The sequence below is a fragment of the Thamnophis sirtalis genome, unplaced genomic scaffold (assembly GCF_051295495.1).
Source record: "Thamnophis sirtalis isolate CommonGarterSnake01/CBP01778 unplaced genomic scaffold, rThaSir2_p1.2 scaffold_12, whole genome shotgun sequence".
Lineage (NCBI taxonomy): Eukaryota > Metazoa > Chordata > Lepidosauria > Squamata > Natricidae > Thamnophis > Thamnophis sirtalis.
In genome coordinates, this window is record NW_028261392.1 from 38,577,504 (window position 1) to 38,649,592 (window position 72,089).

General features: G+C 42.3%; 1 protein-coding gene across 2 annotated transcripts; it reads left to right on the plus strand.

Moving 5' to 3' along the window:
* The first annotated feature begins 18,333 nt into the window (after positions 1 to 18,333).
* SHOX (SHOX homeobox) lies at positions 18,334 to 40,823 on the plus strand. 2 transcript variants are annotated; one of them, XM_087726366.1, is made up of 6 exons: positions 18,334 to 18,394; positions 18,452 to 18,673; positions 22,794 to 23,002; positions 31,520 to 31,577; positions 31,652 to 31,740; positions 39,799 to 40,823. In XM_087726366.1, exons 1-6 carry the CDS (start codon positions 18,334 to 18,336, stop codon positions 40,042 to 40,044), a joined length of 885 nt encoding a protein of 294 aa, XP_087582492.1. In that variant the 3' UTR covers positions 40,045 to 40,823. The 2 variants fall into 2 exon arrangements, with proteins under 2 accessions (XP_087582492.1, XP_087582491.1); XM_087726365.1 differs by having other exon boundaries at positions 18,334 to 18,673; positions 31,652 to 31,743.
* The last annotated feature ends 31,266 nt before the right edge of the window (positions 40,824 to 72,089 follow it).

The window sequence follows — 72,089 nt, forward strand, 5'->3', positions numbered from 1 at the left end:
CAGGGCCTTTGGAAAAGGCGAGGAGGTGAAGTTTCCACCAGAAAGGGAGGCATTTCGGGGAGGTTGTGTTTGAAATGAGCAAGGCCTCAAGAGAAAGTTTGGTCGAGGCAACTTCTCCATGACTGCCCTCCAACTGTATCAAAAAGCCTGCTTTCGTGAAGGTTCGATTGCTTTGGAAGAGCCGCTTTCTCCGTTCATTCGCTGGCAAAGGAATTCAGAGGGAAAACTCGCCCTGTTTTTTCCCCCCAGGAGAGTCTCGCGGCAGCGGAGGATTGACCACATTGGTCTCCACGAACACCGAGCGGCGGCTTGGAGTGCCGCGCGTGGAACTCGCTAGGCGGAGAGCGACAAAGCTGCACATTAGAATCGGGGCCGAAGCCTCAACATTACGGCGTCCTTGCTGTCGTAGAGGTGATGAAACAAGGACTTGGAGACGGAAGATACTCCAGGCAGAGCTGAATATTGTACCAACAACTCTGCAGGCTTCATTGCAGTTACCTCACCAGCCCCCCCCCCCCGCCCCCAATTGCGATTCTTAACTCGGGAATACATTTTCAACGAAGAGTAAGATCTATATTCTATATGGATATAAAATAGACGAGTAAGCATCTTTTTTCCTACAATGCTTTCAAAGGTGTTTCAGAATTGTTTTTCTGGCATTGCAGGTCTAACCTTAGAAGCCAAGTCGACTCGGAAACAATTACTTGTTCAAGATCACAATTCCTATTAGTCGCCCGTATTTTTCTATGAGATATAGCAGCCTAGTATAAGCACCCTTGGTCAACATAACCAGTTTCTAAAACTAATAAGTGTTTAAAAAATGTCTAAAGACAGATTGCATGAAAAAAAACCTGCAGGTTATTTCTATCTACAAGAATATAATACCGAGCAATGTTCCTTATTTATTGACATGGAAGGGATATTTAATTTATTCAATGGGGTGCAATAGGGCGCACATCCACTGGAATCAACAGGGCGAAGTTGGTGATGTAACTAAGAGGTCCGTTGCTTTTAAAGAGACTTGAAATTGATCTGGATGATTGTCCCCATGTGTTTGAGGCTAAAAAGAACAGGGACCAGTTTACAATTTTGTAGATTTTGAACCTAGAATTCTGTTTCTTTTCTGAAAGAGAAAAAGGAAATTAAGTTTAAATTTAAATTTAAGAAATTTAAACACAGTGGCATGATTTCTTCAAATGTGCTGACCCATTTACCCAGTCCAAATGGAATTCTGATTTAATGAGAAGAAATTCAATTTTATTTCAGTGCAGTATCAGAAAATATCAGAAAATAATCAGAGGGATGATTACAATTATATTCTCTCTTTCAGAGACTAGACATTTTATAACTAGTACTAAAGCTCAATGCTCAATTTTTAATAGTGATATGATTAGGATTATAAAGTAATAAAAGCTATCATCCTAACAACACAATAGATGAGGAAAACCAGGGTCCTTGAATTTCCTCTTACTTCTGAGTAACTAAGTAGAGGATTATACTGCAAGAACCTGTTCTCATTCAGTTCACTGGGGTTTTTGAATAGAGGTGGATAGGACTGTGCTGTGCTTGTATAGGATCGGATTGGTAAACTAATCCAACCACAGCCAGCACCGGTTTCTTATATAGGTTGACTGCATTTAATTTGCAAACTCTTCCTAGTCAACACTCCCAAGCAATCGACAAAGCAGAAGCTTAACAGAATATGCTAAAATGTCCTATTTGACTTTTGGCATTAAGAAGTCCCTTGGAAATATTTTTGTCCTATAGTGATGGATATACAATTTCATTGTATTTATTTTGTACAATGACAATAAAGACTATACTATCTTCTTTTCTGAACGCCAAGATCAGCTGACTTCAGATGGTAGAAGGTTTGGTCAAAAGAGAGGAATCCACTTCGCTTATTTCCAATCTCTTTATTGTAGTATTTTTTTTAGACAAACAGTAGATAGAGAACTCCGGAGTATACTGGCTAAAAATCAAAGTAGCAGCTGGCTGACAGCTGCATTGTCCCATGAACTAATGTTCCAGGGCAATGAGACTTGGAACTACTCGGTACATGAAAAGGGTCCCTATGCCTCACTTTACAAACATGGAATGCTGCTTGCTGCTTCTCTTATTTCCTTCACCACCACACAAAAGAGCTCCAATAGAGTGACCAAGTTTCATGACTCACATTATGCGGGTTCACCAAGAAGCAACTTTCAGTAAAGCTTACAGTACTCCCACAATCTTTTGCAGTTTGATTTTGAAAGGAAGCCTCACTATATGCTCAGCGGAATCTATGCCTACCCAGATCAGAACTAATTTCTTTAAATCTTCTCCGGACCCAAAGTGAAGGAGAAAGATCCCATTCTCTACTGTACTTAGAGGTCTTCAAACTTGGCAACTTTAAGACTTAAAGTTTGGGGACCTCTGTACTTAGTGATCCTCTCCTCTGAATTGATGCTGTAACCTAACTGGGAAACTGGTTGACCTGTCTCCTTGGTTCTAAAAATACAGTTGCAAGGGAAGTCAGGATGCCCCAAATGAACGGGACTCCTTGCTTCCAATAAAATAAAGTTAGGATCAGTATTCGAAGAGATCGCCTGAACTTCCTTTTCACGGTTGAGTTTTATAATTTCTTTATTTTTCTGTCAGCCAGAAAACTCTTCGGGTTCTCATCCGCTTGCCTTAATTTCAACTCTGAAAAGCCTCGCTCTGTGCTCTTTAAGAGCAAGAGAAATCCTAGGGTTATAAGGGCAGAAAAAACATACAAAAAACCGAATGGAATTCTGAACACCAATCCCGATTCTAAAAAGGCCCAGACTGTCCCGCTGACTTCCTCATCCCTCTCCCCAAATGAAAAGAGCTGTTGTCTCCTGGTTGAACCCAGTTCCGAGGCTGATTCGAACTATTGTCTAATTTCAAGACAGCTTGCTTTAAGCACACCCACCCACACAAGCTAACAAGATTATTCAGTGCTCACTCCTCGTTTGGTGATGTTGATTGATGGATGGTTATTTCTTCTGTGAAATACAGCTATTTGGGAGGGGGGAGATCAAATCTGCCAGGCAGCAAATTGTCTACTGCCTAGGTATGTGTGTAGGGGGTGGGGGTGGGTGGGGACTCAATGAGTTTCTCGAGAGGAAGAGCCGTAAAGTTTAAGGTACAATTAAGTTTCTTTAAAAATCGAAGTCGCCCCCGGAGTAAATTTCTTCTTGTTTCTGGTGGGTGCTGCGCTGGAAAGAACAGAAATGTGGCATCCTTCGACGTGGAACTCATCTGAAAGAAGAAGAAAAAGGTGTGAAGGGATTTAACAAAAACGAATCCGGATTGGACGCCTTTACTTAGCAATCTATTTCGGTCATGGTTTTTAACTTTATCCAGAAAAGCAGGAAAGGAAAGGAAAATATGCACCTTTCCTCTTTTCTCCAGCACTCCTAGAAAAGTGAAGCGATTGTGCATGAAGGTATCTGTCTGTGTAGGAAGTTATTGATTGATAAATTATGTCCTATTTTTACAAGACAGTTCAAGATATTTATTTTTGCAGAGGTCTGTTCAGAGGCTGCTGGAGTTCTGAAAAATCTCACCCAGTTCCCTATTTGGAAAGTCCTTCTCTTCCGATGTCTCAGGGTTAAGCACCACCTCCAGGTATCCAAAGAGAGGTCTGAGAATGTCCTGGAGGTGAAAGCATTTGTTTTGGCTGAGGCCATCCCACATTCACATGTAATCAGATGAATAGAGCCCCATTAGGAGGTGCTTAGATGGACTTCTACGTAGTCAACCAACCTATTTAAACCCACTTTCTTAAACTAGCTAAATGGTTAAATTGCTTATCGGTTTGACTTCAATACACCGTAGAAGGAACCCAAGAGTTGTGATTAGTACACCATGATTTGTAGGCTGGGGGGGGGGTGTTAAGTCAATTAAGGTTTTATTAACAAATCTTAATGAGCAAACTATAGAGGCTGTGTGAAGCAGGTTCCTCGTTATCATCCAGAAAGAGATAGAAAAGAGTTTGGTGTCATTTTGAAGTTTAATTAAGAAGTATTGTTAACAAATCCTTAATGGCAACAAATAGTGAAGAATGGTATGGTAATCACCAAACTGGTTTACTTAAATTTGAATTGACTGTTGACCAAAACCATTACTTTCCAAGCCTACCTATCATACCATGGTTAACTAAAATTAGCAGTATTACATACCACAAAGTCTTGCCTAAGCCAATCAAAGTTTCTGGGAAGAGCAACCACAAGTCCAGCTGCTTCTAGAATAAGGAAGTAATCCGCAGGACTGGACCTGAAAACCTGGCCATCTGGTTCATGGGGAAGGGAACTGAGTTGGTGCTGGACAGGAACATGGATTGTCCTTTCCCTTCAGATAATTAAAACTTTCTATTCCAATTATTTCTGTACGTGTGATTATTGACCTCTGCCCAGTCTCCAAATGTATTTCCTGGAAGAATTGAATGAAGGAAGGAAGGAAAGGAAGGGAAGGAAGAGGAAGGAAGGAAGGAAGGAAGGAAGGAAGGAAGGAAGGAAGGAAGGAAGGAAGGTGATGTGAGTGATGATAAACTATGTGTCATGCTCATTGTGGTGGCTTTTCAAAAAGGAATGTGGTGCATGAGGCCATATTGCTGCCCTTCAGGTACAGATAGCAATCAGTTTCTAGCAGGTTGCCCCCCCCCACACTTAACTATTCACCCATCAAATTGTGTTGAGGAACATAGAGAAACCTGTTGCCCCAATATTAAAATTCCAAAGCTTTGGTCAAGGAGTGACTGTAACGGTAAATGGGGCATTCAAGCTCAGAAGGACAGTTGGACAGAGGAGCCGTTGCTTTCCTTTCCAACCACTTTTGGAAACGGATTGACTGTCACTGAGTATGACAGATCTTTCTAATGCAGAAATCAATGAATATTCCCACCATCTCTCCACTATTAAGAGCAATAATACATCCTGTCTTCATTTTTGTTCTTTGAGGTTAGGCTCAATCAAGAAAAGGCTGCCTTTCAAACCTTGTCAGTTAATCTGCTCTTCCTACCATTGGAAGGCGAATAGGGAAACTCTTAACGAGGATTCATCAGTAGGAAACTGGCTGGAATGCAATGACTGTGTGTAATCAGAACTTTAAAGCACCTTAAAGACTTTAATATTGCCATTTATGTGAATTGAAAGTCTGCCTTTAGGATAAACTCCACTCTTACGTTTCAGAACTAGCCACTCTGGTCATCATGGCTAATAGCAACAGCACTCTTAGACTTATATGCAGCTTCACAGTGCTTTACAGCCCACTGTAAGTGGTTTACAGAGTCAGCATATTGCCCCCAACAATCTGGGTCCTCATTTTACCCACCTCGGAAGGATGGAATGCTGAGTCAACCTGCAATCTTCTGTACTTATGAAGGGTATAGGGGGACCTACAGGTTTGCCACATAAATGTTTGTCATGGCAGTGTGATAAAGCAAGTGACTGACAAATGAGCATTCTTCAGAATTTGGGGACTATAATCTTTATCTGCCCCAATTAACCAGAGCAATGGAAAGGGACTAAGAGAGTTATAGCCAAAACATCTGCAAGGCAAGAGGTCACCCACCTGCAGTTAGACTGTTATATGCTATGGCATTAGAACTGGGCGATAAGGATCAGAATCCCTTCTCAGCCAGGGAAACTATTGGCCGATTTGGGACCAATTATTTCTCACTAAGTCTTTTCCTTATGTTGCTGTGAGGGTTGAATTAAAAACAACAACAACAGGAAACCCCTCTGTGGTGTCTTAAAATCTTGTGGGGGGGGGAGAGAGCAGAACATAAGTGAAATTAATTGATTATGAAGTGGCTCTAGACAATCGCTGCCTTGGATACCTTAGGGCTTAGCCATAGTTAAATGAAAAATGGTTTGCTTCATCAACTTTCCTGATTAGCACACGCTAGGCTAAAGCGCTGGTGGTTGGTGGTTTACTGGCCGAAGGAAACCCAACTCCTGGCCATCCCACTTGACTGGCTAACTACAGAAACATTGTCAGAGGAAGGCGGCGGAGAACGTGCAATCTCTTTGGCTCTTTGGAAGAAAGGTGCAAAGTGGAAGTAATAATCATGGCTCTAAATTCTAAAGCTAATAATGCTGGTGTGTCGATTGGCCTGTGGCAGAAGGCTAACATCTCCGCCTAGCGCTCTTCTTAAGCGCTAAATAATTAAGAGAGCTCATTTAAGGCTTTAAAGGTTAGCTGTCTCTTACTTTGGTTTCCCAGACACCTGGAAAGCCAGGTCTGAATAGTCTTGGCAAAATCCCTGACTTAGTCCCTTGTATTAAATTCCAATGGGCGCTGTTTTCTAATCCAAGGAGACGGCGATGGCCAGAGCGATTCATCCCCAAGTGCTCAGAGGGTGACGTCGGAATCTGGGGCCGAGCGCAACGCGAGAGCCTTTAGGCCGGACCTGCATCCCTCCTCCGCTCAATCGCAGAAAGGGGCTGGATAACCCGCGAGCCACGCCAGCGCCTCGGCCGGCCCCCTCGCTTCAGCAAACCCAGGCGAGCCTCCCCGCTAGAAGAGCTTCGTCCTCGGCCAGGCCAAGGAGGCTGCAGGGACCGGCCGAGGCGAGCGCCGAGCCAAGCGGCCGAGCTGCTTCTTTTCGCCCGGAGCTTCGCCTGAAGCCAAAAGCGCCCCGAAGAGTGGGAGGAAAGGAGCTGCGCCCGAGCTCCGGCCCGGCCGGTGGCTGCAGCTGGATCCCGGCTTCTCAATTAGATCGGCCGGAGGCCAGCCGAGTTCTCCCGCGGCCCCCCGGCATTGTCTGCGCCAGCCGAGGGAGATCGGAAGCAGATGGGCCGAGCCGGCTGCCTCCTCACCCGGCCCCGCCTCCTTCCCTTCCCGGCCGCGGCCGGTCCTCCAGGGGGCCGAGAGAGACCCGCCGCGCCAGCCGCCTGACTTCTTCCCGCTCAGCCCCTGCTCCTCTAAGCGAAGGGGCCAGGCCAGGGGCTGGCGCTCAAGGGCTCCTTCCCGAAGGCTTGGCGGATGCGCACCCGGCCTATTGCGGCTGGGTCGCCGCCGCTGCCGCCGCATAGCCTTTCCGCACACCGCGTTAAGTTGGAGCAGACTCAAAAGGAAACTCCGGGAGAAGCAGGTGATGCCGGCGGGCCGCGGGCCTTCCCAGCAGGGAAGGATACCGAGCGCGTCGACTGGCGGCGGGTGGGAGATCAGCGCTTAGCGGCGATCCCAAACACCTCGATCAAATCCAAAGCGTCAATTTATACAGGGCGTCTTTGAGTTCAGCCTTTGGCTAAATTCTATACCGGCGGACACGCTTAAAACCTAAAGGCTGACTGCAGAAGAGCTGGGCTCCTTGCGCAGGGATTTTTGCGCAGTTTTCTTGGCAATAGCAACGGAGCGGTTTTCCCTCCAGTTCTTTCAGGAAATTTGGGGGAGCTATCAGATCAGGGGTAAATTCAGCAGTTCTGGAGAACCGGCAAATGCCACCTCTGGCTGGCCTCAGAGTGGGGTGGAAATGGAGATTTTGCAATATCTTTCCCCAGGAGTTGGGAGGAAATGGGGATTTTGCAGTATCCTTCCCCTGCCACACTCACCAAGCCGCGCCCACCAAGCCACGCCCACAGTAGTAAAAAATTGAATTTCACCACGTATCCGATTATACCACAGTCTGGGGTTTCCTAATGGTCTCCCATCCAAGGATCAACTAGGTCTATACCTGCTTAGTTTCTAAGTCTAAACTTGGTCCAGCAGGACTTTCTCCTTGCAAGATTGATATACTTGCCTGAGAGTAACCCCTACCAAATTGTGTAAAACTTTCCGAGAGGGCCCTTCTAAGTCCATAGCCACGATTTTTGGGTCCACATCTATCCATTCAACATAGGTGTGACTTGTTTGAGTTTTGGGGTTTTTGATCGGAGACTCATACTGCTATTGACTAAACCCTACATAATTCGTATAAAAATGGCATGGATTGTGGTTTGTTTAAACCATCTTAGTCCAATGTGTGAAGTAAGCTGTAGCTTTGCCTTTGACATTCTGGTTCACTGATTGAGGTGTGTCTGAATGGGTAAACTGAGATCAGGGTAGAGCCAGGAGATCCAAAGATACTAAAATCTCCACCTCTTTTACTAAAGTGAGGAATGTAAAGATTTTTCTACCATCATTGCCTTCCACCATGTAATGATTTCAGTCATGTAACGTAGCAGTGATGTCAATGGCCCTACAAACAAGTTGCAGTTGGTTACTTATCGGTTCTTATCCTTCCCAGCTGCATTGGCCCAATGAGAAAAGTCGGTGAGCAAGAAGCAAAAGGAAGTTATTCTCTGGTAACGCTGATGGCTTCTTCAGAAACAGTTCAGATTAGCACCTTCTCTTCCCAGTTGCAGTGACATAATCTGGCCATCCTTTCTGAAAAACGAATAATGTGTGTTTGTGTATAAAGTGGTATAAAGAACAAACATGCAGCAACTTTTATAACATCAATTCTACAGCCATGAAGGAGAGAGTGAGGTGGCTGTCGTTTTTATGGAACCAGATATAACAAAGAGTTTGGTTTCAAATGTAAGTGCATGTGAGGGCATGCAAAATGAAATAAATAAAGGAGAGTGATTATCAAATGGTGTGCAATCCCAGAGAGATTTCCAGTGTGCAATATTTCTAGGAATTCCCTTTATAATTCCATAAATAGTGGGGAAACACCAGTTACATCTAACTGTTCAGTGGTGAATCTTCAGTGATGAAATTCTTGGGGGGGAGGGAGAAGGTTGGTTATAAGACCTTTCTTTCTTGTTCCATCATTCCTCTCCCTACAGAAAATTCCTCTAAACATCGGGAAATTATAGGAAGACAATGTGTTTTTTTCCCCCTTCTCGCATTATTGAATTTTCCTTTTCCTTTCTGCCATTCACACATATAGAAAATGACACCAGGCAGTGCAGGTTTCCCCCCACTCCCTGGCCCGGGGCAGATTTCTACTTTAGTGGGGATGGCAAAGGTCACACAAATGTGACTTAAATATCTGGAAAAGAGAACCCACTTCCCCAAATCTGCTTAGAGGTCAGATCTTGGGACAAAAAAATGACTATCCTGCCAAGAGGAGTTGTCTTTCTCCTTGAGCAATATAGGTAACTCTGACCAACCAAATTGTCAAGATCAGCTGGGATATCTGGTTTCAGCTTTTTGGCATCAACAACCCTAAAATTTTCAGTCCAGTGGAAAATGTCTTGGTCTGATGATGACAGGCATAATGTAGCCTTTCAGGTTTGCTACATGTTCTAAACTGAGAGATGGGTATGGATTACACTTGCAAGAATGTCTACATACTTTCTGCACAGGAAATATCTCTCTCTCTCTCTCTCTCTCTCTCTCTCTCTCTCTCTCTCTCTCTCTCTCTCTCTCTCTGTGTGTGTGTGTGTGTGTGTGTCTCCTCACAAATCTATGTGAAGAGGTAATTTTGTGGCCAACGAAAGGCTACTGCACTTGCTTTGAAGAATCTTCTTGGTTGCTTCGAGGTTCTCAGGGCTGGACCCCAGTCCATGCTATGGAACTGAGCAAAGAGTGGTTCTACTCATAAGAAAGCAAAGCAATAAAAATAATCTACTTTGTGGGTGTATTGTCATATAATTACAAAATGGATGTGTGGCTCCTCACAAATTGATAGAAGTCACTATCAAGATTTTAAATTGTCTGCCTTTGAACTTAAATTAGATTTTCACAAAATTAAAATGAGGTGCCATTGAAAACGAAGGGAGGTTCCATACCAGGCTCCTCAAATAACCAGCTATATTAACTACCATCTTAAACAAATTGTGGCCAGGGAATAACATCCTGCAAACACTGTGGGTTCTACTTGGGGTCCCTCAGCTTCCACCTTGTGATCTTCAACTCTTAGCTGCATCTTTTCTACAGCAGAATATTCCCCCCCCCCCCAGTCTAGCAGCCATACCAAACTGATCAACACACAGCTAAATCATATTATGTGCATCATATTGGGCACAATAAGGTCTGTCCCCACTTTCTAGTTACCAATTTTGAGCCATATTCCTTCACCATGTCTACAAAGGGAAAATGCTTTACTGTGAGAGTATAAGAAAATAATCAGGAACATTCACCCGCCTATCAATGCAGATATCACTAATGCTATGAACAACAGGCTTCACTCCAGGCATCCACCTATTAAGACAGACAGACAGAATCTCACTCCTCAATAAGATTAGGACTCGACATGGCAGGTGCACTAATTCATCAATGGCGAAAGCTCTGCTCTTTGGAATGCTGCAATGGTGCTTCCAAAGCAGACCCTCTGGGCCAAGGAAAGCCTGGCTTTTATATGCAACTCCATCATGAATTGACTATATGAATAGTCTACCTTTGAATTTGTAAATAAATAAGTTTCATATTTTATCTTTGACATACCTTTGTGATATGTTTTAAACATTTTTTTGCTATATGCTAAATAAATAAACTACCTTGGAAAAATACATGAATAGATAGTTTATGATGCCAGCCAAAATTAACTTTGAGGGTCCTAATTGAAGTGATTCCCGACCCGGACTCCTACATTTTCCTGGAAGGAAAGTGTAGAATTTCAGAGGCAGACCCAAAGATACTTCAAAATAAATCCAAACCATTCATTTTGCTTGGATCGCACCCTGTAGTCTAATATTTGCCAGCAGGACATGTTGCACTCAGGTCCGTATGACCCTCGAAGCTTCTGGACAAGTCCTTCTCGTGTACTAAGGTTCTCCCTAAAAAAAGAAAAGAAAAAAGAAAAAGAAACCCCTGGCTAGTGGTCACCCCAAGTCGCAGTAGATCTCTCACAAGGACCTCAGCTACGTGGAGATATCCGGTTATCTCCTAAAATAAATAAGATAAGGGGAGAAAAGGAGAAAGCGAAGGAGGAGGAGGAGGAGCAGGAGGAGGAGGAACCACAAGTCAACCAGAATCAACTGTGATTCCGAGGAGAAAATAATGCGCGAGGGCAAATTCGCTCCCTTTCAAGTCTTTGGAGACTGAGCTCCAGGCTCCACAGCCACACAAACGCCTCCGTTCGCCTTGGAGCGTGGATTTCTCCCTACTGCATTTCCCTCCTGTGGCGACCACCCGACGGTGCCCAGAGAAATGATTTCATTTGGGTTGTGGGGAGATTGAGGGGAGAGGAACCACAGGAGGAGGAAGAGAACATTCCCCTCGCTGAAATCGCACCTTTTTATTACATTGTATGGATGGGCAACAACGTGGCCGGGGTGGATCAATCCAATCCATTCATAATCAGGATTGAGGACACCTATTTGAATTAAAATCTATTAACTCCTCCACGAGAGACGTGGTCCGGGCCCAAATCAATAAAACGCACAAAAGAGTCTAGCTTTCTGTATGTGTTTTTTAAAATCTTCCCTCGTATGAAATGTGCTAAGAAAAAAAATCCCTTGATCGATTCGATCCTTATAAATATTTAACCTGCCTAGAAGAAGGAAAAAAGAAGAAGGGGGTGGGGGAGACATAGGAACGAGAACTTAGCGGAGAAAACGGAAGGCTATCGTAATTAACACGGCCGCCGTTCAGATTATAAAACAAATGGTCCCTGGACTAATGCGTTGTGGAAATGAATGGGGGTGGGTGAGACTGGAGAGGGGAAACAGGCTTGGGGAGACCTGAAGGTGATTTTTTGAGAAAGCCCAAGGCCCGGATGTGTGTTAGTGTGTAAGCCAAAAAGGGTCAGACAGGATCCACAGTGGGCCGAAAAAGCCATTCTGAGAAAGCGAGAGGGGCTCAATGCTGAATTCCCCAGCCAAGCGACCGAAGTCTCGGGCAGAAGGGAGAAAGGGCGCCTCTCAGCGCTCCAGCCACTCACCCATCCACCAGCTTCCCTGCATTAGTCCCGCGATTGGGCCGGGGCAGAATTGGTCTATGCGTCCGGTCCGGACCTTGAGCGGCAATTCTTTCGGAAGTCTAAGCAAGGCGAACCGGGCAGCGCCTAGGAAAGAGTTTGGAAAGCTAGTGGAAGTGCGGGAAATAGCAGCGCCCTTTGGGAAACATTTCCAGGCAAATCCCCCAGAGTTCCCTGGGGGGCGGGGGTCTGTCCATTGGGACGGGTGATGCACACACCAGTTCCCGCGATCAGAGAAAAGATGGCTAGTTCATTTGCTCATCCTTCCCCTGCGTCTCCGAAACTGTAGAGCTTCTTTGCTCGGTAAAGACTCAGGGAGGCCGAGGGGAGGATTGAACCGGTTTTTTTTAAGGAGAACAGCTCCCAGGGGAAACGAGATTTTAGCCTGGCAGGTGCTGACACACAACCACCACACACCATTCCTGCCCTAGAGGCCTATCGGTCCCCCTCCCCTAAAGGTTCCCCTCCCATATATGTGCTAGCCGTTCCGACTGTAGGAGGCGGTCCTCAGTTTCAAAGACGAAGAGCCAGCGCTGTCCAAAGACGTCTCCCTGGTCATGTGGTCGGCATGACTAAACGCCGAAGGTGCACTGAACGCTGTTACCTTCCCACCAAAGGTGGCCCCTATTTTTCTACTTGCATTTTTATATGCTTTCGAACTGCTAGGTTGGCAGAAGCTGGGACAAGTAACTAAGCCATCGCTTCCCGTCCCCCTTCCGTAGCCACTGCCAAATTTCTGATCCGGCTAAGGACTGGAGACCTTTTTGGAGGCGGGCTGGTGGTGGATCCAAAAGCCAGCTCCGAAATAGGCCAGAGGTCCGAGATACCAAGCCAAGGTCAAGTCCTTCCTCACCAGAGAAACCCCACAAAGGAAGATGTTGCCATCTAGGGGCAGAGAAGCCACCAGGAAAGCAGGGCAGCTGCAGGAAGGGGAAACTTCTGGGCAGTCGGCCTATTGAGGGCCCCATATTCCTTCACAAAGCATCAGGGATTCGTTAAAATAGTAGGAATTCATATCTTGTTATCGCCCCGTTGGTGTTTTTCCGACCATAGGAGATTAAGAATAATAGTGGAAGTAAACCCGGGTTAAAGAGTCAGGAAGGCAAGCAGAGACTGTTTGTGGCGAAACGAGGCAGATGGAGGAAACCTGATCGCTTTTTTCTCCGACCGGTCTCCAAAACTGGTGGAGCCTCTGGTTGCCACAACGCAGCCTCGTTAATGGTCTCCATCAAGCGGGAGTTAATAAAAAAACCAAGGGCAAAGGAATGGGGGCGAATTCGATAAGGCGGCTTTAAAGAGAACAGGTTGATTCGATTTCAGAGGAAAATAGATAAAATCAGGACTCAACCTCCCCACCCACCACCCGACGAAAAAAACCTGTGGGCCGCCTGGTTTGTAAACTCGTTAAGTTGATCTGTTTCCACATTTGAGTCTACCGGGGTGCCCCCATCTCAAAGATCACCAGCTCGGACGGAAACCAGCTCAGCTCCTGCCGAAGTGTCATTCCTTTTAACCGGTCTTGAGAACGAAAGGCCTCCGTCTCCACCCCCAGGGATGGAGAAGCCTGGGCAAAGCAAAGGTAACCCCGAAGGTGGATTCTGGGATCTCATGCAGTCTTGGCCTGGAAGCAGGAGGCGTGAAGAAAGGTCTCTCCTCCTAGTCAGCGATCCAAGATCACAGACCGTTACTTTAATTTCCAAACTTGCTTTGCAGGAAAGCAAAAGTTTGGGCTTAAAAAAACTTTTCTTTTGTGCCACCTTCTTTCTCGTTCTACCATGGCTTCATTCGTCAAACGCTCCGAAGGAATTCGGGTTTGTTTTCAACCTGTCTTTGACATGGGATGGTCGTAAAATCGTCAGGAGCAAAAAATATGCAGTGATTTTGGCTTCCCGGCTATCGTTTAATAGGGCCCTGATATGAAGTAGAGATGTGCTGCTCTCCCCCCACCTCGCCCCCGTTGAGACTGCCTGAATAATTGGGAATGTGAGAATTCTTCTACTTCCCATGATCCGAAAATGTCCAAAGCAGAAGCTCTCAATCTCTCTCTTAAAAAAAAGTTTAAACAACTCTCACCTACCAAGCAAAATCGGGCCTGGGTCGAGCATATGGACGACCATTTTCACACACGCGTTTCTAAGCACCCGTCTGCACAGAATCCACTGTTAAGGCGTCCTGTGTCCAATCGGGTGGGTGGGCAGGGCAATTGCAGGGAAACACGGACATTATTGCTGTGAAGGAATGTCTTTTCGGGTAGATCTCCAAGTACATTTCTTTGATATTCGCCCTCCCCACCCCCGTCTCTGGATGGCCCTAAGTAAACGCTTCTATGAGGAGGAAATGCCCTGGATGATTGGAAAAAACGATTAAACATCGCAGTAGTTTTAGAAAGGAATATAAAATATACACTCTGCACCAATGTTAGCATCCATGGGGTTTATCCTTGTCATGTAATGGATCGATTTAATGGGGGGGGGGTTTAATGAATTTGGAAATTAGTCAAGAAATTGTTCCCCAACTTTTCTGAACTAGAGGTCAGATTGTCAGGCTGTCTGAACTTTTCAAACGCGCCTGGGGTACAGGCAGAAAGAAATCCAGGCGTGAGGAGGTCACATCTGCATACCTTGCCAAGACTCAAGGCTGGCAGCAAATAAGCACGTGACTTTGTTCCTTGGGTGCAGGATGGTAGCACTTGGTCGGGTCGGGAAGAGATCGCAACTGCACTTGCAAGGATGCGAATGGCTGGGAAGGTGGTTTAGGGGTGTGTGGTGAAAGGCAGAAGGAAGAAACTCTCTCCCCTATTGGTGAGAAGACTAGCGCCTCATTGAGGTCCAGCCTTTCCCAATTTGGTGCTGTTCAGCTACAGTTGGACCGCTGCTCGGAGCCAAATAGCGGGATAGAAATGGTGGAAGTTGTGGTGTAACCCATCGCCGGATTGAGGATTTCAGATTCCTTCGGGTGATGTCTGTAGACTGCTAGCAAAAACAAAACAAAAATATATAGCAAAGATGAGAAGCAGCCGTGCAAGTAAGAAAATAGGAAGGGAAAATGTCCCTAGGAACTGTTCCTCAAACAAATACTCAAGGAAACAAGCCAAGGTTATTGACTGCATAACATTTGGGGCCAGGAAATGGCCTCTTCTTTGCTTGATGCTCGGTCGCCTGTTCTTTTGCCGAGATCCCCAAAGAGCCACTGGCCAGGCCCAAGGGCGATCTACATTTTTAATCACCTCTGGCTTTTTTAGTCGCTGCCATCCTCAGATAAAAGTTTACTTCTAGATACTTACCTAATTCAGTGGCCGGGTTGCCTTGTTTTTCAATCACTTATATTCTGCCTAAACCTGAACTCCCAAACTCGCTGTGTCTCAGATGTGCAGGGCTGCTCGGGACTGGAACTGGGTGAAACCTGTAATTCCTTCCTCCTGAATCCAAACAAACCCAGCAGGATTGATCTCTTTGTACCTGGCAGAGTCGTTGCGTGGCCTAAAAGTGAGATAATCACAATCTGCCCACGTTTCCTCCAAGAGATACAAAGGAAGTAATTAGACTATTGAGAACGGTGTGTGTGTGTGTGTGTGTGTGTGTGTGTGTAAAATGAGGTGGCGAGGAAGAAAGCCAAATATGATCAGATAACAGGCCTCACACAGGCCCGGCGACTTCTCAGAAACGTCTCCTTTAGAAGCGCTCGCTCTCATCCGGCGCCTTCTTTAAGGCTTTCCCAAACTGCTTGGTTTACCTCAAGATACGACCCAGTTCTCTTCGGCGGTCTTCGCTGATTAAAACCCGCCTCGTCCTCCTGGAGAAGGCGAGGCCCCTCGGAAACGTCCGGAGATCCGCCGGCTGCCCTGAGATCAAACGATCAATCCTAGTAATTATTTTAAAATTCACGCCGGAATTGATCTCCTTTTAAAAAGCGCTTTTATTAATTGTTTCCTCTCCTTTTTTCTCCCTCCTCCATTCCTCCTCGGTGGAAGTGCCAAGACTGCTGCTGTTGTGGGTATCAGCGGATTAATTAAAAAAGGCCCTCGGAGAAAAGGGGGGAGCGGAAAAGAAGAGGGAGGGGAAGGTGCTCTTCCTCAGCCCGCTACCCTGAGTGCATTCAGATCACACTTCGAGGAGACTCTCTCCCAAAAGTGCACAGAATGGGTGTACTTAGTTTTACAGAGTGGTTTACAGCACTCAAGGATTCACTGAACTCGAGAGCAAAATTGTGTGTGTGTTTGTATGTGTGTTTGTGTGGAGAGAAAGAGAGAGAGACAGAGAGAGAGACAGAGACAGATAGACTGACGCTGAGGGGGGCACTCCCGTAGAAAAGTTAAAATGAAATACACTAAAATATTAGATCCTGTCGCGGGATTTTCCTGCCCTGTCAGGATCCAGGCTGCGAAGTTGCCAGTGTTTCTTCTGGGCAGTAAGTCTCGCGTATTTAAGTCGGGGCACTCCAGAAAGCGCATGCACAGAGTGAGAGAAACGGCAGTTTAAGCTTGGCGGGGAGTTCTCCAAGCAAGCGAGAACTTGACCTTCCCAGACAAATCTCCCACCCCGAAGAGGCGCTTTTCGCCAGGGTCTGGAGGTACCCTTGAAGCGGGACAGCGGGACGCAAAATCGGAGCGTTGTCTTTCAAACTCTGTGCTGACTCCGACTCTGCTCTGCTCCGATCCTAGAGATGGAGTGAGGCCGAGGAGTCGGTAGGAATCCCCTGCCAGCCCCTGAGTCCTAGGGCCACCCCTTGATTGGAAAGAAGTTCACTTTTAAGCACAAGCGCCGTTGTGAACTCCTCCTTAACCGGAGGGAAGGAGAGACACTCCGAATAGGAGAACCGCCAGCCAGCGTGGAGCTGCCTTCGGTCTGGGCAAGTGCGTGGATTGGTTTTGTTCTACTAGAGGTTTTGCCTCTGGTGCTGAATCCGGCAGGTTAAAGAAAAGGGAGGAAAATAATCCTTTCCGCCTCTCATCCCCGCTTAGATGAATCTCCTTCCTTCCCTGGGGCGATTTGAAGAGATCGCTTCGATCTACAAAGGGGATCGATTCAATCGCCTCGGGTGTTGCTCTGGCAGATTGAGGGGCCGCCACAAGAAAGCGCAAGGAAGCGCCTTGCGGCCCCCCCCCCGAAAACGCAGGTTGCCTTCTGGGATCCGCTTTTGCTTGGAAGTTTCCTGGATCTTAGCGGGATTGACTTAGGGGCAGGAGATTGCGACGCAAGACACGCAAGGGTTTTCTGGAGCTGCCCCCCCCCCCCCCCGCTTGGTGAAACCCCACAGCCCCCCCCCTGGAAGCTCTTTTTTCCACCAGGAACTCGCTCATCTTCAGACGGTCGCGGAACCCAGGATTGCCTTGCCTGCAAGGGCAAACAAGCCTGCAGTTCGTCAGGTGAGAATGGAAGCCGACCTGCTGTTTCTCTCTTGGATCCCGGACCCCTCCCTTTCCATACCAGAGGGCGGGATGTATCTGCGTGTGTGTGTCTCCTGGCCTAACTTGTAACAGAGAAAAACAAACGCCGCGAAGGCTCCCGACTTCTCTCTCATCCTCTTTGCGCGGAATGGTCTCGCCACCGAAAGTGCCGGAGCTCACATCCGAAACCGCCCCATATTGAGGATTTAGGCAAGAAAGGGGAGGAGAAGACCGACAAAGGCGACAAAAATCCAGAAAGACCCAACAGTTACAAAACAACATTGATCTCCCCAGCTGGACCGGATTTACCTTTGGGTCGAACCGTCGGCTTATTTCTCTCTGGCTTCTCCTCCCCTTGCCCGATTGTCCGTCTCCTATAAGTCCACGCGAGCTCGTGGCAGGCAATAAAGTCTTCTTCGACTTTTGTCCCCCCCCCCCACATACCCCTCGTCGGTTGAGTTCCTACAAACCCTGACAAAGCACGCCGGCCACGAGGTACCTGTTTGGGGCGGAGGGCGGGGAGGGCTTTCTCTCCCTCCGCCTCTTTCTGCTCTTTGGCTCCTGAAATCAAGGTGCAGCGGACGCCAGCGCGTGATGAAACGTAAAGCAAGCCAATTGCTGGCCTGAGGAGGGGGAAAACGCTCTCCGGCGTCTGCCTGCGACTCGGAAAGAGGCAATAATTGCTGGAGACAGGGAGAGCTGGGGGGCTGGGCTGAAGTAGCCCAGTATAAATAGTGGGATCTCAAATTGAAAGGCATAAATAACAGCGGGAGTGATCTAACCCCAGCCTCTTCTGTTTCTAGAGCTCCTGGACAAGGGGGTCTCTGAGCGCGCGAGCGAGCGCAAGCGCGCGCACACACATTCACACATAGGCGGGAGCGCGCGTGCGCGCTTCTACAGCCCCCCTCCCCAGCCTGGACAAGAGGGACCCCACGGCCAGGAGGACTCCCGAGCGGAGCCGCATCCGACGAGTTGCGCAAAGCCCAACAGCAGCAGGATTGCTGGCGGTGGAACAAGCTCGCCTGGCCGTTTGGTGGCGGCGAGTTTTTTTAGGGCCCGGCTGCTTCGTCCCCTTCCCGGCCGGGTCGTCATGGAAGAACTTACGGCGTTTGTGTCCAAATCTTTTGACCAAAAAAACAAAGAGAGCAGCGGCGGCGGCGGCGGAGGTGGTGGTGGTGGTGGAGGAGGAGGAGGAGGAGGAGGAGGAGGAGGCGGCGGCGGCGGCGGTCACAAGAAGGAGTCCATCACGTACCGGGAAGTTTTGGAGAGCGGGCTGGCGCGGACTCGGGAGCTGGGCAGCTCCGATGCCACTAGCCTGCAGGAGCTGGCCGAGGGCGGCCCTCACTGTCCCATCCACCTTTTCAAAGAGCCTGGAGAGGGCGACAAGGACAAACTCAAGGACTACAATCAGTCCAGCAGGACCTCGGAAGGTAAAGAGGAATCTGTCACCCCACCCCCCAGGCGTCCAGCAGATGCCTCTCTGCACTCCTTCCCGGGGGCCGCTTTGGCGAAACTGTATAGAATAGAGTTGGGGCCGAGGGTGGCGGTGGTAATCATAGCAGTAGTGAAGAGCATTCAGTTAGGAAAACGAATCTCAAAACTTCAGCCGTCCCGATTAGGTTCCTTTCTTTAGATGGAATTTAAACAATAGAAGGAAAAGAGTTTCCCTCTTCAGCTACCGCGCGCGGCCCATTTTCCTTGGCGACCAATTTAAAGTTAGGCAGAATTGGTTCTGGGGGCTAATCTCGGCGGAATAGCTAAAATTATTTCAGTAAGCAGATGCGGGGAGCTTTGGGATGGGGAAAAAGCTAATAAGCTCAAGATGAGGTGGCCGGAGGCTTGTCAGGCAAAGGGAAAACAAGTAAGAATCCTCTCGCTTAGGATATTGCGCAAATCTTTTTTTGTTGGGAGGTGGTGGTAGTGGGATGGGTGGGGATGATCTCCAAGCTTTTCGCCTGAACGGCTGTACTGATTTTGCTTTTGCTTCTGGCCTTTAAGGATCTGTCCAACTGAATAAAGAGTTAGGGCTACAGTATAGAAAGCTTTAAATACGGTCTACAGAAAAGGAGGGGGGAAAACCCAATGTAGGAAGTTAAGCAAGCATTTCTTCGGCCACTTAGACTGAGTTTTATGCCACTTCTGCTTCCGGGAAACCCGATAGAATGAAATCCAAGTATCTCTTAGGTTCGGATCGGAAGCATCGCCAGCTCTCCTCGCAGCTTCGATAGTGGCTACTTTAGTATTAAAAGCAGAGCAAGGAAGGGTCGCTCCTTTAAAACCTGTAATTTCGTTTCTTAAATGAATCTTTCCCCCTATTCTTCTTCTTCTTCTCTAAATCAATGCGAGGCACTGGCGTTATTGATGTCTGGCAATTTACAGACGAACCTTGACGTCTCCATTGAAAAGTAAATCCAATTAGCTGTATTTTAGGGGTTTCCTCTGTTCTAAACGGGTTCAGATAAGCAGATGTTCAATCGTTGTCAGAAAGACCCTTTCACTAAAATCCCATGTAGTATCAGCTGGAGTTTTTATGCTTTTTATTAGAACTGTTGTGATCTAAGAAAGAGGTTGGCTTTCGGATGAAGTGATAGTTTATATCCCCACCGGTCTTACTGTAATGATTTTAAGATCGATCGATCTCTAGCTATCTGTTTATCAGTTCAAGAATCACTGAATATAAATAAAATTCTAACGATTATCCAGGATACTCAGGTGCTAACAAATCCAAAGCACCCACATTATTTATATAACCCTGCAAAGATTAGTTTTACAACGTGCATGTGTGCATAACCTCCCAAAATGCATGAATCCACGCAGTCTGTAAATCACTTTTTTAAAATGCACCATATATCTATCTATCTATCTATCTATCTATCTATCTATCTATCTATCTATCTATCTATCTATCTATCTATCATCTATCTATCTATCTATCTATCTATCTATCTATCTATCTATCATCTATCTATCTATCTATCTATCTATCTATCTATCTATCTATCTATCTATCTATCTATCTATTTAATGTATCTAATCTCTATATAGAAAAGTGATTTTAATGCTTACCACTTCCTTCACAAGTGTGGATAAACAGCACAAGTAAATGGGCTGTTTATTCACCATATCCAAATCTCCCCTACAAAATTAACGTCTGCAGTCGCGGTCAGTCGGAAGTGTTCATAACTCCACAAAGCTGGAATTCATAGAAAAAAGGAAAGTCCATCCAGCGGCATAATAAACATCGTGGATAAAACACTCGAAACGTGCTTGTAAAAGGAAGATCAACTTATGTGGCAAATGGAGAAATTCTGGTTCTTGAAGTCGGTGGCACAGAACTCGATGAAAATCTTGGATCGAGACTTGACGGGTTTTAAAAGATTCGTGTATTCGCGACCATAGTTGGTTAGATTCCTATAACTTTGATCTGGTGGTGGTGTAAAAAAAAAACACCTAACTACAGTCTCTAGCGCTGATAGTCTGGAAGTATTTTTTTTTAAAGCGGTACTATGGATCCTCCCACCCCGGCCCGCCGCCGCTTTTATGCTCCTTGGGAGACTTGGACTGAGAATTCAAATAGACTAAAAGCTCTTTCAAAAATCCCCGTTACAATTTTCTTGGGCTGCCCCAGATGAATCCTCTTCGAAATGACTTTCCAGTGTGTCTCCTAAGATGAATAGTCTTCGAATTTTAGCTTTACAGTGAACTGATTTCATCGAGCAAGGGAACCGAAGTTAAAGGAAATCAGCAACCGGTTTCCATTGCAGCCATTTTTAAGGGTGCATTTATATGGAAATCCATCTGTAAGGAACACATCTTTTTGCGGCAGCTAAAAGAGAAATCCGGGAGCTTCCTTTGCTGCAAAGGGCCAAGAGAAAACTATTGCTGGAAAAGGGAGCCAACAAATCGCGCTCATTTTCCAAAAAATGGTGATTTTTGTGAACCTGGGAATCTAATTCGGAGCTTTCCACAGCGGCCCTCAAAATCAAGGCAGAGGTTCCCTCTCCCTATGCCTTCGGAGACCCGCTGCTTTCCCCAACGCAGAACCAGGGCAGAAGGCTGCATTCCACCAGCCACCCCTGCCCCATCTCTCCCTGGCCGGGCCTTACAGGGTACCCTCTTGCCAACAAGAACCCCTTGAGCGATTTACTTTTCTTTCTAGCTTGCCAACTCAAGCCCACCCATTTTTCTTTCTTCCCGAATTTGTAGCAATGGACGCTCCCCTCTTTCTCTTCCCCGTTCCGGCTAAAATGCTCCCGCGTCTTGTTCCTCCCACGCCTAGTGCTCCTCTCCATAAGCTCTTTGCGCTAGCGTGACGCCTGGGGGGCTATATGCGTGTGCTGGTGTGTTTTTCACTGTAGCAGGCCCTTTGGTGTCTTAGCGAGGACTCTTTCCCAAAGTCAGTAGCTCTGGGGAGGGGGATACACGTAGAGAGGAATCCTTGGGATGCATACACTTTTGTACAAAGTGGTGTAAAGGAGACTCTCCCTGTGTCTCCCACGCGCTTATTTTCTAAGCAGGTGAGTTTCTCAAATATTTAAACGAATCTCCGATTCCCCCACCCCCTTCCAGGTTTCAAGCGTATAAGAGCAAGTTCAGGACATTTCCCATCACCTAGTCGTGAATGGAGACTTGTTCTCCTACCTCCTTCATTTTCTGTTCCTTTACAATCCTCTCCCTACCCCCAAGCCTCGCTTAAATTGACGGTATAAAACAGCTTCTATAACTCTGATCCGAAGGTTTGCCTATGCCAGGGCCTTTCGCCGTGCTCCGCTAACCCATTTCTCTTACCTAGCAGAACTGGGCTAGTTTTACTTAACACAAAACCAAGCCTAACAACATTTAGTACTTGGACTAGACACCACCTAGACATCCTCTGTCCGTAGGCTAAACGAGAAAGTTGACAACATCCTGCAGCACCACTTCTGTCTGTTTGCTAAGAATAGATAGGGACTATCTATAAAGTGAATAGGCAACAGACTCGTGTGTAAGGGAGAAAATACGGGGGTCTAAATTGATTTCTTGTTACCTGTTCCCTAAATTGTTTACAGTATCATGGACGGCAGACAGTGTTCCGATTATCGAGATCTGGGTTCATTTTGCACCGAATATCAGAGCTAACATTATACCAGTTCAATCGGTGGAACTGACTCGGTCTTTTAAATTGCCCACAAGAACTGGGAAAAGTGGAGACTTTTAAAACAGGCAGATGGCAAGGTTATTAAGGCACCCCCATTGCACAGCGTCGCTGCTTGTAGACCACCATCCCTTCTCGTATCGAAGAAAAGAAATCCCACGAGACCCTGGCAGTGTCTTTGCGAGAGACGAACCCTGCTCAAATCCCCCCTTGGACTCATTAACGAATATTGACCGAACCCCTAAGCGAAATATCCGAACTAAAACTCTCTCGCCTTTTCTTATTCTCAGCTCCTGGGGGTCAATCGCCTGTTCGATTACTTCTTGGGAACCCTCCCCACTTTGGAGAAGGCTTCTGATAGCCACCCAGGTCTGATGTTTGCCCTCTCTCTTTCTCTTCGTCCCCCCCTCCCCCAGGGATCTATGAATGCAAAGACAAGCGGGAGGAGGTGAAATCCGAGGACGAGGACGGCCAGACGAAATTGAAACAGCGGAGGAGCAGAACGAATTTCACCCTGGAACAGCTGAACGAGCTGGAGAGACTATTCGACGAGACGCACTATCCGGATGCCTTCATGAGGGAGGAGTTGAGCCAAAGGCTGGGGCTGTCTGAAGCCAGGGTGCAGGTAAGGAGGAAGAGTCCTCGTCCGTCCTCTGTGCTGGACTTTTAGTTCAGAGGCCGGATTCCTTGTCGAACAACATCAGGACACGTGTCCAGGCAGCGGAGGAGATGGGGAGAGGATTGGAGCTTGGGCTGCTGCGCTCGGTTTCTTGCCCCCTCGGAGCCTTTCGTTTCCACCGAACGCTCGGCGTCTCCTTGATCCCACTTCCAACCAATCAGCTGCTTGATTTAACAGACCCGGCCAGGAGCGAAAGAACCTTTCGCTTTTCTCTTTTGTTTTTGCTGAGCTCTGTGGCGGGGCGGGGACAATGGCTATGGAAGAAGCTGGGTGCTTTGGGAGTAGATAATCCAGAGCCAGGGGGGGGGGGAATGTGCCTCTGTTTGACTTGCATAACAAGAGCATGAATTCATAGGGCCCCATCTGCTCTTCCCTCCCCCGATGCCCCTTAAAATATAATGTCTCTAAATCCTTAAGAATAGGTTTGAATTATGTACTGATAATTCGCCAAGGCATCTGTGATCTGTGTGCATTATCTATCTATCTATCTATCTATCTATCTATCTATCTATCTATCTATCTATCTATCTATCTATCTATCTATCTATCTATCTATCTATCTATCTATCTATCTATCTATCTATCTACCTACCTACCTACCTACCTACCTACCTACCTACCTACCTACCTGTCCTCCAATCCATATCTTCTGTCTATAATCTTCTCTCTGTCTTTGTCCCCCGTCCATCTATCTCTGGGATTGCCATATTGGGGCAAAAGAAATCCGGGCGACCACTAGATGGTAGCAAAAAGATACAAATACTTGCAATCGCTGGTAGTAATTAGACCTCCTAGTTATCCGGACTTCAGTTCTTCAAACGGTTAAGCCTATGATTTTATGTAAAAGCCACAGATCACCACCTTCTAAAGTAACAGAGAAACAAATGGACCGCGAAGCTAAAGGAATGCCAGCATTGGTAACAGCGACCCATTCAGTTACATATTTAGTAAGAAAAGGGATTTTTGATAAAATCATCTTGTGGAGTGATAGGACAAGGTTTTAAAGTCAAAGGCAGTTGAAGAAAAAAATACGCCCGGGAGCTTAACTGCCCTTTCTTTTGACTATTTTATGAGATGAGAAAGGAAGAGAAGGCATCCTTCGGAGAATCTCAACGAGATGCTTTGATTTTAGACTCTTCATAGTTTCCCATCAGATCTACTTCCTCCTCATGGATTTAGTATTATTGAGCATGTGTTCTAAACTAATCACCAGAATTAGATCTCTAGAGACCAGCATTTACTCCTGGGGAAACAAGTGTGTTGTTAGATTGTAATAAATAATCGTTTTCATTGTAATTTTCCCCCTCCAAATTATTGTGATACTTCCCCCCTCCTTTCTATGACAAGTAACGGGAATATTTCATGTACATTTGCTGATTTTGGAAAAAAAAAAGTAGCAGGGAAGATGACCACGAAGGTTGTAGTGGTTTCAGTTCTCACCCCCGCCCCCCTATAATTGGCTACAATAAATGAATTAAGAGATTAAATTTTGGCTGAAGGCGACATCAACTTTTATATCATGTTTTCCAGCTCCTTACAAGAGAAAGGCTCCTGTAATGTTCTTGAGAGGGCTTTGATACAAAGTTTTTATTGAAATAAATTACTTGTAGTGTTTCTCTAAAAATAAGTTACTTGCAATTGAATTCCACACTTCTTTAAAACAGTTTATTACTGGGGTTAGTTCAGTATCCTAACAGGATATTCATAGTTACAGGAAAATTGGCGTTCCAAGTGTTTGCAGGTTTTTGAAATATTTGTTCTCAGCTTCCCTTAACCGTTCCCTTCCTCCCGGCAAAATTTCCCACTCTTTCATCCGAAACCCATAAAAGCCATACACCCAGAAAAAGTTCAACTTGATAGAAAAGAAAGAAATATTTAAAAGAGAACGGTCCGCCGAGAAAACCGACCGCGCTTAATTAAAACATAAACAGGGTTTGATATGCCTGATAGGAGTGGATCAAGATCTTATTCTTGTTTGGTAAAAGAAAGGAAAGAACGGAAGAGATTAGGTAGATTCCCCCTCCACAACCCCAAAACAGATATTTTAGTACTTTCAGAATTGTCTTCTAATTCTAGTCAATAGCTCCTGTCCCTTGTTGTTAAAGGATCTAGTTTCAATTTAGTGTGGAAATCTGCTGCAAATAAATTGGAGTTCCTGCGGTAGCTACTCCTTATTAACCTTTTATTTTTAGTGTTGTACCGGCAACTCATATCGCCCAGCTGTCAGTGTTATAATTGAAAGTTATGAGACCGTAGTGAAGGGTAGGCAGTAATTCAATTACGAGCAAATATCTTTGGGTTTTATGGCGCAGGGCTAAATTAAATGTCATTATTCACTGTCTCTAATGGAAATCAAAAGGAAATCAGATTAGAGCATTTGTGAAAGAAATCACTGAGTGATCCTTAATGAAGAAATAACTGTCTAAAACACTGTCCTGCGCTTTACTTAGCATATTCATGACTAGTTGGAATTGATCGGGAATCACACCCGGGCTGATTTATGAAGACTCTGCGCTTGGGCTAATTCATCACTTCCACGCCTCCTCCTCACTTTCTCCTTCGCCTCTTCCTGAGCTGAAAAGGGAAGTGGCGTTCTGACATTTCGAATTGGCAGAGCCCTTGGGCTTAAGCGGACGGGATCGAGAGCAAGAGCGGGGCTCAACGCTGGTTAGCCCTAGAGAGGCCTTTGGTACCGGCGCTCGAGTTGTAGTAAGGTATTATAAAGGTTTCGCTAGAGACGACCGACCCACCGGTCTGGAGATCCGCAGAGGATCCGCCTGTGTGAGTGGCGTCAGGCTTCTAACCCGAAGCAGCGAAAGCCAGCTTGACCTTGGGTGTATAAAAAGGAAGGACCCTCGTCATTTTCACGTCAAACCTCTAGAATTAAGCTACTTCTAGGCCAAGGAAGCTAATGGCTCCCCTTTCCCAACGTCTTAAATGTACAGCCGTCTTTTTAAAATAAAAAATAAAAAATCATCATGTAAGCAAATTAGAGACTCCTTTAATAATTGCCGATGAAGTGACCTGGCCTTGTAAGATCAAGACTTTATCTTGATGGATGCTATCACTTATTTTTATGTCTAAGCTGTGGTGGATGGCGGCTACGGCTGGAGTTTTCATTTCAAGGGAGATTCGTTTCTCTCGGTCAAAACAAAATCCAGTTAAATCCGAAACTCTCGGCCTGAAATTGATTAAAGCTGTTAGTCTGAAGACACGCCTACGAGAAACCCACTTGCCTTGAAATGAATGGCATTGTTTCCCAACGGAAAAGGAGGGAAGATGATTTAGCCTCCACTCGAAATTTTAGTTTGTTTGATGTCGCTAGGACAGGAGTTGTTTCTATCTTGGAAAGAACATTTCCAAAACCTCTTGAGGGAAACAAGGGCTGCTGATTTTTAGGTAGAAAGAGTAGAGGAGAACGCGAAGCGGGGCGGGGGGAGGGGAAGCTCTTGTTTTAAAAGTTTCAGGACCCTTCAAAAATGCGTATGTATTTATTTTAATTCGCCTACTCATTGCACTAATTCAAGGTCTCGCATATTGGTTACTGGGAGTGCTGCGGGGAAAGGGAGACTATCCCACGTGCTGCAATGTAAAGACGGCCAATTCCTGTTCAAGAAACCATTCCAGTAGCTCTGGATAATTAATGTCTTTGGAAGCCTTTCTTTGCACTAATTACTCCGTTGTAAATGGCCATCATTAAGGCAATTGAAGAAAGCTTGGAGGCGAAATGTGATGTAGGAAGTGCAGTTAGTATTAATTAAGCGTATGATCAACTTGGCAAGCGGAAGACCTCGGCAGGGGGCGGAGCAAAGGGCCACAGACTCAACTCTTAGGTTTGGTCTGTCTCCATCACGCAAGCAGTGGCTGGCTGGCTGGCTGGCTAGGGAAGCAAAGGGAGGGATTTGCAGGGAGGCTGTATATTTCCAAACCAGGTTTGAAACATTTCTAGCAGGAGGATAAACGCCTTGGCTACTGGGTAGGCCAGTGAAGTGCAGTGTCAGGTCAGCTTCAAAGAAGACATTTCCAAAAGGGAAGTCAGATTTTCTGGATTGCAGCAATTTTAGAGTAAAATACAATGAATCAGCTAAGGGTGGGACCGTAGGATTAATATTAATCTGTTAAACCCAGATCTGGAAATGTTTTAATTGCCTGCTGGAAGCGATGCCTGTTTCAACAGCCAGAAGAAATGTCAAAAAAGCACATTTACATGGACTGGTTGTGGATTTAGCCTAATTAAAGCAGAAGTTTAAAAGCACAACTGAAAATCAGCCAGACATGGTACTTTCCCTAATGACTTTTAGCGACTGTGTTTGCATCACAACCAGAATTGCATTTCTCCTAACTACAACATTTATGGAGGATGCAAACTCAATTCATGTGGTGACTTTAGGGTTGTAAAAACATAGGCTTCCCCAAGTCCAGTTCCCCTTCTGCTGACCACTTGGACATGTTTATGTGGTTTACTTGGCAATGGTATAGAAGTGCTTCATCTTTGCCTTCCCCTGAGATTGTAACTTCCTACTTCCTCAGATTTTCAATGCTCTCCCATCTAAATTCAGCACTAACCAAATTCAGCTTGGCTTAGCTTTTTCCTGATCAGCCAAGGTTATCTAGGTGCCGCCACCTAGCTGTAAGAATGTGTGAGAATCCCAAAAACTTAGTTGAGAAAAAACATGATTCACTGAATCCTAGCTAAGTGTAAAATTTGAGATTGCAAGTCTTCCAATTGTTAAGTGTGAATTCAGTTCTGAGTGTCACATCCACCTTCCTGAAAACGAATTCAAATCGCATCACTCCTAGCAACTGCCTGGGTGAATCCCTATAGTTTTTTTAGCAAGATTTTCAGGGTTGGTTTGCATTTGCTTTCTTCCAGGGACTGAGAGAGAATGATTGGTCTAAAATAACCCAGCTGACCTTGTGCCTAAAATGGGACTAGGATTCATGGTCTGTCACTTTCTAGCCAGGTGCTTTAACCACTACATCAAACTGGCTCTCACAAAATAAGCCCTTCAAATTGCCAGACAAGTTCTTCTGTGTATTTAGGAAGAAGATTCACAACTCAAAAACTACCCAGGCCTTTATGGAAACCTTTCTTAACCTGGTGCCCATCCAGATATGTAGCATCTCTTCTTCCTTAATCCTCATGACTATCCTGGTTAGGAATTTTGGGAGCTAGTCCAGCACATCTTGAAGTTCTAGACTGAAAGAGAATGCTTTATAGTAGCACTATTGTTCCCTATTTTTTCATGTAATAGATGATGTTAATTTTCTAGAAGGATTTTCTAGGAATTGTTTTGAACTTTGAGTCCAAATGCTAACTTCACAGGTCTATGGGAATGCTGTTGATTCTGCAGTTAGGTTCACTTCACCCAGAATCATTTTTATAGAACTAGCATAATATTTTTTTCAAGAAATGATTGTCAAAATAAGCAATTGTGGTCAAACTGGAATGTAAATAAATGGTTAGATAAGTTAAATACTTATCCCAAATCATACAGAATGGTAGAAGTCCTATTAGAAGAGTGAGTTTAGCTATGGCAATATTGAAGGCATAATTCAGTTTTCTCAGCAGGAGGAATTGTGTCATGCTGTTCTTCCCAGAATTCACTAGATGGATAAAATAGCAGTTCCTATATAAGGCATTCAGCCCCTGAGGCCAAAGACACAATTTGCTTTTGTCTAAAAAAAAAAAAAAGAAATAAAAAGAAAGAAGAAGCAAACTGACAAAGATGTGTGGGTATACCATCCATATGGTTAAAATTACTATTTCTGGGATACTGAAATGATAGGAAAACCAGAGTTCTTAGTCAGGCAGCCCCATGCTACTCCAGAAAATGGTATAAATCCCAGTTCAATTTGGAATGACAATAGCAATGCAATGCTTTGCCCAGTGTCCTTGAAATCCAAACTCAGACCTTTCAGGATGTTTTCCCAAGCTTGGAAACTTCCATAGAATGTTGAACTGCAAATCCCAGCATGCACCACCCTACAAAGGAATGCTGGGCTCCAGATTAGCAACTCAGAAATACACAAGGGTTCGCAATTTGGGAGTCCTCCTGGATTCACAGCTGACGCTAGAACACCACTTGTCAGATGTGACCAGGGGGGCCTTTGCCCAGGTTCGCCTGGTGCACCAATTGCGACCCTATCTGGACCAGGAGGCCCTTCGGATGGTCACTCATGCCCTCGTCACCTCAAGACTGGATTACTGTAATGCGCTCTACATGGGGCTGCCCTTGAAGAGTATTCAAAGACTTCAGTTAGTCCAGAATGCAGCCGCGTGAGCAATAGTGGGCGTACCTAGGTACACCCATATTACACCTATCCTCCGGGAGCTGCGCTGGCTTCCCATTGGTCTCCGGACACGCTTCAAGGTGCTAGTCGTTACTTTTAAAGCCCTACATCGTATAGGACCTGGCTACCTGAGAGACCGCCTCCTGCCATTTACCTCCCAGAGACCCATAAGATCGCACAGACTAGGCCTCCTCCGGATTCCATCTGCTGGTCAATGTTGGCTGGTGACTCCCCGTGGGAGGGCCTTCTCTGTAGCTGCTCCGGCCCTATGGAACGATCTTCCCGTGGAGATCCGGACCCTTACTACCCTTCCGGCCTTCCGCAAAGCGACCAAGACCTGGCTGTTCCGGCAGGCCTGGGGCTGTTGATTTATCCAGCCCCATCCTAAGCTATGAATGTTGTGGAATTTTAATGTTGTTTTATTTTTTGTATGTCCCCCCTTCCTTTTTATCTGTGAGCCACCCTGAGACTCTCAAGAGTGGGCAGCATACAAACCCTATAAATAAATAAATAAATAAATAAATAAATAAATAAATAAATAAATAAATAAATAAATAAATAAATAAATAAATAAATAAATAAATAAATAAATAAATAAATAAATAAAAATAAAATAAAATAAAATAAAATAATAAAATAATAAAATAAAAAATAATAATAATAAGATAAAATAATAATAATAAAATAAAATAAAATAAAAAACAAGCATACTGTAATTTTTTGCTATATAATGAATTTTTCATTTCAATTTCCAAGAAGTTTTAAGCTTGTAAAAGTGGACTTCCAGCATGTGCAAATGTAGCTAGGATTGTCACGTTATTGAAGGTGGGGGGGGGGTTGACTTGGACAACGCAGCCATTGGATTGGAAAGGCAGGAACCTCACTGGGAATGGATCTGGTCTCCAAGCAGGCATGTGCATGCAAACTCTAGAGAGGCTGCAAAGTGAGTTTTGAATAAACGTCTACCTCATTGTAAGGAAACTTCTTATGGCTCTTTTAAAAGTCCTTATATAGGAGCATCGAGGAAGACTTCTTTGCAGTGATTCAGGCACAGGATGGAGGCATAACCTATTCTGGGGACACTGTGGGTCTATTTATGGGATAGCTGGGGACACGGGGGTCTATTCATAGCAGCAGCTGTGAGCCCAATTCCCACTTTACCCCACTTGCAGGCTATTTAATTGGTTTTCCCTTTTGGACGGTTAAAACTATTTGCACCTGCAGCCCTTTCATGGAAAACTATCTCAGGCAGGCCTTGTATCATTTTGATCCAATGCCTTTTGTAACCATATGGTTATTAAGAAGACTCAGGATGCCAATCTACATAATTAAGGGGGTGGCCGAGGCATACTCTGCCCATTTTAGCACAGAACTGGGACAGTTAAGTAGGTGTGTGGATGCAAGCAACTTTATGCACTGAATGTCCTGAATCCTTCCAACACTTACATAAAAAAATCACATCTGGATGGTTGAAAGCACGTCCCCTTAATCTGCATTATGCCAGCAGCTTTGCCCACTCAGAGGCCAGGTGGATGAGTTGGACTATAACTTCCATCATCTCCAGTGACCCAGCCCTGGCTATTGTCATTTGCAGACGAAAGGTGAAGCATTTTAACACATATGGAGAGCAGCCGATTGGGGAAGGCAGATCCACAACTGAGTAAGGTGGGAAAAATGGAGTGGGGGAGTCAAGATCCCATTAAAATTTAAGAATGATAACCTGCTGAAATATTGCTTGAACTCAGTGGGATTTAATTATGAGTAGAACCTCAAGGGATGGTACTATACTACTATTATTACTAATTTTGTTTGGCTTAATTTAGGCACGAAGAATAGCTTTCAAGCTTGTGAGCTCTATTGTGTATGACTTTTCTAAAAACCATCTCTTGATATCAAAAAGCACACTGAAATGAAAAGATTCTCTGCTCAGGAACTTATTCGGAGTATTAAAACTGAATAAAAGTTACTTGAGACCTTTGTCCTCACCTGCTCATCATTGTCTAACAACAATTTCGATTGTTGTATCTTTCTTCTCATACGAGCATTTCTGTAGCCACCCATTTTCCCTGTTTCCTAGATTTTAAGAAAGTTTGGGGAGCCATAGGCTGATTTCCCTTAGCTACTGCTGACTGCTTTTATTACTGCCAGCATCTCTTCTCCTCTTGGCAGGTTTGGTTCCAGAATAGAAGAGCCAAATGCCGAAAACAAGAGAATCAGATGCATAAAGGTAGGTCCTGGAAGGAAGTGGGGCAGGCTGACCTTTCTGAAGGCTCTTTCCTGACTCTATACCTTTGCTTGCAGGTGTGATCTTGGGGACAGCCAGCCATTTAGACGCCTGCCGAGTAGCCCCCTACGTGAACATGGGAGCCCTAAGGATGCCTTTCCAGCAGGTAGCTTATTTGAATTTTCATCACCAGACTGACCTGTCTAAGATACAGTGGCTGTTAAGTTAGTATTTGGGCAGAGGGATGGAAGGAATGTGCGACAAAAGGACATATTCTGCACATATGTACACAGAGGGGCTTTCATTACCAATAGTTTCTGGGCTCCCTGGTTTTAAAAATGGAATTCTGGAAAGTTTTTAGCAGAGTAGGTTTATTTAAAAGTCATCCCCTCAATATTCTGTAGAATTTTAATATGCTTAAAATCTGCCACACTCTTGTAACATACTCGCCCTGTGAGTGAGATGGGTGGTCTCTAAACTTGAGGTATAAATAAATAATAAAATAAAATAAGCTACAGTATATATATACCTATTGATTGTGACAGCATCTCAGTTTGATTCCATATTACTTGCTAATAGTGACAGGTAAAACTCCATCCAAAATATGTTGCTGGAGTACATTTGTTGAATTTTAGCTTTTTGAAAAGGCACACATCCAAAACAAATTATTACAGTGAATGCAAAATGAGAAATGTTTCCAGCTGTGGGGGAATACATCCTTAGCATGTAGTCTGAGCAAGCAGAAAATAAGATTTAGTTATTGTCCTTCCTTCCAAATCCACACACTGTGTTTCTTCAGTAGGGCTGGTTTTCTCTAGATATGAAAAATAAGCAGCTTTGAGTCTGGTTAGTACTTAGATCGAGGAGCTCCAGAAAATACAAGGATTAGGAAGTTGAAATTGGAAAAAAAATATTCCAGAAAAAGGAAATGGCAAACTACAGGGGTAGGATGTATTGGTAAAGTCAAGCGGAGTCCAATTCAACTCAAAGGAAACTTTTTTTACCTGATGTATGATGGATCTTTAGCACAGCTAAACCCTTGTGGCATCAAAGTAATGCTTAGTGGAATAGTGTGTTGTTCTGCTGGTGGAAAAGGAAGCACACTATGAGGGGCTGATCAGTAGTTAGCGACATGTATTTTGTTCTCCTTGTATAAAATTTAGGCACACCTGTGAAATCTGTCAATGACTGATGAAGGCTACATTGTACATACACATATCATGGACAGCAAACAGAACAAAGTTTATACCCTGTGGCAGATTATTCAGGAATTTCTGATTACTTCCCAGAATTCAATGGTACTATAAAGCTGTCCCAAAGGTGCTTTTTCAGGAGGCAACTGGAGTTTCTTGCTTTTTTTTCTTTGAAGACATTTAGCTTATCATCCAAGAAGCTTCTTCAGCTCTTACAGGATAGTGGGGAATGAAAGGATTTATATTCTTTGCAGACAGCTGGTCATTTTGCATCCTTTTAGAGCAGGGGTGTCAAACTCACATTGTCACAGCAGCATCATGTGATGTATCGGGACTTCCTTCCCCTTCGTTAAACTGGGCATGGGTGTGGCCAGCACATGACACATCTGGCCTGTGGGCCAGGATTTTGACAGCCGTGATTTAGAGGGTCATTGAAGCATTTGGAGGTCTTCAAAGAAAAAAAAAAGCAAGAAAGTCCAGAAAGTTCCTTCCTGAAAAAGCACCTTTGGGACAACCATGACCTGGATGACTGAGGATCTCTACAGACTTTTGTGCTGTAAAGCTGCTTAAAATGTGGAACAAGATCAAGGCATCATAATCAGCAATGGAAAGCAATGGAGGATTCTTCGGTCAATAATAACTGAGACAAAATGTCTTTAACACAGTGTTGTGCTACCCTATCACAGGATGCTATCTATGTCTTTAATAATTTCACAATTATTACAGACATAGCCTCTGTTAGGGTTGAACATGGAACAACTTGGTTTCAAATAGCACAAAGAAGGCAGTTTTGTTCATAACAAGCAAAAATAAAACTAATGGGGACAGAGTTAGCATTTGAACATGAATCCTGTATTCTTGGGTGCTAATATTTTTTCCTTCCCCTCTCCTCCTTCTTAATCTCAATATTTTCTAGGTTATATCACTGTCTAAAACCAAGTATATTCATAACATTAAAAATAAGCTTATGTATATTACTGCTGCTGAGTCTATTTTCTGCCTGATTTTGTTGTATGTTAAAAAGCCTGTTAATAATAAGATCAGTTATGTTGGGCTTCTTTTGAAGCTATTATTTAATTTCTTTTTCAAATTAAAAAAGTACCATAATTTCTAGCTTTTTGGAGTAAAGAATTTAATGGGTGAGTGAAATAAGTCTGTGTTTTTCCTGTTTTAATTCATCAGAGGAGTTGTGGTAAAAAAATCTTCCTCTTTTTTTCAAAAAACATTTTTTCTTAGCTGTTTTGTAAAAGTCTTACAGGGAAAGGCAGCGGTCTGAACAAGCTGCCATAAAATCATCATCTAGCTTTACTTGTGGATTTTTTTGGTGGAATTTTAGGAATGTCCTCTAAACTTCCCTGCATGATATTTGTAATTTTTATATTTTCATATCAGATCTTATAGCATTTCTCTTTTGAGAGAAACCCCATTAAAGAGAAAATGAAGGAATAATTACATGTGCTTTAGTGGAATGCAGGTGATCAATTAACTGGATAGGTTTTTATATATAATGATAGAAAGAGAATTTGGAGTCAACACTGTAACACTGCAACACTGTAAAAAAGAGCCACATTGATCACTGACGATTAGAGCAGAAGCTGTCATAGGAGGCATAGAGAGGATAAAGCAACATGTCATTATTCCTTCATTTTCCCTTGATCACATTTTGCGTGTTTGGCAACTGGTCTTCATTTATGACTTTTTGCAGGATCCCATAGTTACACGACTGCCATTTATGACTGGCATCTACCAGTTTCCACAGAAAACATCCATTGTGGACAATGGGTTTGCTTAACAACCCTGTTGATTTGCTTAAGGACTGTCACAAGAAATATTCTAAAATTGGGTTGGTCACTTGATAACCACTTAACTAGCATGACCTACGACTGTAATTCTGGGTTCAGTTATGTTCATAAGTTGAGAACTACCTCTACTGTGTTTCCATCAAGGTCATCTTCCTTATTGTCCACATTTTTATCCCCCAAATAAATTCTGAGGAAAATGAACCTGGTTTTGGCACAAGTGATAGCAAAGCAGTGCAATATAAATTCCAGAAAGAAGAATTTGCCTGAAGAAAAAAAAAGCAAGAATCAAAATTAAAAGGGAATGGGGGGGGGGAGGGGGCAGGGAGAGAAGAAGAAATATATAGTAGATAGTTACATAGGAAAAAAGAAAAAAAATGATGTAAGCAGAAATGACTGCCAGATACTGGACCTTTGGAGCAAACCAAAGGAATGTAGGGATTGGAATATTCAGCAGGAAGGAGACAGTGTAGAAAAAGAAGACTGTTATTAATTTAAAAAGAAAATGAAACTCCAACTCAGCGTAGTACCTTATATTCCAGATTTTAGGGGCAAAATAGGCTAAGAGAATTGAGATGAAAAAGTCTCCCAGGCAACATGAAAAGGAAATGTTGCAGTTTAAATCTGAAATATATTGTTGCTTCCAAGGGTTTTCCAGAAGATCTTCCCCTTTTTGTGTCAGCTGCTGAAAGTAGAATTTGGGATCAGAAGTCTTTGTGAAATTCATTTCCACTTTCACTAAAGGAGATCCAATGAGCTTCCTAATAATCTTCCTGAAGAACAAGTTTTTCCATATACAGCTCTTAAAGAAACTGTACATCAATGTTAGTTAAAGGACCTGATTTCTCCCCTCCCCACTAAATATTTATATGCTTAGATATTTGCACAGAAAGCCGTGGAACTCTTGTGGAGTTTTGCCTCTGGTGCAAATGATGGCTAACCCTTTACTTGTTGCGTGCCGAAAGAGCGTGTGTGTGTGCCCACACCCATAATGCAATGCGCACGTGACACTCCCCTGGGTCCCTGCCACCTGCGCATGCATGCTTGACACCTCCCCTGATCCTCCCACCCCCGCACATGCATGTGTGATCCCCCCACATGTATGTGCGACTCCCCCGCGCATGTGTGTGCGACCTCCATGCATCCGCGTGCAACCCCCTGCGCTTCATTTTGTGACTAGCAGGCCTCCCTGAAGCATCCTGGAACAAAAAACAGTGTGCGGAGGGGAAACACTGCCACCCTGCTCCCCCCCATGCACGCACGGCAGAGACTCAAAAATCACGTGGCTGGCAGGAGTTGCATGCACATGCACAGTGGAGCTGAGCTGGTGTGACAGCTCGCATGCCCACAGAGAGGGCTCTCTGTGCCACCTGAGGCATGTGTGCCATAAGTTCCCCATCATGGTCCTAGTTCCTTGTATATATCATTCAACTCTTCATATTCTGTCCCCCTCCAATGCTTGGTTTTGATTGCCCTATTATATTCCAAGTGATTCAGCTTTACCTAGAGGGATCATCCATCTGGGAAATTCCTCAATAGATATGGTCACCAGCCATCTATAGTCTTATTAGAGCAGCTGAAAATCACAATTCTATGTATCTTGCTGTCCTGTTTTGATAATTTCATCATTAGAACATTTGTTTTGAACTGCAGGAATCTCTATTGCACTGTCTCTTTAGCCTACCCTTGGTATGAAAACAATAAACTTATTTGGGATTGCAAGAAACTTGGGAATAGTATGAGTTAAACTGCCTGTAAAATAGAATATACATATTTTTTCAAGAGAAGAATACAGTTGGTATGTTTCTAAAGGAATGTAGATGGCCTGAGATTAACAATCCAGAGAAAAGGATGGAATTAATACATGTGGGCTAATTTTATTTCCCATTTGTTAAAGATTAAAAATAAAAGAAAGGAGGCCAAATTCAGTAATTGGAGGTACTAAATAGAGAAACATTTCTCTTCAAATTTGGTGGAGAGTTATTTTTAGACCACTCTAAAAAAACTGTATGCAAGAAAGAAGCCTGTTTTGGTCTGATGAGTTTGATTACAATTTAAGAGAGCCTGTGAGTTTGAGTTATGGTAAGAAAACCTTTTTGGACAATGGTAGACCATGATGCTTCCTTGGCTGTTATAAAATTAGAACTAATGGAATAAATATTGTTCCCCACCAATATGGAACTTTACAAGGGTTTGGAAGCAAGGATCCTCATTAATTACCAGTGGCCAGAATGTTAATAAAGTGGATGTGTTGTGATTTGAAATAGGTGCAATGCAACATTAATTTACGCCATTTGCGGTTATCGTGTTTCTGATATTCATGTTCATGTTTGTACTAGAACATTGTGATGGCTAACTTTTTTGTCATCGCGTGCCGAAAGCATAATGCAATGCGTACATGACGCCCCCTGTGCCTTGCCCACCAGCGCATGTGCACATGACCCCCTCATGCTACCCCCACCTCTGCACATGCACATTTATTCCACCGCCCTCATGCATGCACACGTGACCCAAAGACCACCTGGCCTGCGGAAGGTGTGCACGCATGTGTGGTGGAGCTGAGCTGGGGCGACCACTCGTGTGCCCGCAGAGAGGACTCTGAGTGCTACCTGTGGCATGCGTGCCATAGACTCGCCATCACAGTACTAGAAATATCCCTTGCCATCACTCAGAAGAGGAGGCTGCAAAGAGAATGGAAGGGGAAACCTAAAATAGCAGAAGAGGCTGCAGGAAGCATTGGTGGTAATTGGAGGGGGGGAAATGAGATTGTAGATATTTAATAAAGACAGGAAGAGTGAACGAGAATTGTTTTATATATTTAAAATGAAATAAGCTCTATATTGTTTTATATATTTAAAATGAAATAATGCTAAGCTGGAAGAGAAGGAAATATGTCTTGAAATGACCAATGCTTGTTTTTACTTGAATGTTAAGATGCCTCTTTATAAGGAAGAAGAGGAAGAGGCTAAGAATCTGGGGAGAATGTAGAGCAGATTAGAGAATGAAAACACAGACAGGAAAGGGAGACAATCAATATATTAAAAGTAAAAGTAAAAGAAAGCTCTCGTGATAAAGTAAACATCCCATACATTCCCTACTTCTAAATATTCTATATCTCATCCTGTCTGTCTTCATGAAATTATTGTTAAAGTTTTTATTGTTTAAAAAAACCCAACATGTTATACCTGAGGCATCATGCTTCCAATAAGTGAGATGACGAGATATTTTGAATTGAGGTCAAATTCCTCATTATATTATTTCTGCTGAAACAAACCTAGTTTTATCATAAGAAGCAGACTATCTTTTGACTGGTAACTCCTTAAGACACTGTCCGACCACATCAAATGCCAGACCCTGGACAGGGGTGCTGCAGGGGGAGGGAATAGGTTCTATCTGGAAAAGCTAGTTCATAGCCGTTCCATAAAAGGACACTTTTAGTGATATTTACAGTAACCAATATAGTGTAATGTAGCAAAGAAGAAAATGCTGTCAGTTTGAGAGGTGTATTCACCCAGTGGCATAAGAAAAGATAATTAAGAGCCGTGGTGGTGCAGTGGTTAGAATGCAGTACTGCAGGGTACTTCTGCTGACTGCCAGGTGCCTGCAATTTGGCAGATTGAATCTCACCAGGCTAAAGGTTGACTCAGCCTTCCATCCTTCTGAGGTCGGTAAAATGAGGACCCAGATTGTTGGGGGCAATATGCTGACTCTGTAAACCACTTACAGAGGGCTGTAAAACACTGTGAAGTGGTATATAAATCTAAGTACTATTGCTTAAATGTATCTTGATTATGAGTTTTTTATTTTTAATCTTTGAGTACCTGCTTATCTATTTTTTAATATTAGTGATCAAAAGAAATAAAAAAGACTAATAGCATTACAATGGTAGGGGTATTAGTTTACAGATATTCTGGTCATTTAAACAATGTGGCAACTTTTTTGTCTGTGCTCCATGTAGACCTGGATGGCAGCAATGATACCTGGGGGAGGGTGGAGTTAAATTTTTCAACCTGTTTTGCAGGAGTGGTTTAAGGGACATGATTTAACACACCTGTTTTGTTCTTTATTTATAGAAAATCATTAATAAATGCCATCAAAAATCAGTATAATTTTGGGGCTGTGCTCACACGCAATTAAGAGTTACAGAAGTATAGTTTCCCTATCTGTAAATTATCACAAATTGACAATTTTTATATTTTGTCAAAATCATACCCAGCAATGCTTGATCTTTAAAGCAGAAATGGAAAACTTTTTTCAGTGAAGGGCTCTTGAAATATTGAAGTTGAGTTTATGATGAGTGGAGCCATATTTTAATAGAAGATGGATCTAGATGAAGGAGAGGATGAATCCATTGTTTAGTGTGAATGGATCTTGCCAAGGTGGCGCAGTGGTTAAAAGCAGCACTGCAGGCTACTGCTAGATCAGCAGGTCAGCGGTTCAAATCTCACCGGCTCAGGGTTGACTCAGCCTTCCATCCTTCCGAGGTGGGTAAAATGAGGACCCAGATTGTTGGGGGCAATATGCTGACTCTCTGTAAACCGCTTAGAGAGGCCTGAAAGGCCTATGAAGCGGTATATAAGTCTACTGCTCTTGCATCATTACCTCCTTCTGCCTCTTTTTGTGCTACCCAATCCCATCTCTGTTTCCCTTTCTCCTCCAAGGACTTCAAGCTGAAGTGTTAACTATCCCCAAAAGTACAAGAATGGAGCTATAGGAATTACTTAAATGATACTAAGTACCATATGAAGTTAATTAAAGTGTTGCACAGTCTTTAGTCAGCCACAGAATTGTTTCCTCAAATATTTGTTTCATACTTGTGTGACCCAGACAGATAAACGGTAAATACTCAACCTTCTCAGAATTAAAATTACTTAAATAAGTAATCATTTACAAAGCCAAAAAGTAAGGCCTGATAAAGAGTAAGGGAGATGACCTTGACAAAAATAGGCAAGAACCATTATCTAGACAAAGAGGGCAGAATGAGGGTGGAAGCCCTGAGAAGCAAGACCAAGTAAATGCCACTCTGATCCACTGGGGCATAAGAAAGAGCGGAATGACATAAACAAGATTTTTGGATGGGCATAATAGAATCTTGCAAGATTCTATTTTGTCATGCCCATCTTAATAAGGTATAGTCTTCTTGTGGAATTGATAGGGCTGACACACCCATTTGTCCTGTTGGAATATCTCCTGTTAATCTATTTTCTTTATGGTTCTTTTTTCTCCCTCCAGGTCCAAGCTCAGCTGCAGTTGGAGGGGGTCGCTCATGCCCACCCTCACCTCCATCCTCACCTAGCTGCTCACGCCCCTTACTTGATGTTTCCTCCCCCTCCCTTTGGACTCCCAATTGCCTCCTTGGCTGATTCTGCCTCTGCAGCTGCAGTTGTAGCGGCAGCCGCCAAGAGCAACAGCAAGAATTCCAGTATTGCTGATTTGAGGCTCAAGGCCCGGAAACATGCTGAGGCCCTGGGGCTTTGACATTTCCTTTCTGGAAGCAGTTTCATTACCAGGATGGACAATAGTTTCCTTTTCACCAGCTGTCATCCATGCTTGGCTGAGACAAGGACAAGTGCTAGATTTTGAAAAGCTTGGGAGTCCTTATAGATGCACAATCGGCACTGGCCTGCTTTTTCTTCCTTTCTTCTCCCTCTTCCTATTTTGTTCCAAGATGTAAGAAGTGATTCAGTTGATCTGAGGATCGAAGGACCCACCTGTCTACCTTTTTGATTTTGGCCAAGCGCTTAGTGCTGATAATAGCAGTCAAACCTTTTCACTCCCACCAGACGCACACTGAGTCTGAATTTTAGGTATAAATAACAACTTTACAAAAGAAACAAAAATCAAGAATACTTTGGGGCAGAGAGAAGATGAGAGGGATAATACTCCAAATTATATGGCATCTTTGAATGTTGGGACAACTGGAGCTTGACCATGGCCAAAGTGATCATTGTGTCAGCCTAAAACTGTTCACTGCTATCAGTTTTGCAATGTTGTTCATGTGCCTAACATCTAACATCGTTTGGAAATCACAGACTCTGCTGGAACAAAACCCAAGCTTGAAAATGATCCCAGGGGCTGGTCTCCATTACCATAACATTTCTCCTTAGTTGCCAAATATATTCTAGCTATTTCACAAATTGCTCACAAATTAAAGAGCTGCTTTTGCAAAAGTGGCTTAAATTTAAAACATGGAATATCAAATCACAGATAAGGCAGTTTAATCCAGACATAGCAGACCCTCTAGCTATATATTTTACAAAGAGCTGCAACAACACAAAAGTTTGAGAGACAAAAATTACACAACAATCACAGGTGATCTAAGTGATGGAAACAATGATAATGAACAGTATAATAATTAACTATCTGAACAAGCAGATATGCTTGTAAGACAAGGACAGGTTGACTTCCTTGCTTTGTTTTCCAGATGTCTGGATTTCTCAGAAGAAAAATCTCCTTGGCTTTGCTCTTGAGAGATTGATTCAGCTATCAAAGATGGACATGCAGTTTTAAAAGCATAATACTGATGCAGTGTTACGTTTAGTGAAATGCAATTGAGTGCAGTAAAGTGCAATACTGTAAATATTTTAGATTAAAAGGGAAACATAGCAACACGTTCTTATTCTGTTTGTAACCTACTCTATAGGAACTGTTTATCTGGTCCTTGGTGCTCAGACTTAAGAATGATCATTTATTGCCAAAATTAGATAGCCTGGTTTTTTTATGGTATGGTGAAGAAATATGAATTGCTTATATAAAGGGAATTGCCATGATTTTGATCCAGTTTATGTCCCATATTTCTGGGAACTAAGCTCAACTGCCTGTTTTAATTATTATAATTATAATTAGTGTTATTATTTGGAAAATTGTTTTAAAATAAGGAGCAACAATCAAGACAATGTCATATAGAGGTGGATAAATTCAGCGTGTGAGTTGTATAAATGCACAGAAATAAATCCAGTTTTAGGCACATTAAATGCAACCTCATTGGAATTTTCTAATGAGTAAAATCTGTAGTGCCAGTCATAGAGAAAAAGGGAAATCAACTGAAATTAGATTACCAAACTGACTGGGATTATTATGTCTATATTTCTCACTCGCATGTAAATCCTTTTAACCAACTCATTAATTCTGTGCATCATCTGGGGAGAAATATTCATCTATTTCTACAGCTGTTTGCATTTGATACCAACATTTCACTGATGGAATCTTTGCTTCTCAACAGCATACAGTCATCCAGTCTGTTGCCCTCAAATGTATTTGTTTTTTTAAAGCAATTAGTAATAGAACATTTTGTTATTTTTTAATCAGTTCATGAGATATATTTCTTTTGTGAGTTCATATTTTCAAACTCTGCTCCTAATGCTGATACTTTCTATTGAGCATTCAGTCTTACTGTTGGCATATTGCTTTCAACCATTTATTTATTTGGCATAAATTATATTTTGAATATACTTAAGAACAGATACATTTACCTGACTTTCCTACCTCTTTGCAAAAGCCCCAGTACCTCTTTGTGCCAAGAGTATGATCAAAGCATAACATTAAACATATCTACAATCTTGCACACAGGTATACATAGCACTGCCATATTTGACCTGTAAAATTCCAGATACCATTAGATGATGGCAAAGAGGCACAGAAAACTCTCTTGCCATCTAGTAACCTGGATTTGCAGCCATATGTCTCATAGAAATACTGTATGTATGGTAGTTTAAAATTGCAGTTTTAAAACTGGTAATAGAGAAGTCAGAAATCATGGCATTTTTCCTCTGTGAATTATAATGTCAGGCTTTAATGGAACTTTTCATGTATTATGATGAAAACCTTTTCAAAATTATAATTCTTTGGGTGCCTTGGATAAAGCAAAGTTAGACTCATGGGAGTTGAAACCCAACTAACCTGTAGGGCACCAGTTTGAGGAGAGAGGAAACCTATCAGCAAATGTTTTCTGTATGCAATGCCAGTGCAAACTAGAGAAGTGTTTATGATATGTAATTGTAGAACAACAGCAAGATGGCAGATATTTCTCTACTCTGAATACAGATGGAATTAATTAATTTCAGTGCAATCAATCATTTCCCTTTAATTTATCACAAAGAACTAATCTACTTCAGTGCACAATTTCATGCGAGATTCACCGTCCTCTGCCTGTTATATTGATTTGCTCTAAATTCATGCTCTAGTTCATGCTCAATTCACTTAAAGTGGAACCCACTTCACCCTACGCTAGGAATAATGGAAATTATATGTATGGAATGTTTGATTAACTCATTCTCTTGTTATGAACCTGTTTTCAATAGTAGTTACCTCTCATAATTTGATTCTGGTTTTAGAACTGAATCTCCTCTAAATCAATTCAAGAGCCATTGGTAAATTTATGGGATTTTCAGATTATTTAATGGACTTCTATGGCTTCTATATATCTTCAGATCAGATATTTTGGGACTGTTTGCCAAAGCATTAAAGCTTGTGCTTAGCACAAGTGAAATGGACTTATGCTTACTTGCTATTTTGTGTCTTCAAAATCTCTTTGTATACATGTTTTCTTAGTAGGCAAATTCTTGGACACTGTAACTTCTTTGTAGCATAACTAGTCTTATAATAGACATATGTTTTGTTTGGCCTACTAGATTTTGAAATATTTACTACATTTGATTGATACTTTTATTTTCATAAAATATGTACCCATACTATATAAACAGTTTCACATAATTTAACATTTCTTTATACTTTGTAACAGAAGCTACTGCCTGAGACCGCAAATGATATTGAATGTAATTATTGTAGTAAAATCAATTGGAATTTTAATAGCTTTCTATCCAGATGATTAACAGTTGATGATTATCCTGCTTATAAAGCAAGGAAAGGCAACTTTACCTTGTATGCCTGACCAATGGGGAAGATTCCTGAGTGTGGTAATCCAGGAACAGCTAGAGTGCTATACTTTGCTTATTCCTGTTTTAAACTACAGTATGGAACCTTGGAGAAATGGTGGCAGTTTGATGTACAGTCTGATCTTTTCTTATCTCTCATAATATCTTGGGGAAGGCCTTTAAAGGGTTACAAAATGTCAGCAAGACTTCATGAAATTTTTCTGAATTCCCATATTTTTATATTTTTGAGAAGTAACAGACTTTTTCTGTGCCTTTTCTTTTAAAGATTTTACTCCAGTTTGAGCTGGTCAATGAGAGTTTTTGGTGAGTTTGGTAAATGCTTTAGAATCTAAATGTATTACATGGCCAACTTCTGATTATCTTTATGTAAGAAAAAAATGTCCAGTATGAAACTTTCATTTTGGAGAGGCTTCACCTGCTTTTGGTAAAGACAACTTGAAATATTTTTTGGATTAACAAGGAACAAAAATGCAAATACTACTTTTATAAAGACTGGAGAAAAATGGTTTGTGAGTTTAAATGGTGTGAAAATAATAGTGCTGCTTGAGGGAGGTAAATTAATCTTTGTGTTGTTTTTATTCCAAGACTTTTTTCATTATTATAATGTTTTAAAAACTCATTTAATGCTTTACAAATTTATTTGATCAAATAAGGGAATGGCGCCATTTAGTAGATGTGGATTGCAGCCAGATTTACTTAATGTATACTTGTTAAAATAGATATCCTATTCTATTTCTACCTATTCTAAATATTCCTAATTTGAAATTCAGTGCATAAATTGCTTTAGGTTCACCTTCAGTTTTTTTAAAAACTATTTTTATAGATGAAAATTCTGGTACAAGTTACTCTCAGTATGAAGAAAGACACAAGGCAGAATGTTGTGCTTACAATTATTTTCCTTTCTTGGTATCAGCTTCTAAAATGCAGGTGGTTTGTAAGAATATAGGAAAATTGTGATTGGGAGATGTCCTTCTGAAAATGGAGGTATAACAACTACTTCTTGTTTCAAGAATAATATTTTTTGTTTTTTGTTTTGTTGGTATCAGATAAGGAAAATAGAAGAACAAGAGATGCAAGAAAGTTCAACGTTCATATTACTAGTTAAGGAAATAAACTGAAATCATTGCTCCAATTAGAACAAGAATTCTGGTATAAATGGAGAAATTAATTGACTCCTGCCACATCCCAATAGCTTTTCACATGCAGCTACATATTTCAATTAGGATTTTTTTTCCCAAGCAAGTGATCTGTCACACACGTTGTGAAATGATTTCTGTATATAAGAGGACTATGCTATATGTTCCCCTTCCTGTTTAAAATGGTTCAGTAACTTAAATAATTATTACCACCTTTCCAGTTTGAGTTAGGAATACATCAAAAAGGTTCTTTAATCCCTTGCTATGATGCACTTCCATTCTGCAGCAGGTTGTGTCCTATGAGGTAAGAACTGCATAAAAGGTAGTTATGTCGGGATCTTCTGCCAGAACATGCATGTTTTGAGGACTAGTCCACCTCCTTAAGAGCCTTCAGTTTTGAGGAACATACAAATGCACATTGTCTGTACAGGCCATTCAGACTTCAATTTGCTTTCTGAACTTGCTGGTTCTATCCAAATGAATTGGTGACAGAATAAGAACAAGCCATATAGTCGATTTCTGATTACTGTTGTCCATGTAGAAGGGATGGGCAATCCACCATCTATATATCTTTTCTTAATAGAATTGGCTTCTAGCAGCAGCATGTCTTCCAAGCAGACATGACCAAGGGATGATGGATGGATGAAAGTTGTAGTTTAACCTGATCTGGAGGGTGATGTGGGTTCTATATGTAACCTGCATTAGTATGATATAAGAACTGATGTTAATACTACCCCTTGTGATACAGTTATGATCTTTGAGAGGCTGACTGTGAAATACTCATTTGAAGAAAAATTACATTTAACATTTGGGTGCTGGTGGTGAGGACAAAAAGTTGCACTAAGTGATGTGGTGATGCAAAGTGAGAAAGCTGTGTCATGCATGGGGCTGGGGCCTGGATTTTCTGATTTTGGTTTATCTTGTGGGAAGAAATTTCTTTTTTAAAAAGACATTGCATGTATTTTAGAAGGTACACTACAACTTTTGTGCATTTCTGATGCAAAATGGGGGAAGCTGTGCAGCTTATTTTGGACAGTTGTGGCTGAAGAGAGCTCAAAGGCAACATAGACATTTGGGGCCAGATGTGATGAAGAAGGCCTGCTTTTAACTGTGCCTGATATAAGTACAGATTGAAATCAATTGAGCTGCATTAAATTGTGGTTATATTGTGGTCTCACTGTTTTCTTCCTTTTAAAAACTATTCTGCCTGCAGTACTGTGCTATGTTAGATTTTCCTTGTGAACTTATACCTCAAATATATCCAATGGTGTCTAATATTTTTTTCTCTTTGTAATAATAACCTTTTTAAGAAATCATACAACTGTGGGTTATTTCTCTGAAATAAATGTGGAAACATAGTCCACATATTTCCGCTAGGGAAGTTCAAGATCTGTACTACATATCAACTGTTGTTTATCCATAGTCACCTTGATAGCTATGGTTGTCAGGCGAGAAATTTCAGGTCAACACAAGAAGAATTAAACTGATTTATTGGTAATCATGCTTATGCATTGCATCTACTCAACTAATGGTTAAAAACTGCTTGGGGTTAGATAAGGGTCAACAGAATTCAAGGGAGGTTGGACTTAATTTACTTGTGGCTAGGCAGGGATTCTAGACCGATCCCATTTTAACTCTGCCCCAGGTTTTGCCAATCCTTCTGCTGCAATGGTGAAGGTCAGAAGATGGAGCATCAAAATTATTTGAAGTGCATTATTTGTTAACATGGCATATTTAACCAGAAAAGGACAAAGAACATAGAAAATGTCAAATTAGGACTGGAAGAAGTATTTATTGAATGCTGCATTTTAATGAAAATAAACTTATACTATGTGTAAAAAATTATCACAGGCAAGCTGATATTTTGCTTTTTATATTAATATAGGTGAATATTTTATTTATTTATTTTTAAATGCTAAGCATATGATGTTTTAATTCTGTTGAGTAAAAACTGGAGAATGCCTTCTATTTTTCAAATTAATTATAATGAAATTGCTTTTCCTGAACCATGAGCAGCCAGTGTGATTCACATCATCATTTTTTAAAATCCTGGATTGATTCTGTGCACACAATTTATGAATGTATCAGGGATTTCTGTAAGGGATGGAGTGGTGGGAATCTTATCTAAAACCAATGGATCTTCAATTATGTAGTACTGTGTTACTGTGGAATTAAAAAAGAAAGAAAGAAATATGATTTATAATTTGAGATATTTCAGAAGACTGCTTTATCACACGGATAGGATCTCAGTCTCAAAGTGTTATTATGTTGATTCATTTCATATGAATGTACATCCTGTAAAAATAATATGTGAATAAACTTATAAATATTTGTAATCCTATGTTAAAGGGAAACTTGAAAAGAATGATGCTAAAGGGAATCTTTCATAATGGGAATCTTTTCATTGAATATATAAACAGATTGTTTATTATTTTTCTCCTGTGTGCTTGTGTGAAAGGGAAGGGACAGAGCATGTGGTATAATATAGAGGTATATTTATATATAATATAAATGTCTCTATAAAGAGCTGCACAAAGTGTATTGATCTTTTAAATACCACAGAACCAAAGAACACATTGAACGAGAGAGGCAAGAAGTGGGATACAAGAAGTGGGAAGATTATTACAAGGTATTAATGATTTTCCCAAGGTACTCCAAGAATTGTGACTTTCAGATGGTATTCATCAAAATATTTGAAAATTCCATTAAAGCCTTCAAGTCTACTTCCCATGAAAAAGATACCATGACAGTTGCCCTCTCAAAGACCAGCTTTAAAATTATACTTATAAACAATATAACTTACGCACATTATTCAAACTACGAATAAAACTGAATAGCTAGGTGGCAAGAAATAATAGTTTTCTGTTTATTTTGCCTTCCAGCTAGTGATTAGATAGTGGCAGCCTTAAATCACACTCTTTCCAAAGTTATGCTTTTTAAAAAAATCTAAATTCATATTTGTTTAAAAAAATGATTCTTTGTAAGTACCATACTACGTGAAGTAGAATCAGCCAGGTGCTGATTTCATTCTATTCAATAGTGGCTTTCAAATTTTCTAATATTAGGTACCCCTTCCCACTCAAGGATCTCTGAACAGTGATAAAATGCATGGTACGTATGTATGTAATCTAATGTCATTTTAGGTAGAAAAATGAAAAGTTACCATGCTGTCAACACAATACTTTATTTTTCACACCAAGAGGATGCTTGTTCATCAAAATGTCCTGGAATTCTCTTGGATTTCCTCCTGGTTTCATGTAATCTGATGGTGGATAGTTAGAAACATACCTAATAATTCCCCTCAGAAATATCAGCTGTGGGAGTGGTGTTTGGCTACCATGACTGAAAATGTCAAGAAGCTTCCAAGGTACCTCAGAGTTTCTAGGAAGAATGAAAACCAGCATTTAAAAAGAGCGACTTAGCTTAGCTAGGACTAGGCAATTGGTTTCTCTCACTGTTAAGTCCCCTGGCTTTCTCAGTTTGCCAGGATTTTTTTTTGTTTGTTTCAAAATATCTGTGAACTGAACATATCATACACGTTCATCTGTCTCAGGAATCAGATCAAAACATGGTGGAGTGTCTCTCCTAATTATTTGTCTGAAAATTCACCAGAGCATACAATTGACAAATGGACTGAAGTTTTGGCATGGTCACTGGGAGTGTTTTTAACCAGATAATAATCTTTTGATTAATATTTACAGATTCTGAAAACAGGTGATTTCCTGAGGGAATGTAATAATGAGAATGGTTCTTTTGATTCAGACTTGAAGATGAATACCATCTCATATAAATAATCTAAAAATAGTTTCTGAATTAAGTTAAAGTGACAAAGAGGATTAACTAGACTGCCACAAGCAATTCATATTCTTTCATTTGAATCAGATTCTATTCATAATTCATATTTGAAATCCTGGGTTATTTAATCAAAGCTGATTAAATGTTTAATACTTGCAAACTTGTAAGATAGATGCAATCCAGAAAAAATAATATTTATTTATTTATCAAATCTTATTCTGCCATAAAAAGTACAGAGGCTCCCTTGACTTGGGCTTAACTATGGCAACAATAGCGAAATGGATTGCAATTACCTTGTCTCAGGATGCCTCCTAAATTTCCAATCAGATCAATAATTCTTGAATTTTCTTTCAGTTTCTTGTCCATGAAGTAATGTGGTAAGACTGTCCTTAGCCTTTTGGAGACCTTCCAAGGTTCGTAGGCGCTCCCACCTGGTGTAAAACACAAATGAAAATTTTCATTAAATAATAAAAAGAAGTAATAATGAATAAATCTTTGTTAATGTTCAGCAAAGTCATATTTAAAGCCAAAGTCATGACTTTTTTTAAAAAAATAGCATTTTTCAGTTGTAAGAGCCAAGCACCAGATACAGGAGAACATAAAGCCATGAACAGTACTTGTTATTGACAATAATGGCACAATGGAAGAAAAAGGCCTTGTCAGACCGTCCTTAGCTTGAGCCTCTAGTTAAGAATAATCCTTAACGCCATTTGTTGAGAAAGGTATAGTTTACTAGAAGTCAGATGAATTATAGTAGTGCAAAGACAGAACTGAAATTCACATGCTGAAATTCCCAAGGTTAACTTTCCCCGCCCATAGATGCCTCCCATCTCTTCCCCCTTCCCATGTTCAATCAAATTCAAACAATATGTTTTTAGAACGACCATTTCAGGCATAGGTTTGGTATGCAGCTACGTTCCATTCCCAGCCATCTGACCTTAAAGCTTCTCTGGGATAGATGAAGTAAACTTTCGTTCCCCTTGAATCCTCTCCCCTCCCATCTATCCCCCCTTGTGTTCAAAAGATTTCGGGAGTAAATTTATTAAACCCGAATTTAACTGTTTTTTCTCACAGAGAATCAAATGTAAAAACGATCCCCTTAAAAAGAATGAGAAATCTTCTAGAATAAATGAATTATAAATGATACTGAATGGTTGCAAAGTGTGAAGAGCAAGTCTGTGGTGGCAGCTGACATGCCTCTTTTGAAAACCTTAAACCTGGTTATGCTCATTAGTGAGAACTTTCTTTCAAATAATCTTAAACAATACAGGTTTTTATAATCATGACTAGTACTTTGAATTGTATCTGAAAATGGACTGAGCCAGTGAGGCTGATTTTTTTTCTTTAAGAAAGGAAGTTTTATGTTTTCAATAACTACCTCAGTTAATAGCGAGGCTGCAGCAATCTGGACCAAAATATATCTAAATATATTGAAATCCCTTGGCTCACCCATGTTTGCTATCTTTCAGTGAAATTATGGGGAAATCTGATCAAATGAAACATATGTGCAGTCAGATTTTCAGATATCTTTTTTTTAAAAAAGAATTGTACAGTTCTTTGGAACTCAAATTTTAATTAGCCTTCAACAAAAATAAGTTATAAATATGAACAGTCTGCTCTTGTTCTAAGTGGTACATATGGATGGCAAATCAGGTCTAGTTTGATGAAGAGATTAGAGTACCCAGGGTAGAAACCAGGAGATTGTGAATTGTAGTCCTGTTTTAAGCATGAACTCAGCTGGGTGACCTTGGGCCAGTTGCTTTCTGTAAGCCCTAGGAAGGAAGCAATGGCAAAGCTCTTTTGAAAATCTTGCCAATAAATCTGGTAGTAACCAGGAAGGTACACAACACAAACAAATAACAAAACATGATAAATAACCCAATTAACATGGTAGATATATATGTTTTCGTAGATTTTCACAGGTGTAGGTATGCTGATCTTGTCAGGTCTTTTCCCGTGTAAGATTGAGATTGTCTTGGCAACATTTTGGCGAGGTCTCACTTGCCATCTTCAGGCTGGTGTTTTAGGCTTCGTATACTCACACAAACACCTATTACCTATTTCCCTGGCTTAGCTGATAAAGGAGGAGAGCCTGTGGCCTAGTGGCTAATACAACTGCCTAATATGTAATACAGCCCAGGTTCGAATCCCAGTAAGGGTATGGCTAGCTGATGAGAGCTAAATAGCTTGAAATAGATCTATACTAGTCTCCCTTTATTTATTTATCAGCACAAATGCAACACAAATGTAACAAAGGCAACAGTAAAAATAATGGCTTTCTGTGATGGTCTCTTGTGATGAGCCGATAGACAGAGAAAGGAAGCAGTATGCTTCCTCCCATATTTGGGCATACCAGGGGTTGTGACACTAAATACATACCTATTTCCCTGGCTCAGCTGATAAGGAGGAGAACCTTGTGGCTTAGTGGTTAACACATCTGCCTAAAATGTAATACAGCACAGGTTCTAATCCCAGTAAGGGTATGGCTAGCTGATGAGAGCTAAATAGCTTGAAATAGATCTATACTAGTCTCCCTTTATTTATTTATCAGCACAAATGCAACACAAATGTAACAAAGGCAACAGTAAAAATAATGGCTTTCTGTGATGGTCTCTTGTGATGAGCCGATAGACAGAGAAAGGAAGCAGTATGCTTCCTCCCATATTTGGGCATACCAGGGGTTGTGACACAATACACACACACACACACACACACATACACACACACACACACACACATGTATATGTATATGTATGCGTATACGTATACGTATACGTATCATATATGTATGTATATAATATATATACATACATACACACACACACACACATATATCTGTGTAATAATATGTAAGTCTATCTCTCATTGGTGTAAAAATAAAGAGCAGGCTCAATAATTAGCTATGGAACCTATTAATTTACACATTGATTGATATCATATTTAATTTATTACATGGAAAAGAATCATAGGGCAGGAAAGGACCTTAGAGTTCTTCTAGTCCAACTCCTTGATCATACCAGGAGTCCTTATATCATCATGAACATATGATTTCTTGAAAACCATTTCTTGAAAACTTCCAGCAATGGTCCACAACAACTCCTGGAAGCAAGCTCTTCCTCAATGCGGTTGGGCATCCAACTATGAATCTATCTGGTGGTGGTACTGTCTATATCACATTGTTTTATCTCACCAAGAAGTAGGTTGTGGTCTATTTTTTTCAAATGCTTCAAGTGTAAACTTTATCCATAGTGTTTTCCTTATCCATTAATTTAGTGAAAGAAGGCAATTAGATTTGTCTGGAATGATCTGTTTCTGAGAAACCCATGTTGACTTCTGGTAATCACTTTGTTCATTTCTAGATGCTCACAATTCTGCTGCTTAATTATCTTTTCCAGGATTTCCCTGGGTATTGATGTCACACTTATTGGTCTGTAGTTTCCTGGATTCACTTTCCTCCCTTTTTTGTAGATTGCAACCACATCAGCTCTTTTCCGCTCCTTTGGCAGTTCCTCCATGCTCCAGGAGTTGTGAAAGATTTTGCTCAATGGTTCCAAGATCACATCTGCCAGCTCCTTCAGAACCTTGGGATGGAAAACGAGCATAGCTGAAAAGAGTAATCAAAATAATTTTAACAATTAAAACAAAAACTGTGTCACATAAATAAGTCATTTCCCTCCCTCATTTATGTTTTGAAATAAGCATCCATTGCTAAAGATTACATATCTCCTCTGGTTTTCAGAAGCTTGTCAGTTTTGAGGCTTTGCATTCCTGCAATTTTATCTATTCATTCAAGGCGAGAATCTCTTTTCCATTCTAAAAACATATGCCAGAAGCAATCTGGGCAGGCATGTCTTCATTTTACTTTGTAGATTTTGCATTAAATTAAATACAAATAAATGCAATAACAGAAGACAGCTATTATATGTTGTCAGGGTTTCTTTTAATCATGTTATTTCTCCACTGGAAGAATTTGTTGTTCTGATTTTTTTTATTGTTCTTCCAAGTAGCAAATAATTTAAAATATTGTCTGGAGAATATCTTATACTTTAAAAAGCTGATTGCTGATAAATAAAATAGGGTAGGTAGGAGGTCTCAAGGGTTGCTTTGGTAAGTGGGCAAGAAAGCAGTGATTCTTCATACAACCTCTTCTAGAAATGTTTAGAAAGCATTTAGAAATAGGAAAGGAAATCAATGGGGGTGTTTTAGTTCCTTCGCTAACCCATCAATTTCTCCTTGAATTTGTCCACCCCATCACTCATAGCAGTTTCATTTTGACCTGCATTCTGAAAAAAGAATCCGTAATATAACATTCATTTATTTATTCAACTTTTTAATGAAGTCCCCTTTTAGGATCAAGGTTTCATAAAAAGATATAGTAGTATAAATGCACTACATATATTTAGTATCCCTGCAGCAGAGTGTAAGTATTCAATGAATTATGGAGGCCAGAATATAACCTGTCCATCCAAACCTTAACATTGAGCAGCCTTTCTTAACTATCAAACTTTATAATAATGTAACCCTTGTTACATTTGCTATCTTGTTATTCATTGCTGTCTTAGCTGGCTAACAAATTGTATGCAGGAAACAGGAACATAAAATCCAACCCATTTTACCTTTCTGCATTTTCTCAGAGGCCAAGATATAAATACAAATCTGTTAAGATAAAATACCATTTGACATTCATTGTTGTGGATGGGCTCAAGTAGCAATCATTAGAGTGTCCCAAACATTTAATATTAACTTAACAAACTTTCAAAGTAACTTTGCAGTTTACATCTGCTTTTCATTAGATACTCAATCCACATGTGTGGAAACATCACAAAACATAACTTATGATTAATTGGAATAACAACTTGAATCAACAATGATTACCCAAAAGGGGAAAAAGCATAACATAGTGAAGAAGACCCAGACAGAGAAGACTATTAAATGCCATGTGAATATCAAAAAACACTGTAATCAAACTTTTAAGCCATCCATTTTTATCGCTATACTTGTTAAAGGATTACATTTTGCTACGGCTCCTAAGAGAATTCGGAAGAAAGAAGTAATTTGTGGAGACAGCAATTTGAACTGCTGATGTAGAGGAAATCTGTTTAGAGATTTGGCAAATATTAAAAAGATTAATACCACCAAAATCAAATATCACCAAGGAAGAAGCAAATATCATTAGGGACTTGAGAAGAAATGAAAATGTTATTGTTCTCGGAACAAAGGAAACACCAGAGTTGTAACAGACAGGACAAATTACAAAGATAAAACGTGAAGCTTGCTGGATTCTGATTTATACAAAAAAATACCAAAAGTGTTGGAATCCCCAAGGATTATTGTCATGAACTAAACAGGCATGTATAAGACTGAGGCTTTTGAGATACTTGAACAACATAACTGGGAACTAAATATTTACCATAATTCAGAATGCTGGTCATTTCAAATAGATAAAAATAACTGAGCAAATTGTGGCCAGCTTGGAAAATGTACTCTGGACAGCATACATAATACAAATCCAAGAAACAAATAACAAGACCAACTAATATAATAACATAAAACATACATATGATTTTTACAAGATTAATAAGCATGAAATCTCATATCTTAATGATATTGGAACATTCGCTTATAGACTGATATGATATATTCCAAAATGTCTCCAACTTTGCATTGGAAAGGCAGCATGTTTTGTTAAAAAAAAATTTCATGGTATTCAATCGATCTTAAGAAAATTGAGAATTAATGAGGGAGTTTTGTTGTTTCATCATTATTCTTTCATGTCATTGTGGAAGATTCACTGCCAGTAATTCACCAGGTATACAGTTTGGGAAAAAATAAGGTAGTCACAAATATCACATACCTGATACAATTCTGTTTGAATACCACATTTTCTGGAGAACCTTGTGCACAGAAATATGGAGCAGTTATAGAAATACCATTGTCATCAGTTAGTGCCAATATCTAAATAGACATTTAAAATGTTATCTTTTTGAGGGCAGCGAAACAGATATTTCTCTATAATTCTACATGGGCAATAAAAAGTCATACACATACAAATAAGAAGGAGCATCACTAGTTGTCATCTACATGATGATTAATATTTACTACCTTGTGGGCAGTGTCTAAGAAGATGGCATTTGTTGCTAAGGTGAATTAATGACTGAGTTGCCCCTTCCAATTGTGTTCAATAAACGAGAATTACCCATGCTTAAATTTTGTCCCTCTAATCATAGTTCATTAAATATTCAATTAAAAAAGTCTATTTAAAGGGATAATTTGCCAGTAACAAATTTACCAGTAATAATTATTTATTCATTAAACATGAAACTCAGTCAACTGAACATTCAAAAATGTATCACAAATACCATTGACTGGTGCTAATGGTTGATACGGTTTGCTGCCAGCATCCTAGGTATCAACCAAGTACCTTCTTAAAATATAAGCGAGTAGTGCAATTCCACTGGTGTTATTGCAGGAAGCTGCAATTTGTTGATGTATGTTATAAAATTATTGGACATGGTACTAAGTGCCCTGATGACAATTGGTATCACTGTTACATGTTTCATCCATAGCTGTGTAGTTTCGATGGCCAGGTTGTGGTATTTCGTGATTTTTTCCAGTTCTTTTTCTTTAACTCTGGCATCTCCTAGTATTGCGATGTCAGTAAATTGTACATTTTGGCCCTCTACAATCATGATATCTGGCGTGTTATGTTCCAAATGACGATATGTCTGTATTCGAAAGTCCCACAAGATCTTCATCTTCTCACTTTCAGTAACTTTTTCCAATTTGTGCTGCCATGACTTTTTGGATACAGGTAAGTTGTATTTTTATTATTGTTATGTGATTAATCTTTGGTGAGATTCATAGCCTTTTGGGCTGGTTGGTAGCCTAGCAGCTCGAGTCTTAACCAAGGACCTAGGAACTGTTAAGGTAACATCAGAGGATATTATTATTATTATCATTAATATTATTATTAATATTATTATACAATTGTATCACAGCGGCCAGTTGTTTCGCCGGATTTGGCATTGGTTACTAGTCGGGCCCCACCCAGGGGCCTAGGACGTCGTAAGGTATTTTCGTAATATGCGTGCAGATCCAAGCAGTGCGGCTTTTTGCATTTGACTGATGGTGATTTTGTCAATTTTTAACTGTTTTAAATGTAATTCCAGTGCTTTTGGAATAGCACCCAGTGTGCCAATTACCACTGGAATTACCACTGCTGGTTTGTGCCATAATCATTGAATTTCAATTTTTAAATCCTGGTATTTAGCGATTTTTTCATGTTCCTTCTCAGCGACCCTGCTATCACCTGGTATTGCAATGTCTATGATTGTGACCTTATTTTTCTCAACCAGTGTGATGTCTGGTGTATTATGCGCCAGTATTTTGTCTGTTTGTATGCGAAAATCCCACAAGATCTTGACCATCTGATTTTCGGTGACCTTTTCAGGCTGATGTTCCCACCAGTTTGTTGCTGTTTTAATATTATAATTTTTGCACAAATTCCAATGGATTATTTGTGCTACTGAATTGTGCCGCAATTTATAATCAATCTGTGTGATTTTTTTACAGCAGCTGAGTATGTGATCAACAGTTTCATCAGTTTCTTTGCAAAGTCTGCATTTGGCATCATCAGAGGATTTTTCGATTTTGGCCTTGATGGCATTTGTGCGGATAGCTTGTCCTTGCGCAGCCAGGATTAGTGACTCTGTTTCTTTCTTTAATGTACCTGTTGTTAACCATAACCAAGTTTGTTCACTGTCCACTTTATCCTTTATTTTTTCCAGAAATTGGCCATGCAGTGCTTTGTTCTGCCAACTCTCCATTCTTGATTTTATCACATCTTTTCTGTATTCTTGTTTCGTCTGTTGGGCCTTCAGTAGATTTTTGTTCTTTACTTCGATTAATAGATATTCTTGACTTTCTTTTAAATAATCATCCAGTGCATGTTTTTCTTCTTCAACTGTTTGCTTCACTTGTAATAATCCTCTGCCACCTGATTTTTGGGGCAGATATAGTCTATCAGTATCACCACGTGGATGGAAACTGTACTGCATTGTCATTAGTTTCCTGGTTTTTCGGTCCAAAAGGTCCAAATCAGCTTGTGTCCAGTTAACTATACCAGCTGTGTATTTTATAACTGGTATTGCCCAGGTATTTATGGCCTTAATTGTATTTCCACCATTCAATTTAGATTTCAAAATTTTCCTAACTCTGTTGGTGTACTCTCGCCTGACAATAGTTTTTACTTCTCCATGCTTGATGTTATCCAACTGCAGAATGCCTAAGTATTTGTAGGCTTCATTTTCTTTGCATTTAATTAATTGGCCATTGGGCATTTCAATTCCCTCACATGCAGTGATTTTGCCCCTTTTTATGGATACAGTGACACATTTTTCCATGCCAAACTGCATTGAAATATTGGTGCTGAATACTCGGACTGTGTTTGTCAATGATTGGATTTCTATTTCTGACTTTCCATAGAGTTTCAAATCATCCATATATAGTAAATGCGAAATTTTTTCAGCTTCTTTGGCTGTTTGGTAGCCTAATTTCATTTTTTTTTTAAGATTACTGATAGTGGGATCATTGCGATGATGAAGAGAAGAGGTGAAAGTGAATCACCCTGGAAAATTCCTCGCTTGATATTAACCATTCCATAGATCTCATTCCCTACTGCCAACTCAGTTCTCCATTGTTTCATCGCCTTTTCAGTAAAGGATGTAATATTTTTGCTAATGCCAGTTGTTTCTAAGCATTTTATGATCCAACTATGTGGCAGTGAGTCAAATGCCTTTTTGTAATCAATCCAGACCATATTCAAGTTTGTTTTTCTGTTCTTACAATTTTCTAATATCATTTTATCAATTAGAAGCTGATCTTTTGTGCCCCTGCTCCTTCTTTTGTTGCCTTTTTGCTCTACTGGCAAGATGTTGTTTGTTTCCAAATAATCCATCATGTTATCTGCAATAATGCCTGTGAGTAATTTGAAGGTTGTTGGCAAGCATGTTATTGGTCTGTAGTTTTCAGGTGTTGTTCCTTTAGTTGCATCTTTCTGAATCAAGTATGTTTTTCCAGTTGTCAACCATTCATCAATTTGGCCCTTTTGTAAAATTTCATTCAGTTGCCTGGCCAATATTGCATGTAAACTGGTCAGATATTTGAGCCAGAAACCATGTAATTGGTCCTTTCCAGGTGATGTCCAATTCTTTACCTTTTTAACTCGATTTTTGACCATCTCAGTTGTTATTTCTAATACTTGCATTTGTTTGTTGCCAATGCTTTTTTCAAAGTCATGTATCCACTTTGCTTTCTTGTTGTAGTCCTTTGCATTTTCCCACAATTCTTTCCAGAATTCAACTGTGGCCTGCTTTTCTGGTTTTTCACTTTTGGTGTCACCATTCACATTAAGACTTTGATAAAAACGCCGTTGGTCTGATTGAAATTGCTGATTTTGTTTATATTGGATGATTCGTGCCTCATATCTTTCAATTTTTCTAGCTGTTGCTGTTATCTGCTGTTTTACAATCTCTACAGCTTCATTGATGTTTCTTGTATCCAATCTATATCTTCTGATTAGGCGATCTATGATTTTGTTGTTTTGAAGCCGTTGCTCATGCATGTTCTTTAAGTTACTAGCATCTGCCCTTAATTTTTTGATTTTTTGTTCTAAACGGATTTTCCACTTTGGCTTTGATGCTTTTTCTCTTGTGTGACTAGGTACTTTAATTTTAATGCCTAGTTCATTAGTGACTATTACAGCTGCGCTGTACATTAACTGGTTTGTTTCCAAGATGGATCCCGGTTCAATTGTTGAAAACACTGCATTAACCATTTTCATGATAGGGGCCAAAATTTTCTTAGGCACAGTTTTTAGTGATGGTAAACGTTGCCTTTCCTCATTAAGCAGAAAATGCTCCATGATCTTATCCTTCAATTCTTTTTGTTTTTGAGTTAGTTCATCAGTTGGTTCAGTGATAACTGGTTCTAGTGGTGGTGATGTTATTTCCTCCCCGAGAGTTTCTTCTGGGAGTTCTACTATAATGTCTTTAGTTGTGTCTTGAATATCAGTTATTTCCGCTTGTGATATTGTTTTTTGGGTTTTGCAATTTGCCTGAATTTCCTCATGTTCAACTTCACTAAACACTTTATTCCGTATAATAAATCGCCTTTGATCTGCTAGTCGTTGTTCACTAACATTTGAATCTGGATATTGTTGTTTCCATAATTCATACATTCGCTTTAAATAGCCTCTTTTTTCTGGCTCTGAGTTGTAGTAACAGGCCATTATGGCACGGTTTTCATCTGCACTATATTTTTGTCGTTTTGTTGGCTGGTCCACTTGTGGCCCACTTGTCGACGGATGTCCAGGGACCCCAACATCCGCCGCGGCCCTTGTTAACCCGCGCGACGACCGATGCGGTATGGAATTCTTATTTGTTTTTTTCACCATATTGTATGGGTTGGCGGGTTTTTTTTTTACGGGACCAGATGCCAACCTTATCCCAACCCTCCTACTTTCTCATCCGGGCTTGGGACCAGCAACGGCGGAGTTGTTGTTATTATTATTATTATTATTATTATTATTATCATCATCATCATCATCATCATCATCATCATCAACAGAATTGTATCACAGCGGCCAGTTGTTTTGCTGGATTTGGCATTGATTACTAGTTGGGCCCCACCCAGGGGCCTAGGACATCATAACATATTTTCGTAATATGCGTGCAGTTCCAAGCAGTGCGGCTTTTTGCATTTGACTGATGGTGATTTTGTCAATTTTTAACTGTTTTAAATGTAATTCCAGTGCTTTTGGAATAGCACCCAGTGTGCCGATTATCACTGGAATTACCACTGCTGGTTTGTGCCATAGTCGTTGAATTTCGATTTTTAAGTCCTGGTATTTTGCGATTTTTTCATATTCCTTCTCGTCGACCCTGCTATCACCTGGTATTGCAATGTTTATGATTGTACCCTTATTTTTCTCAACCAGTGTTATGTCTGGTGTATTATGCGCCAATATTTTGTCTGTTTGTATGCGAAAATCCCACAAGATCTTGACCATCTGATTTTCGGTGACTTTTTCAGGCTTATGTTCCCACAGTTCGTTGCTGTTTTAATATTATAATTTTTGCATAAATTCCAGTGGATCATTTGTGCTATTGAATTGTGCCGCAATTTATAATCAGTCTGCACAATTTTTTACAGCAGTTGTTGTTGTTGTTGTTGTTGTTATTATTATTATTATTATTATTATTATTATTATTATTATTATTAGTACTGTTATCTGATTAATCTTTGGTGAGATTGACAGCCTTTGGGGCTGGCTGGTAGCTCAACAGCTCGAGTCCTAACCAAGGACATAGGAACTGTTAAGGTAACGTCGGAGGACATAAGCTGTTCCAAGTAGGGTGTTTTTTTGTAGAATCAGAATGTTCAAGTCTGATAAATTTAAAATTTCCAAATAGTGAGGTAGCCCTTTAGGTATTGCTCCAAGGGCTCCAATTACAATCAGGACAACACACAATTTCTTTTTCCACAGTCACTCAACTTCAATTTGCAAGTCCCGGTACTTTGTGATTTTTTTCTTGCTGTTTATCTTCAATTCGTGTATTCCAGGTATTGCAATGTCAATGAACCATACTTTTTTCTTTTCAACTATTGTTATGTCAGGTTTGTTGTGGGCCAAGTGCCTGTCAGTCTGAATTCTGAAATCCCACAAGATCTTGACTTTCTCATTCTCTAAAACCTTCTGAACCTGATGTTTCCAGTTGTTTTTGCTGTACTCAAATTCAAACTTTTGGTACAATTTCCAGTGAATGATCTTAGCAACACTGTCATGGCATTGTAGGTAGTCAGTTTGTGAAATTTTGCTGCACCCACTGATCAAGTGGTCGACTGTCTCGTCTTTCTCATTACAGAGGCAACATTTGCTGTTGGTGGTAACATGTTACCACCTGTTGAATTTTTGCCTTCATGCAGTTTGTGGCTAAGGCTTGTTCTTAAGCTGCCAAAATAAAAACTTCTGTTTCTTTTTTCAGTGCTCCTGATCTTAACCATTTCCAAGTTAGCTTTTGGTCAGCTTTGCCTTCAATACTTTTCAAGTATTGGCTATGCATAGCTTTGTTTTTCCAATTTTCAGCTCGCTTCTCAATTACTTCTTTCTTATATTCAGCTTTTGACTTAGTTGTCTTTAAAAGGCCTCCTTTATTTACTTCCTTAATCATTGGTTCTTCACTTTTCTGGATGTAATCATTCAAGCTGTGTTTTTCTTCTTCCACAGTCTGTTTTACTTGTAGGAGTCCTCGACCACCCTCTGTTCTTGGTAGATTATATTATTATTATTATTTTTGATTTTTGATTTTTTGATTTTATTAATATTTGTAGGCCGCCCTTTTCCCTGAGGGGACTCAGGGCGGCTCACATAAAATCAGGGAGGGGGAATACATATTATTATACAATTGTATCACAGCGGCCAGTTGTTTCGCCAGATTTGGCATTGGTTACTAGTCGGGCCCCACCCAGGGGCCTAGGACGTCATAACGTATTTTCGTAATATGCGTGCAGATCCAAGCAGTGCGGCTTTTTGCATTTGACTGATGGTGATTTTGTCAATTTTTAACTGTTTTAAATATAATTCCAGTGCTTTTGGAATTGCACCCAGTGTGCCAATTACCACTGGAATTATCACTGCTGGTTTGTGCCATAGTCATTGAATTTCGATTTTTAAGTCCTGGTATCTTGCGATTTTTTCATGTTCCTTCTCGGGGACCCTGCTATCACCTGGTATTGCAATGTCTATGATTGTGACCTTATTTTTCTCAACCAGTGTGATGTCTGGTGTATTGTGCGCCAGTATTTTGTCGGTTTGTATACGGAAATCCCACAAGATCTTGACCATCTGATTTTCGGTGACTTTTTCAGGCTGATGTTCCCACCAGTTTGTTGCTGTTTTAATATTATAATTTTTGCACAAATTCCAATGGATCATTTGTGCTACTGAATTGTGCCGCAATTTATAATCAGTCTGTGCAATTTTTTTACAGCAGCTGAGTATGTGATCAACAGTTTCATCAGCTTCTTTGCAAAGTCTGCATTTGGCATCATCAGAGGATTTTTCGATTTTGGCCTTAATGGCATTTGTGCGGATAGCTTGTTCTTGCGCAGCCAGGATTAGTGACTCTGTTTCTTTCTTTAATGTACCTGTTGTTAACCATAACCAAGTTTGTTGTTGTTGTTGTTGTTGTTGTTGTTATTATTATTATTATTATACAATTGTATCACAGCGGCCAGTTGTTTCGCCGGATTTGGCATTGGTTACTAGTCAGGCGCCATCCAGGGGCCTAGGACGTCGTAACGTATTTTCGTAATATGCGTGCAGATCCAAGCAGTGCAGCTTTATTATTATTATTATTGTTGTTGTTGTTGTTGTTATTATATTATTATTCCCTTCCTTTATCTTGTTATAATTTGAAGAGATCAGAAGTCTTTATCACTCAGTTTATCACTTTAAAAGTATAAGTAACTCATTCATTTTAAAACAATTTTGATATAATTATGATGATAACATTTAGTATGACTATCACTGCTCTTATTTTTACATGTACATGGTAATTTTTGAACAGTTTTCAAAAACAGAGTATTATATTGCTCATGCTTTCAGCAAGATCCTTAAAGTATGGTGGTCTTACAACTGGTAACATAATAATGAAATCTTATGCTGTTGTTCTGTCAACACCATTAGCAGCTGAAAAAATAAGGATTCTTTAGCTATTTGTGTACATGCAAAGAGTTGACAGTAGAATAAAGTCTATTTCGAAGCTTGCTGTAACTATGGCAACCTACTTGAATTGTATTTTAAATAGGAAACACAAGGAGCCCAGTTGGAAAAGGACATGCTCTTTCAATTATTGATTTATGCACATTACAAGTTTTACAAATCCATTTGCAAAGTACAATTTGAGCTCTAGCTAATGAGTAAAAGCAACTTTCATGGGCTAAATTTCAAATGAGAAGCTGATGTATATTAAATAAGACTAATGTGCAAAGAATGTGCATAAGCCCAACAAATAAAGGTCTATCAAAGGGCAATTTTATGCTGCAGTTTGCTGCTCCTGGCTGTTTCTCAAGCCAATTTCAGATATTCCAAACCGGACTACAGGAAATTGGCATCTGAGGCAGGCTGGTGTTCAGTCCAAAGTGTAGCCACTCCAAGACCTGATTGGTGGGTTTTCTGCTCATCTTCTCTACCATACAAATGCAAACCTTGTTGGCCGGCTCCTTTGTGGACCTACCACAAATATCTTCCTTTTCCTTTGGGTGTCAAGTTCTGGCGTTCACGTTGCATACAAACAGAGATTCAGTTTGTTTGGTGAAAAACTTTTATCTCTATCTAAGAAACTACGTGATAACCAGCACTAAATGACAATGATACAAAGGTAATCAATATATATGTTTTCTGAGGTTTTTGCGGGTGTTAGTATGTAGGTCTCTAGTTGTTCGGGTTTTCTCCCGCGTAGAATTGGAGATGTCTTGGCGACGTTTCGACGAAGTCTCATTCGTCATCTTCAGGCTGCTTCAGACTACTTCAGGTTTGGTGTTTCCAGGAGTAGTGTGAGATCTCGGCTGTTTGTTCCTTTTAACTGCCAGTAGGGGATTAAATTTTAACTGCCAGTAGGGGATTAATTTTAACTGCCAGTAGGGGATTAAACTGATTGGGTGGGGGCTTGGCTGTGTCTTGATTAGGTGGAGGTGTGTCCTTACACACCCCCACCCAATAAGGACACACCTCCACCTAATCAAGACACAGCCAAGCCCCCACCCAATCAGTTTAATCCCCTACTGGCAGTTAAAATTAATCCCCTACTGGCAGTTAAAAGGAACAAACAGCCGAGATCTCACACTACTCCTGGAAACACCAAACCTGAAGTAGTCTGAAGCAGCCTGAAGATGACGAATGAGACTTCAATTCTACGCGGGAGAAAACCCGAACAACTAGAGACCTATATATATATATATATATATATATATATATATATATATATATATATATATATATATATATATATATATATATATATATATATATATATATATATATATATATATATATATATATATATATATATATATATATATATATATATATATATATATAATTTAGAGTCACAACCCCTGGTAAGCCCCAATTATGGGAGGAAGCTAACTGCTCCCTGTTGAATACTAGCGCGGGAAATACAAGCGCGGGAATAAGGACTCCTCTGATTGGTTCCCGGGCGAAGCCGGTTCAATCCTCGCCCTGATTGGTCGAGCTACTCGACGCCCCATTGGCTCCTCGTTCAAACCCGGAGGTATAAATGCTTGGCGCGAACCACGCCACGTTGAATCGTAGTCACTCTGTTCTCAATAAAGGTTGCTGTTTTGCATACCCGCTTGTCGCGTCCTTTCCCTTCGCTCCAAGATGCAAAACTGGCGACGAGGATGGGATTCCGATTCCCGCGACCACGGAGAAGAACGAGCCAGCTGCCACCGCGTCTGAACCAGCACGAACGCTATCCTCAGGCTGAGAGCTCCGGCAGCGAACGCAAAAATTTCTCCGCCCTCTTCCTCCCCCTCTCTGGCTCCACACCACGATGGCATCAGCGCTTCCTCCTTTCGCGCCATTCGGATCCGCCGGAGAATCATGGGACGGCTTCATGGAGTGTTTCGAGTGCTACTTAATCGCATCGAGGAACCAGGCACAGACCGACGAGGAGAAATGCAGCTTCTTCTTGTCCTGCTGTGAGCCTTCCATGTTCGCCTCTGCGAGAGCCCTGGCCGCCCCGAGGCCAGCCTACAAACTTGGGTGGGACGAGCTGATGTCCAGGCTGAGGAACCACTACGCTCCCTCACCCTCTCTGATCGCACGCCGCTTCACCTTCCGCCGCCGAGTGCAGAAGCCCAACGAATCCATCAGTCAGTTTCTGGAGGCTTTGCGCACAGTGGCCGCCCAGTGCGATTTTGCAGACCTGGAGGAGAACCTCGTGGAGCAGTTTGTATGCGGGGTCCGCGACGTGCATTTGCGCAGCCGCATGCTCCGGAACCACAAAATCACCTTGGTGCAAGCCGTAGAGACCGCGCGAGCAGCGGAGCTCTCCGAACAATCCACGGCCGACATCGAACGCCTCCAGCTGAAAACCCCCGCGCAAACCGCCGCGGGGCCTTCCACCCAGACGAACCTCGTCGACGACCTCTCTCCTGCTGAAGACGAGGAGGAGGAAACCGTCGGACAAATGAGGACGCAGCCGAAGCGGAGGCCACACCAGCAACCACCGACGCCCGCTCAGCCAGCCTCAAACGCACCTTGCCGCGGATGCGGCGGCCGCCACAGCCGCGCATCCTGCCCGTTCCGTTCCGCCGTCTGCCGCCGCTGCCGAGGAGAAGGACACCTCGCCAGGGTCTGCCGGGCTCTCGTGCCAGCCCCATCGTTCATGCAGCCCAGCGACCAGCGCCAGGCACCGCAACGCCGCCAACAGCCACGTCCTGCGAGGCAAGTTGAGGACTGCCACTCAACCTACCAGCCCTCCAGCGCCGACTGCGTGGTCTACCAGGCTTCCCACGTTCCCGCCGGCGATCGCAAAATCAGCACCGCCGTCCGACTCGAAGGTCAGCTTTGTCGAATGGAGGTGGACTCCGGGTCCTCCCGTTCTCTCCTATCTTGGGCCCTGTTTTCCCGCCTTTGCCCCGGGGTTCCCCAGAGCCGTTTGCGCCCCGTCGGGGTCTCTCTCCTAGACTACCAGGGAAATGGGATTCCCACGGCAGGAATATTCCACATCCAGGTGGAATATGGAGACTTTAAGGGGAAACTCCCAGTTCTAATCGTCAGGAACGACCTGCCCGCTCTCCTTGGGTTGGATTGGTTTCCCGCCTTGGGCCTCACCATAGAGGGGGTGCACAGGGTAGTCCCCCTAACCGTAGATAGCGTCCTAGATGAGTTCGCAGATGTGTTCGATGGGAAATTGGGCTGTTATAAGGGCACCCCCATTTCCCTCTGCCTCGATCCCCAGGTCGCTCCCATTAGGCTGAAGGCGCGCAGGGTCCCCTTCGCATTGAGAGCAAAGGTAGACGCTGAACTTGATAAGCTTATAGAGCAAGGGGTAATCGAGCCCGTAGATCACGCCCGTTGGGAAACCCCCATAGTCCTCCCGGTCAAACCCGACGGATCGGTGAGAATATGTGCCGACTATAAGTCGACCATCAATTTGGCCCTGCAGGCAAACCCATATCCGGTTCCCGTAGTGCAACACCTACTCCACTCCTTAGGGCAGGGCCGCATTTTCGCCAAGTTAGATATGGCACAGGCCTACCAGCAGCTTCCCGTAGATGACGATGCGGCTACAGCCCAGACCATCGTCACCCACCGCGGGGCTTTCCGTTGCCGCCGCCTCCAATTCGGCGTTTCGGTTGCCCCAGGGATTTTTCAGAGCCTCATGGAGCGGTTGCTCCACGGGCTCCCAGGCGTCGTTCCCTACTTCGACGACATCCTGGTCGCAGCCCCCAGCCACTCGGAACTCCTGAAAATACTGCGGGAGGTTCTCACACGTTTTAGGGAGGCAGGACTGAAACTAAAGCGCAGCAAATGCGAAATTGCTGTTCCCAAAGTAGAATTCTTGGGGTTCCTCATTGATGCCCAAGGCATCCACCCCACTCCTTCCAAAGTCGCCGCCATCAAAAACGCACCTGCACCCACCTCTAGGGCGGAATTGCAGGCGTTCCTGGGGCTTTTAAACTTCTACGCCCCTTTTATCCCCCACAAGGCGTCGCTAGCTGAGCCGCTACACCGACTGCTTGACCGGTCAGCGGCCTGGCATTGGGGTAGCCGTGAAGCGCACGCGTTCGCGGCTATAAAAGACATTTTGACCTCGTCGGCAGTCCTAATTCAATATAGCGATAGGATGCCCCTAGTTCTGACTTGCGACGCCTCTCCCTATGGTATAGGGGCGGTCCTGAGCCATGCCCTCCCGAACGGCTCAGAGGCCCCCATAGCTTTCAATTCCCGGACACTCTCCTCCACGGAGCGGAACTACAGCCAAATCGATAAAGAAGCCCTGGCTGCAGTGTCCGGCATCAAGCGGTTCCATGACTACCTCTATGGTAGGAATTTCACCCTTGTCACGGATCACAAGCCGCTCCTGGGACTACTGGCAGGCGACAAGCCAACCCCCCCCATTTTGTCTCCGCGCATGACACGCTGGACGGAGTTCCTAACGGCGTATTCGTATACGCTGTTATACCGTCCGGGTAAGCAGCTAGGGCACGCAGACGCCCTGAGCCGTTGCCCTTTGCCAGAGACGGACACAGCCCACGTGCCCGCTCTCTCTATTTTGTCCATCGCCGAATCCGACCTCCCCGTCTCTGCCGCGGACGTCGCAGCCTGCACAAAGGCTGACCCCGTCCTATCCCAAGTGGCTTCATGGGTTTTGAGGGGTTGGCCCGCGGAAAAGGTAGCGGAAGGATTCCGACCATTTAAAGCACGACAAGCCGAACTCGCCCTTCACGGGGGTTGTCTTGTCTGGGGGGATAGGGTAGTGATCCCCACAGCCTTGCGGGCACGAATCCTGCCCGCACTCCACAAAAACCACCCAGGCATAGCGCGAATGAAAGCCTTAGCCCGTAGCTATGTGTGGTGGCCCTTGCTAGATTCAGAAATTGCAGACTACGTAGGCCGATGCAGAATCTGCCAAAACTCTAGGCCGAATCCCCCCACAGCCGCCCCTCGTGAGTGGGAAATCCCTAGAGGCCCATGGTCCCGTTTACACATTGACTTTGCCGGCCCCTTCCACGGCCGAAACTTCATGATAGTAGTCGATGCTTACTCCAAGTGGGTGGAGCTGGTAATCATGACCTCCACCACAGCAGAGAGTATAGTGAGGGCCCTTCGTAAGATGTTCGCCACCCATGGGTTACCGGATGTGATAGTCTCAGACAACGGGCCCCAGTTTACCTCCACCACGTTCCAAGAATTCCTGGCCCAACAAGGAATCAGGCACGCAGCCACAGCCCCTTATCACCCAGCTAGTAACGGCCGGGCGGAACGCGCAGTTCGCTCAGCCAAAGAAGCTTTGGGCCGCATGGACCAGGGCGACTGGCAAGAAAGAGTGGCGGCTTACCTCTTGAGCCAGCACTCCATACCCTGCCCAACGACTAATAAAAGTCCCGCGGAGCTCTTGATGGGAAGGAGATTGCGAACCCCCCTAGACAGGCTCCATCCACTTTACGCAGGGGATCTGCCGAGCAACCTGGGGGCCCTCCCTTCCCACGCGTTTAAGTTAGGGGATCCTGTATGGGCCCGCTCCTTTTCTGGGGATCCATGGTGGGTTCCCGCAACCATCACAGCCCTGACCGGCCCCTGTTCCTTCAGGGTTGGCCTGGCCGACGGAACACAATGGAGGCGCCACGTGGACCAGTTAAGGCGACGCCTCCCCGCGGAAACAGACGGCCCGAGCCTCTCAGACACCCGCTCTCAGCATGAGCCACCCTCGATGACCTTCCCCCCAACGGACCGCCTCCACCCGGAGAACGGGGGACAAGCCGATGCGAACTTTTCGGACAGACGTTTCTCACCCGGCTACTCTTTCCCTCGAAGCCCTTATCGAGACTCTGAACCTACACCCCAACCAGACGGCATGGGGCCGCTGTCGGACACTCCTGTTGCCACGGAAACGCCACCCCGGACAGACGGACATCGGGCACGGGGCCCGGGGCCGGCGCCATCTCACGGGGCCGCGTCGCAGATTCACCGCCCCGCCAAGGACACACCCCCGCCGGCGGTTCCCCCCCCGACGACAACCGCCGGGGAGCCACGAAGGTCGGGACGAGAACGTCACCGTCCCACCTACTTACAAGACTATGTTTGCCCTTCCTAAGAGAACTCTTTGACTAGGGGGGGAGGGGTGTTGAATACTAGCGCGGGAAATACAAGCGCGGGAATAAGGACTCCTCTGATTGGTTCCCGGGCGAAGCCGGTTCAATCCTCGCCCTGATTGGTCGAGCTACTCGACGCCCCATTGGCTCCTCGTTCAAACCCGGAGGTATAAATGCTTGGCGCGAACCACGCCACGTTGAATCGTAGTCACTCTGTTCTCAATAAAGGTTGCTGTTTTGCATACCCGCTTGTCGCGTCCTTTCCCTTCGCTCCAAGATGCAAAACTCCCATCATCTGTCAATCGGCTCGTCACAAGAGTCCATCACGACAGAAACCCAATATTTTTACTGTTGCCTTTGTTGTATTTGTGTTTTTTATTTGTGCTGATAAATAAATAAAGGGAGACTAGTATAGATCTATTTCAAGCTATTTAGCTCTCATCAGCTAGCCATACCCTTACTGGTATTCGAACCTGTGCTGTATGGCATCTTAGGCAAACGTCTTAGCCATTAAGCCACAGGTCTCCTCCTTATCAGCTGAAGCCAGGGAAGAAGGTATATATTTAGAGTCACAACCCCTGGTAAGCCCCAATTATGGGAGGAAGATTATACTAGTCTCCCTTTATTTATTTATCAGCACAAATAAAAAACATAAGCATCCGAGCAAAAGAGTTACATCAGAGTAGGCAGTTGCACCCGAGTAGAAGAGCCACATGCAGCTACAGGCTCAATCGACATCAGAGAGGCAACATCAACATGGCAGCGTTCGTGGCGTGTAACCAGGGGTGGGTTTCAACTGGTTTGCGGCGGTCCCTGCGAACCGGTTGGTCGCCGAACCCGGAAGTAAGTAACTTCCGGGAACGGCGAAGGCCCCCCCCGTGCCCGCACGCGCCCGCTCCTTACCCGGTTTTGACGAATTCTGCGCTTCCACGCATGCGCAGGACGCATACAGCACCTGCGCGATCCTCCAGGAGCAGCTGGAGCATCGCACAGATGCTAGTACGCATGCGTGCGCTGCACGTGTGTACACGCGCACCGCACGCATGCGTGAGGACGCCGCACGTGTGCGTGAGGACACCACACGCGTGCGCGAGGACGCCGCCGGCCTCGTTCCAACCGGACTGGTTGGAACGGGGCGAGAAACCCACCCCTGTGTGTAACCATGGCCGAGCGGGCATGGTGATGGACAGGTTCCCCCTGGATGGCAGCCTGAGGGCTGACATTGGGAATATGTTCCCTTTTCATTATTCCCCATGCCTCTCTTTTGTTTTCTTTTTAATGTTTGCACACAAGGATAATGTCACCCACTTCTTTCCCATATTATTCCTTTTGATACTAATGCAGATCTGTTTTAATTTCTTTTTTTTCTCCTTATGATATTACTGTACACCTAATGCTACAATAATCAAAGCAATGGGAACAAGCCGTTTCTATGTTTCTCTATAAATTCAATGGTGCAATTCAGCCAGTTCTATCTGGTTCAGGCAAACCGGTAGCGGTGCCGGCGGGAGGCTCCACCCAGACATAATCACATCCTGTTTTTGACGCTCTGCGCATGTGCGGAAGGTCCCGATTGCACACTCACATTTGCAAACCGGTAGCGAAGGTAAGTTAATTTCACCCCTGTATTAATCCATAATAGAAAGAAAGAATGGCTAGTTCAGTTTTATAGAAACTAAACAATGAGGTTTCGGGTTGCAACTTGGAGGTATTTAAAACAAAATTAAAAAGGAAGTAATATTGCAATATTGTGGGGAAGGGGTGAGGAAGCAAGGAGAGTATACTTCGCCTAGTCTGGATAGAAAGCGAAAGGCTGAGGTAAGAGTTGGATGCTGCAAGAAGGTTGAAGAAACTTCACTGACTTAAAAAAATCATTGTTGGATTTAATGCTAGATTATGAAAAAAGAAACAGCAATCGCCAATCAAAATGGCCAGGATGAAATGGCTGCCCAGGGCACAGACCAGCCACTGGAGGGGAGAGGACATACCTGTCACTGAAGTCAATCAGAGCTGGGGCTGCTATTTGAATAAAATGAATTGGTGTAGACTAGACTATCTTCTTTAAAGAGTTTAAGACTTCTTGGATTGGAAAACAAGGGTGTAGGGTCCTTTTGCAATAGGCTAGGTGTAGGATGACATCTCTTCCTGTGCACAGAAAGTGCTATATTGTTTATTGACCAAGTAGAACATGTGGATTTGCCCAAAAATAAGCCCACAGAAACTCATCATTCAAAATGCAGTTACAGAAAGAAAGAAAAAGAAAAGAAATTTGCTAAGAGAAAATAGGATGCTAACTTTGCAAGTCTTTTTCTCTGCTGTCTTGTTGCCCATTTGCCTATTATGAAAAATCACCAGTGTTCGCTAAATAGTTCTTTAAATAAATGTTATTGAATGTTTTCAATAACATTAGATATTAGTTGAAGAAAGATTATTTGAAAAAGTATGTTAATGCTGCTTTATTTAAGTTTCTTTTAAAAACAGTTTTTATTTTGTTCATTTAAGAAAAAAAATATTTAAGTAATATGAGCACAAGTTCCTGGTTATAGATCTCAATTTAGATTTTATCTGCTCTGAGCTGTGATTTTTCTCACATGACTCTTGCAGTCTGTTTCCAAAAACGGCACTATAAAACCTGATAGAGGTCTCTCGCTTTGTTTAGAATACAGAGAACCTAATATATACTTTAATGAACTTGATTTTAGTGTATATAAAAGCTTTCAGATTGTTGAAACAGATTACAGGAGGGAAAAACCATTCTTTGAACACTGTCTGAAGCAGCAAATTATAAAGCAATGATATTATTGTAACTTTAAGAGGAAGGAGGATCAATATAGGCGATATTGGCGGTGAGAACGTACATGCAACTGCTCTTTGTTTTTCATTAACCTAAATAAGTTATGTCACAAAAATATTGACCAATTAGTATATTTTTCCTAAGATATAAGAAAATATACTGACGACTATATACTTTCCCCATTGCCCTTATTAAATGCTTCTGTTGAACATAGAGCAAATGACAGTTAAAAATGTCCTACATTGGAATATTAGATCGTTCTAAAGATTTATTTCTGCTTAGTTAGTTGTCTTTATTTTGTTTTCTTCTGTTTTGCTTTTTATTTTCTGTTGTTTGTAAGGGATGGCATAGTAAATATTAGAAAGGATTGCAGATGGTGTTTTGGATTTAATGTTCAGTTTTTTTTCTCCACCCTCAAGGTATTGGTACCCAATTAAAACAGGACAATCTTTCTTGTGGTGTTCCTTATGATGTCTTGACATCAATGGAAAGAAAGCTGTCCCTAGTTTGACACTCTACACTACAATACTTATCTGAGAGGAAATACCTTTGGAAATACATAATCTGCATGTTTTGAATCAGGGGCTAGAGTGATTTTCCACATATGCATTTTTCTCCATTATTATATTAGCATGCATATACAGTAAATATATTTATTTACAGCAGAGTGAGAAAGTATTGGAATGAAGAAGAAAATGCAAAAGAAATGAAAGAAGATAAATGTGTCGGGCTTATAGATCAGTGGTGGGTTGCAGGCGGTACGCCCCAGTATGGGCAATCAGGAGCCTGTCTGGAGCACTGGGTACCATTCCGGTACGGTGCTCCGGATGGCCCACCCGCTCGCCCAACCTCCTTACCTCTCCTTTAAGCCTTTGGTGCTTCCGCGCAACAAAGCCTTTGGTGCCATGCGTGACGCTCCATCGAACAGCTGGAGCATCGTAGGCAAGTACGACGCATGTGCGTGCCATGTGTGCGTGCGAGCGCATTGTGCACATCCAT

Excerpts from the sequence above, each read along its gene's own strand:
- SHOX (XM_087726365.1), top strand. The coding sequence starts at position 18,334 with ATGGAAGAACTTACGGCGTTTGTGTCCAAATCTTTTGACCAAAAAAAC. Across the intron at positions 23,003-31,519 it reads TGTCTGAAGCCAGGGTGCAG|GTTTGGTTCCAGAATAGAAG; the intron begins GTAAGGAGGAAG and ends TCCTCTTGGCAG. Across the intron at positions 31,744-39,798 it reads GGATGCCTTTCCAGCAGGTA|GTCCAAGCTCAGCTGCAGTT; the intron begins GCTTATTTGAAT and ends TTCTCCCTCCAG.